This window comes from Dreissena polymorpha, chromosome 11, assembly GCF_020536995.1.
Source record: "Dreissena polymorpha isolate Duluth1 chromosome 11, UMN_Dpol_1.0, whole genome shotgun sequence".
In the NCBI taxonomy this organism is placed as follows: Eukaryota; Metazoa; Mollusca; class Bivalvia; order Myida; family Dreissenidae; genus Dreissena; species Dreissena polymorpha.
Window position 1 is genome coordinate 60,697,494 of NC_068365.1, and position 72,089 is coordinate 60,769,582.

Genomic DNA, 72,089 nt, shown 5'->3' on the forward strand with positions numbered 1-72,089 from the left:
GTTATTGTCTTTTTACATATTGACTGGAAAGCAATAGCTTAATTGTGTTTAAAAGTCCTCGTAATCAATTCAATTTGACACCGCCCTCGAAACAAAAATAACATTTAAAAATGAATAAATAAGTAATTAAATAAATAATTTAGTTCATCAAATTAATACGTGTATTCTCACTCTGCCATACTGTGATCACATTGCAACTGTTCTTGTTAGCGATGATCGTTTAACTAGGCCTTGAAATGCCCAAAATTCTAAATACTCCAAATATAAAATTCTACAATACTGTGCTATTATTCTTTACGCGAATTGCCAATAACTGATTGAATAATTTCAATTCAACAAATGCGCCCAGGTGATAAGTAAAATGGTTAATAATGTAACTATCAACACAAGAATGACAAGCATAAGCATGTTTTTATAACCAGAGCCGAATAAATTGTGTTTATTGAGTGTTGCTTAACTAAAAGAAAAAGACATGTGAAGTGTCGTGCCTTTGCTCACGTATTTGTAGTACAAAACAACAAGGGCAAAAAACTATAATAATTAAGGAAAGTGTACGGTTACGGTTCTTAAGCATGATACTTCTGCCCATTGATATATATTTACTCATAAAGTGTAATGTTGTTATCTTTCATCGTGTCTTAGACATAACCCTGAAAAGTTAAACCATACAACATAAGCGATAACTCTTATTTAAGAAAGTGAAAAGTCATGTGTCTTGATCAATTGTGGAACTTCCGCTCATTCATACACATACACACATGACGTTTCATGTTGGAATCGTGTAACGTTTATGATTTAAAGCCCTTAAAAGTCTCAGCATCAGTATCAACAAAGGGCAATAACTCTTATTTAAGGAAGTGTAGGGTTATGTTTTGTGTTTGAAACATTTGCTCGTGGATTTTTATAAACCATAAGTTTGTTGTTTTGAAAGTTTGTAAGTATCAGAGACATGGCCTGGAAAAATTACATCATATATAAACAACACATGGTAACAACTATTTTAAAGAAAGTAGAGGAAATGATTCTACTGCATGGCACTTCTCCTTATCAATATCAATACACCCATGAAGTTTGTGGTTGAGATCTTTCTAAAATATCCCTAAAATAATGTGAGATACGGACGGACTGACGGACGGACGGACTGACGGACTAAAACATAAAAACTATATCCTTCTTTTTTCGGCGTGACATAATAGCTAGTTCACATTAACAGCAATCGGAACACTAACATAGATATAATGACATTTTTTGTCTTCCTTGTTACTCTGGTTGACATATCCAACTTTGTATCTATTTGAAGCTGAATTGCCAACCATTAAAAACCTTAGCGCATATAGATGTTTCGCAGTTTTAACCGAGCATTGGTAGGACCCGAAACTGAACTTAGTTGAAACATAGATTGGATGGTTAATACACATTGTATAATTTATTTAGGTGGCAACGAGCAGTGCGTTAACTGAGAACAGTATAAAAGTATGCTAAATGATTAACAGAAACAACATGGGAATAATCGCAGGTATGTTTATATTGAATATCTAGATATAGTAGTGCTTTAGAATTGTTTATATTTCCACAAATCGCCTTAATTCGATTACAACATTATAATGTAATATATTTATATAACAATTTCCTATATTTTAGTTTGACTTGTAAATTAATTAAATGTTTTTTAACATAAATTCTGATTGGGTTCATTTTATGTTGGAGGCGAGCTTTCGTTATAGAGCAACAACATTTGATATACTGCTGAAAGCCTATTTGAATGACAATGAACAGATTTGCGATCCTTTATTCTGTTTTAAATGTTTTTAATATTGACTATATTGTAATTTCAAATGTTACCTTAATGCTATAAATTGAAACATCAATTATTGCACGTGAAAATGTAGGACGCGCTTTATTATAATATTTGTTCTTCATTGATTTTGCATATATCATAATCCCAAAGTCTACAAATACATGTATTGTTTAGAAGTACTACACCATGTGCGAATCGTAATAAACAGATTACACTTTAAGGAACGTTAACTTAGGTCTTTAGTTGTTCGCTCCTTATCAACTTTACATTTCTGCTCGGTAGAGTTTTAAATAATGTTTCCATTTTAAATCTTTATTTCTTAAGTGTAACATTTTATGTAACGGCGATTATCGTTGGTGATTATTCGAGTTTAGTGTATTTCTTTTTTTTTTTTTTTTATATGAAATTAATTAAAAAACACGCATAATAAACCAGGATATGGAAATCATCCGCTCGAGTGTTGTTACTACTTACATAATTTTTATCGATTTTTTACATTTTAGAGAATAAGTTGAAATGCATCACGTTCCAGAATGTGTAAATATACATAGGGAAAATGAATTTGGCCAAAACTATTAATAGAAATACTTTAAGGATGGGCAACTATACTCAAACAACCATTTCAAACGATAGTTTAGACCGAATTGCATTTGGAAACTGTTACTTTAACACGAACCTGAAATAATAAATACACATGGATTTTTGAAAGAAATAACACGAAGGATTCGAACACCAGGATTACAATATTAATTTTCACTGAACTTGATACCTGCAATGGTGAAGACATCAATTGCGCATGCACTGCTAACAGCAATATATCATGGTCATGTCTATGTATTTAATGATTTCAGCACCTCTTTCATCAACACGTCTTTGCCTTTTGTAAAAATAACTATTCACCGTTCCGATCGCTGAATGCGCGCTCAATTGTGTAACAACAAAAAAGACCATTGTAATATGTTACTCACTGTATCACTTTGTAAAGATAGGTAAATGAAGTCTCGCAAGGTTACCGGTATTGAACACTTCCTCTTTGAATTCGCTAGGGACTTCCCCTTTGCATTTGGAATGATAATACGCCCATGATCATTGAACACCAACAATGCTGATTCAGCAAACGGATTGTATTCATATGGTTGTATCTGCAGTACATTAGAAGGAAAAGTCGCATGTTGACAAAAGGACAAAAGGATAGCTCAACTTACGTATCATTCGAATCGCAATGCATGCAATATAGTGTACCATTCAGTGTCATGTGATGTATCAAAACACATCCTTAATAAAAGGAAGTTCATAACAGAATACATACGAGAATGGGTCAATATAAACCATGTCTATAAATACGTGTATAAATCTATTTTAATAGCTAAAAATATATATGGTACACGAGAGAAAAACTCATTTGGGTGTTAACTGACTTTTCAAAAAGTTTACAATGATTCGCCCTTGTTATTAGTCATACTTTTATCTCTTTAATTTTGCTAATAACAATTATTGAACTCAAGTAGTATAAAACATGCTTATATAAACGTACCGTCAAAAGGTTATCTATTAATGTATATTTGTCATCTTTATAACAGTGGATTTAAAAACAACTTTCTAGAAATAAAATAGGAATTACTGGGCCGTCATGTGGAATCGAATACTCGATAAATTAATCGCTAAAAATATCGAAACGATATCTGCAAAAAGGAAAAAAAAAAGAAAAACTAGAATATAATAGAATAGAAAAAACTACTATACTTTGAAAAATAAATTTTAAATTAAATAAACATTAATTTTGGACAGTAAAGTCTGCTCAGGAATATTTAACATTGCATATCAAGATTCGGCATGTATTAACATTCACAGTCCGTTCATAAAGTTAATTTATGTAAATATAATTTGAGCTTTGGGTAATGTCAGCTATGTGAGGCGTAAATTAGTTGAATATCAACGAATTTTCTTCAAACGAAATGTACTAACGACATGCATGTTGTTCTTCACGATAAGTTCAAATCTGTAAACATAAACAAAAGTTTCCTTTATTAAGTCATTAATGAAATAACTTTTACAAATGCATTGTTGTTGAGTACATAACATTGTTACGAAGTTTATCATTTTAAACTGACAGCATTGAAACGCGCAGTTGGAACAATAAGATGAACTTCAATTGAAATGGGTTAAATACTATGACGTACCTTAAACGTTATTCACTATGCACTCTACAAGAAGATTGTTTTTGTTTGTTAGTGTGATGTTTTGTTATATATTTTCTATTCAAACCTTTTAACATATACCTCAAGATAAGCCCACGAACGTTCGATGCAAGCAGAACCTCCGTGTTTGTACTATTTCTATTATACTTATTATGTATTTAATATTAAAGTCCTCGTTTTGGCACTTCGTAACTGCAATTATGTACTCTCACTGACAATGCACAACGTCACTGCGTGTCGCCAGTCGTCTAGCCTCTGTGCTGTTCTGCAATTAGACAAGTGTTCAAACAATTCAATGATGTATTTATCCGAGATGAAATATGGCACAAAGGTTAAGTCTGATATTATTTCTTGCAATGAAACAGAACAAGCATGCTTCAAGTATGTATAGTAAAGATAATATTCAATTAGTAATTAAAACATTCTGTTTTAAGTATCACTATATCCAATAATTCTTCAACAAACACCTGTATAATTTTTATCGTTGTTGATCAAGTTACTCCAACAACACCGTCATCATGGTTATATTCTGAATGCACGACCTATTAACTTTATACATGCTTTGCAGCCATTGTATATATTATTAAGCGTTGTATCAATGGATGTTGCTCGTAACAAAACACATATTTGCCCTACCGGTAAAACCGTGTGTCCATGAGTCTGTCAAACTGTTCTGGATCCTGCGATAACTTTAAAAGTTCTTCATATTTTTTTATGAAAGTTGAAATATGGACAGATGGCAATATGGAGATTATGCACGTCATTTCATTTCGTTCCTGCGTCAAGAATTCTGGTTGTTATGGCAACAAATACACTAGAAATAATGCTGAAAATGGTGGATCCTGCGATAACTTTAAACGTTCTTCTTATTTGTTCATGAAACTTTAAATATGGATAGATGGCAATATGGAGATTATGCACGTCATTTCAGTTTGTTCCTACGTCAAAAATTATGTATGCTATGGCAAGAAATAGACTAGAAACATTGCTGAAAATGGTGGAGTTTCACCGGAAGGGGACCATATTGCTTGACAATAGTTTTGTTTCTTCTACATTGTTTCTGGAAAGTCATAATTTATATTGTAAAAAAAGTCTTTTTAATGACAAATATAAAGCTATTGAAAATAACATGTAGCGTCATGGACATTGAAAACTGTAAGTGAATATATATCCGTTTCATATCCGTACATTAAACTCAGAGTCTGACTTGCAAAATGTACATCGTCGATAAAACGAAACAAAATTAGATACAAATAAAACACGGTTATAACAAATATTCGAATAAATAAAGGTGTACAAATCCTTATCAATTATGAAATAAACATGAAATAACATATTCGCGCACTCTTCTATTCTGTTAACACATATACAGGTACCAATGTTGTATGATGCTTTAGTAATGGTATCATAAAATCTAAGGAACGGACAAGTTGCCAACATATATACTTGTGTTTTAAAACATGTTTATGTTATGACGCTTGTATTCTCTTCTGGTAAATGCAAATTCATTTACAAAACGCACTCATGAAAGGCTGACACAGTACTTCCTTGTTGTCACAATCTTATGATTGGCAGTTAAAACCTAATTGTGATAGCTGATATATCGTATTGTTTCGACCTCTTTTGGTGTTTGCTAAATGTGCTTATTCAATTGAAGAATTGTACTATTTCCTCTAAGGTCCATTTCAAGTTCAGTGGGTTAACCCTTACCTACATTACATTAGAAACAATGCTTAAACGGGTAGTACATAGTTTTACTGTGATTTATCTGATGACAACTAATTGTTTTAACAATACCCTCCATTGATTTGCGTTTTCTGTCATGGTGTCGTATTTGCAACTGCCGCACGTGTGCGTATATACAATGTATACCTAACATATTTATTTGGAAATTAGCCGGGACACAGTTGTATATAACATGAGTATTTAGGACAAAAACATCGAGTTTCACGTCCTTTCATTTTTATGTTGAATCATACATTTACACAATCTGAAAATGTTTGATTATCTCAAGTTCCTGTTTATAGCTTGTGTATCATATGTCAATTTATTTGTCAATCAGTCTTTTTGACAACGGCAACGTACCGATACATATCAATGTATAAGTATACGCATAGTGACAACTGCAACGTTCTAGAACAAATAATTGGTATTCATTAGTCTAAAACATAAATTAAGTGCGATAAACAAGCCCAACGCAATCACCTTATACGAATTGCATTATGGACTTTAAGAATGATCGCTTTCTTGAGTAGGGCTTGCAATTGTTTGAAGATTTACATAATGACGTAATATTTGAACAAACATGTTGTCTCTCAATAAGCATCTGCATGGTGAAAGCTCATGTTACAACTCAGTACAAAATTTATGCGCTTATGCTTGTAGTGTCTTTACGTTGAGTGGCATCTCGTCCTAATCGCGCCCTCGTTTTGGTATGGATTTATGAAACAACAGTGCTTGTTGTGCTTATATATTGGTTATCTACAAGCAGTGATTACTGTTTTATTAAGTATTCTTTAATTTCATTTTGCATTTTGGGCGACATGAATGAGAACTAGCTTGTAGTTAGTATACAAATGAAATTCGAAACGCGATTGCAACCAGTAGATTATTAACGGAAGGTATAATTATTATGTCTGTCTGATCCATGTTTTCGGTATTCTAACCTATTATCGTGCAAAAGTAACACTATTAGACCAATTACTGCATGACAAACCGTCGGGTCGACCAACCTTACAAGGAAACGCGTGGCCACTTTACAAGGATTCTGTATATCAAATTTGATCTCATTTAATTATGATGCGCATGTTCACAGTAGGGAACGTCAACGTTATAAGTTTGATCAAATTCATATCGTTCGTGTCTGATGTATTCAACAGAGGTAACAATATTCAAAGCGATATATCTTTCAGAAAAGCATTGAACCTAAACATTTTGGCAAGGATGAGAATGTTGAAACAACAAAAACATATAAATAATAAAAGCGCAACACTCTTCGAAAAATTATCGGACATTCCTATAATGATGATTGATATCAAGTTCCATCAAGTTTAGATCAATTATTTCAGAGATCTCGTGCTGACACACTCAGCTAGAAAGAAAAGGTATGATCAAATTTCAATACATCTATGGTAATCATAGGACCGTAACAACGTTTAAAGATTGCGCATACTTAAAAGGTTAGTTGAATATCATTTTTCTTAAATTGGGATAATGTTTGTCTGATATCTCGCACGGAAACGAAAATAAGAAAAAAAGCATTGGATTGGATTGAATTGATGCTGCAAATGAAGTTCCATCAAATTAATTAGTATCTTTGATATCGCGCCTAAACAAAACAAAACGTGATACGGTACGACAGGGGGAATGACGGGCGGACAAAAATCGACAAAAACAAGACAGATTACTTGTGTGTGCATTGCAATCAAAATTAGACCTCGGACGTACAAATAAAGCGGCGACTGTATTCTTCAATCTTTCGGGAGCATACTGGCATTTTCTACAAATAAAGAAGGACAACTATGTTTGTTTAATGGTATTAAACAGAGCACACATATACAGGAACTTCTAGCTTAGCTATTTACCTTTCATCCTGGTACAAATAAGAACTTAAGTATAACACTTCACCTTATATTAGCATCTTTATAATATAACCCACAATAACAAAAAAGTACAACATACTAAATGCAAGTCAAGTTCGTAAATTGCAAAAACTAGGACAACACGTACATGTAAATGATTTCATTTGTTGACGATTCCTAGTTTTTACCTTACAATTTTTTTTTAATTTTTTTTATGGTTTTCAAGCTATGTTATGATCAACACTAGAACTCTTGATACTTATCTGAAGAATGGTATTTGCATGAACTTCGAACGACGGTCTAAACAATGCTTGTGGGTCGATATGTTTAATTATTCTTTACTCTAGTGAAATTCTACATTATTATGTTAAAAATAAAGTATCTGACAAAAACGTATCATATTTTGTAAATATATTTGCATTATTTACCATTCAAATAGGCAAACATCTTCCTATGCGGACTAATTTTAGTAAGTTTGGTATTTTTATACAACCGCTCTTTAATTTCAACCACGTGTATGAAAATCAATTAAACGTGCAGACGTGCTATTTTTGTATTGGTTTTTGGTTGCTTTACCGAATTTAAACATTATAACAAACGAATAATTACATTTCCAAAGTAATTTAAGTATTTTTAAGAATTTATGCGAAAACAACAGTGCAAGTATGTTTCGAACTAACACTTACATACTTACGTTCAATAGAGGATCCCCGTGTTACGTTGTATAAATGACTTGTGCGAATGCTAAGAGGGATATAATTTTTGGGCACATTTAGTTCATTGTGGTACAAAATGTAACGAAATATATTAATCGAGCCTAGCTGTTAAACATTATGTAATAAATACTGGTGTGTTTGAAAGAAAACGGTCGTTTAATAAATAATTAAAACACACACATACAAACACAAACAGTATTGTCCTTTAATAACGAACTCTGAAATGCACTACACCGTATATATTTAATGTTCTACTTATTGGACTAGGAATGTATCATAGTTTTGCAATAAGGTTTATATCTTGCTAGCGCAGCTCAAGTTTCGTTTTAAGCGTATTTAAGTCACACGCCTTTGATGTTTAAATTATAACTCCTTTTGAATGGCTATAGGTTTACCGTGGTGTAAAATATCGTTACCACACGCGCTTCCTCTTTGCATTTGCAAGGTACTTCCTCTTTGGTTTTTCAAAGGTGATTTACCTATTATTTCAGATAGACTCGAAATTTGATGTCAGGGAGAGCATACATAGCTTATTGTTGTATGTATATTTATGATATAAGTTATTGCAGTATGCATAACTTAAATCTAATCGGTTATACAAGATTCGACTAGACAATTAGACACTCGTTCATGTGTATGTTCCGCAAGATGAACTCGCACGGTAGTAAACAACCTATTTTGCGTCAGAAATAATAAAAGGTTAATGTTTGGATTACGATCATATTGGGAATCTATAACTTGTGCATCTTAAACCGACTTCCCCAATTACCGCCTGATCACTTGGGTATAGGTCGTTGTCATTTATACACGGCTCAATATTCATCCACGGTGTATTGTCTTATTTCAATCATAGGAACGCATATATACCCCTGGGTTGAGATGAGGAAGGGTGTAATAATTGTTGCTCACATTCGGTTGTCTGAGCGGGATTTGGACCAGGGACCTTCCCATTCCTATCCCAGCATCCAACCACAAGACCACTTTCCCAGTATGTTTAAATATTATATATTTTTTTAAATATTTTAAAAACACTTTATAAATATTACGTTTGATACGGGTGCAAAAAAAGAAATACAAAAATCGAAATGGAATTAAACATCTTTTTAGAAATCTATTTTCATGCAATTGTGTATTTGTATGCAATCACTGTGCGTAAATGCATAATGACAAAATATACGAGATTTTTATAATTATATATCTTCATAAACGCAAACAAATCACAAACAGACGGTTTGAAACTTTACATTTAAATTGTGTGTAGAACAGGTTGAAGATAAAATACTTTCTTTAAGTAAAACATAATGTTTACCTCTAATACTAAAAACAATTGCTTTTTGTAATAAGACCGTTTGATAATTTGTAAAAGTAATATGATGATGATAAATGATGGTTATAATACAATGATGATGTTTTGAGGGCGTTCTAAATCTAAGGACTCTCGGCAAGCATGGTCGTTAAAAAATGTCTAAGACTCGTTGGACAAATTCAAGTAAATAATTACACAAACATAGAATTCTCTATACAATGTATCTTTTATGATGTTGTCTTTTTATTCTATCACTTGAATGTAATAACGAATTATTTTAAGTCTTCGTTATCCCTTTTTTACCCACCCCAACACAAAAATTCATGAATACATGAATACATGAATACATGAATACATGAATACATGAATACATGAATACATAAATACATAAATACATGAATACATAAATGCGCGTAGTATATCCGTGGAATAATCGTAGCTAATACGTAGCGTAACCGTACCGCTCCGTAGTTCTTCGTATCAATCCGTAGAAGTCCTTGAACATCTTTGGGCCTACGAAAAGGTACGGACGATGTTACGAACTAGTACGGATCACTACGTTTTAGTACGGACTGCTACGGATACGCTACCGTCGATAAATTCGTAGCAATTTTTTTTGAACATGTTCAAAATTTGTCAAGAGTCACTACGGAAATCCAAAAACTACTACGACTGATCACGGATCAAGTACGGAGAGTCACGGTTCAGTAAGGATAGCTATGAACTCTGCCGAAAAGTATTCGTAGCTCGTTCGTAGCTCTGATTCGTGACAGTGTGACCGAGGCATAAGCGCGTGTAAATGTTTAGCAGTGTAAACCGAGCGTTTAAAGCACGCGGAACTGATCTTTGTTGAAAAATAGTATGAATTATTATTTAACATTGTATAATCTATGAAACATTGAGAAGCGACAGAGAACATTATGAAAGTTTGCTTAAAGACTAACATACACAGAATGGGGATTATCAAAGGTATGTTTAAATTGAGTACCTAGAAATAATATATAATAAGCAAATAGTATAATGTATTTTCATGCATATCTTTTTAAATTCCATAAATCATTATTTAATTCGACGAATACATAAGCTATGCAATACATTGCCAAAACATTTATTATGCAAAATATTATAATAAAAATTGTATTTATTTCATTTGATTTTATGTGTCCTTTTAATAATGTAAATAGTTTTATTTCATATATGTATGGTTGTGTAAATCTTATTATATATATATATATATATATATATATATATATATATATATATATATATATATATATATATATATATATATATATATATATACATGAGCTTTCGTTATACAACAATAACACAGAATTTACAGCTGTAGAAAATGAATGGAAAGCATTAATGAATGTTCAGTTATAATTTCACAATGATTTCAAACGACAGTTTAGACCGAGGTGCAATAGTTGTCATTCGGAACTCTCCAGTCTGGGTTTTTCCGATATTTAAGCACGCGCGGTTTGAACAAACAAAAGCTGACTAGCATATTTTAAAAGAGAGTGAATCAATAATTTCTCTTATAGCTGAATACACACCGTATTAAGCGACACGTAGATGGCAGAGTGTGCCGTCGATGACAGATAGTTTGACTCGACCGCGAACAACAGTTGTTCATAAAACAACTCAAGGGGCGGATATTTGGCTTGCGCATCCACGAGGGATAAATGCCGTAGAATATAACACGAAATCCAGCCATTTACTTTCAAACTTTGAGATATTTGGAACAAAAATCAGTCATTGTCAATGATGTTTCGAAAACTGTCACTTTTAACTCGTTCGCATTTCTTTAAAAAAGTGAACAACGAGTACAAAACAACCTGGTGGCGTCTGCAGTCAATGGATAATATGTTCATAGCAATGATTTTGTCCTTACTTGCCTGATATATTTATACCGAATGAATGTATAACCTACCTGTTGTTCGCGGTCGAGTCAAACTATCTGTCATCGACGGCACACTCTGCCATCGACGTGACGCGTAATACGGTGTGGAATAGTAAACACCACTTTTTCTGCTCAAACTATCGTTATAGTTGATAAAAATACCATGATTTAATCTTTTTTCTTTAGATGAACTAATCTCGATCGTGTTTAATTTGTAAGAATACTATGTATAACGATAAAATGCTGCATGTACATGTAAACAGCTTCGGTCACGTAACTATGTCATTGCATATACTGTGTGTAGGCCTGGGCATACAGTTTTAATGAAAGTTTGTCAACGAAACTATCAAGACATTGACTCCATCGTATATATATATATATATATATATATATATATATATATATATATATATATATATATATATATATATATATATATATATATTATTCAAATATATTTAAAATCATACAGACAAGTACTAAACAACAAAAACCTTACTCCTTACTATCGTCAGTCCATTCGTAGTACTAGAACTAATATATCTTTCCATATTAGTTGGATATGTATATGTCTATTGGTATAGCTCTATTGTGATGTTTTTCTTTAATCTAATCTGAAAAGTAAAGAAAATTATTCGCTAAAGACTAAGACCTTAAGATTAGAAGGCACATCACTAACGAGCTTTATCATACATTACTTTTATTTGCTATATCTATAAAGCATGCCGAAAAAACAAGAACATGAATCATGTTTTTCAGAAGACATATTGCATATGTCAAGCCGTTTGTATAGGTTCCTTCATTACTTACAGTTGACAAAGTCTGTTTTTTATGTCTTATTAGGATGTTAGCTTCTGGACCCCTTCGTATAGGCGACTTTACATTTGAACGGTGTATTTAGACTATAATCATGTATTAAACGTCTGACATACATGTATATCAGTGTTAGATTTGTTATGTGTAATTAAACTAACAGAAACACGACTGTCGTTTAAATAATTATTATGTACTACTGAATGGGAAGCAAATCAGATATTGACGTTACTGATCATGACTGTACTAATGACAATGTTTGTAACTCCCGCGCGCGCTCAGAAATCAGAAAAACCCACAGCGCGCGAGTTCCGAATTAAATCTTTTAAAAACTGTACCCATAAAAACCTTAGGAAATATTCACAGAAATTATAGGAAAAATGGCAAACAACAGTTTAAACCGAAATGCATTTGGAAACTGTTACCTAACATGCACCTGAAAGAATACATACAAAATGGAATTTTGAAAGAAATAACACGAAGGATTCGAACAATAGGAAAACAATATTTCACTGAACTTGATCTGTGCAAAGGTGAAGACATCAATTGCACATGCACTGCTAACAGCATTATTTCATGGTCATGTCTATGCAATTTATTATTTCAGCACCTATTTCATCAGTACGTCGTTTTCAATCGATTGCCTATTGTAAAAATCAACCTATTCGCCGTTCCATTCGATTAATGCGCCCTCAGTTGCATAAGAACTAAGAAACACGATTTAGTATGATACGCTTTACTCACTAAGCGACTTCATACAAATTGATATTTACTAAAATGAAGTCTCGCATGATTACCGATATTGAACACTTCCTTTTTGAATTCTCTATGGACTTCTCCTTTGCATTCACAGGGGTAATTCGCTCATTATTTCAAAAACCGCAAGATCGTTGAACACCGACAATTCTGATTCATCTAACGGTTTGTATTCATATGATTGTATCTTCAGTACATCAGAAGGCAAAGTCGCGTGTAGACAAAAGCATAGCTCAGCTCATGAATAATCGAATCGCAAAGAATGCATTGTCTTGTAACATTCTGTGTAATGTGACTTGACAAAACACATCCTAAATAGCAGGTAATTCATAACAAAATAAATGCGAGTTTGGTCAATTCAAACCATTTCAATATGTGTCAAAATCCATTTTAAACAGCTATTATTGATGGTCCATAAGAGGAAAACTTATTCCATTGTTATCTTACTTTTCAAATTTTTACTATAATTCGCTTTTACTGTTAGAATACTCTAACCTCTTTACATGCGCTTAAAACACTTGTTGTAATAGTTTACATAGTATTAAAATACTTGGATAAACTAACCGACAAAAGATTATTGATAAATGTATATTGCACATCTTTATAGCTGCTTTATTATAATACAGTGCTCTTTAAATACAAAGGTATTTGGGTGGTCGTGGGGAATCGAATACCCAATAAATTATCCGCTAAAAATATCGATAAGATAACCTTATATTTACGGACATAATTTTGGAACTTAATGTGTGGATCTTTATATTTACTGAACAAACAACTTATTTTCACTTTAGAACTAAAACAAATAGAACTAGATAACAACTAGAAATTAATGAATTTAACTTTAAAAAAACAAAATCAAATAAAGTAACAATATATTATGGAACGTGTAGTCTGCTTAGGTATGTTTTAAATTACATAATAAGCTTTGGAGTATATTCACAGTGAAAGTCCATTCATTAAGTTAATTTCTAAATATAATATTAGCGTTTGGTAACGTCAGTTATGTGCGGAGTTACCAAGTTGAATACTAACGTTTTTTCTTCAAATGTAATGTACTAACTGACTTGAATTTTGTTCTTAACGATTAGTGAAAATACGTTAGCATCAACGAAAGTAATAATGTAATTTTTACAAACGTATTTTTGTTGAGTACAAAATATTGTGACGAAGTTTATAATTAAACAAGAGTGCCAAACTGTCACAAGATACGCCCGTTTGAAGGTTTTGGACATCATCTAGACACAACTTCTAACCAAATTTGGTGAGGATTAGAGGAAAACTATTTCAATTAGAGAGCGGCCACCATGCTAAATGCTTGAAATGCACTAAGTGACCTCAGGATCTAGTTTTTTACACTGCATGACCCGTATTTGACCTTGACCTAAATACCATGTACACACAACTTGTGACCAAATTTGGTTAAACTCGGATGATAACTACTTCAATTAGAAAGCGGACACCATGCTAAATCCTTGAAATGCACTTAGTTACCGCGTGACCTAGTTTTTGACCCGGAATGACCCATATTCGAACTTGACCTAGATATTGTCTAGATACAACTCCTTGTTCTCTTAATTTTCGACGTATACCTTAAATACTACTTTTCATTGTTTAATGAATAGGTCGTTTTTTTGTTAGTTGATCAAAAAAGAATTCCTTTATACACGAACTGTTCAAAATAGAACTGGAAGATGGTGATGAACATATATATCTTGTTTCAGATTTTTACCTCATCCAAGAAGAAAATAAAAACTAAACGAAAATAAACATAGTTATTTGTAACTATACGAAAACGTTTGTGAGTAGAGCAGTAGACAGTAGAGGTTCATATTTACAAGATAGTAACGAGAAATTCGAATGAAGAGATGTATAGACTTAAGTAAACAATATCCGATGTGATAAATGCAGCATCATGCTTGTCTTAGATATACACATTTTGAAAGTTGAACATGACATCAATCTTTGTGTAAACTGTTTTTCTTAGGTAAAACAACAATGAAAGTTTCAAAGAAAACCATCTCTGTTCTTCTTTAGTGTGCAACATTTGGAATGGTGAATAAATTTGTAACAAGGAGAAATAGCGATATTATGTCGTGTTACTCTGCTTTTATACTGAATTGTAGAGGACTATTATGTGTGGCGTAACCGGGAAAGATCACCAATAATTTTGATATTTGTTATTTGATTATTAAAAATAATATGTTTTGCATATTGCATTTAACAATTATAGCTTATTTTGAGATTATGCTTTCAAAATCTAAGGACTCTCGGCAAGCATGGTCGTTAAAAAATGTCTAAGACTCGTTGGACAAATGCAAGTAAATAATTACACAAACATAGAATTCTCTATACAATGTATCTTTTATGATGTTGTCTTTTTATTCTATCACTTGAATGTAATAACGAATTATTTTAAGTCTTCGTTATCCCTTTTTTACCCACCCCAACACAAAAATTCATGAATACATGAATACATGAATACATGAATACATGAATACATGAATACATGAATAAATAAATACATAAATACATAAATACATGATACATAAATGCGCGTAGTATATCCGTGGAATAATCGTAGCTAATACGTAGCGTAACCGTACCGCTCCGTAGTTCTTCGTATCAATCCGTAGAAGTCCTTGAAAATCTTTGGGCCTACGAAAAGGTACGGACGATGTTACGAACTAGTACGGATCACTACGTTTTAGTACGGACTGCTACGGATACGCTACCGTCGATAAATTCGTAGCAATTTTTTGAACATGTTCAAAATTTGTCAAGAGTCGCTACGGAAATCCAAAAACTACTACGACTGATTACGGATCAAGTACGGAGAGACACGGTTCAGTAAGGATAGCTATGAACTCTGCCGAAAAGTATTCGTAGCTCGTTCGTAGCTCTGATCCGTGACAGTGTGACCGAGGCATAAGCGCGTGTAAATGTTTCGCAGTTTAAACCGAGCGTTTATAGCACGCGGAACTGATCTTTGTTGAAAAATATTATGAATTATTATTTAACATTGTATAATCTATGTGACATTGAGAAGCGACAGAGAACATTATGAAAGTTTGCTTAAAGACTAACATACACAGAATGGGGATTATCAAAGGTATGTTTAAATTGAGTACCTAGAAATAATATATACTAAGCAAATAGTATAATGTATTTTCATGCATATCTTTTTAAATTCCATAAATCATTATTTAATTCGACGAATACATAAGCTATGCAATACATTGCCAAAACGTTTATTATCCAAAATATTATTATACAAATTGTATTTATTTCATTTGATTTTATGTGTCCTTTTAATAATGTAAATAGTTTTATTTCATATATGTATGGTTGTGTAAATCTTATTATATATATATGCATGAGCTTTCGTTATACAACAATAACACAGAATTTACAGCTGTAGAAAATGAATTTTAGCCCATATGTAACTGGAAAGCATTAATGAAAGGTCAGTTATAATTTCACAATGATTTCAAACGACAGTTTAGACCGAGGTGCAATAGTTGTCATTCGGAACTCTCCAGTCTGGGTTTTTCCGATATTTAAGCACGCGCGGTTTGAACAAACAAAAGCTGACTAGCATATTTTAAAAGAGAGTGAATCAATAATTTCTCTTATAGCTGAATACACACCGTATTTCGCGACACGTCCTATGGCAGAGTGTGCCGTCGATGACAGATAGTTTGACTCGACCGCGAATCCACGAGGGATAAATGCGGTAGTATATAACACGAAATACAGTCATTTACTTTCAAACTTTAAGATATTTTGAACAAAAATCAGTCATTGTCAATGATGTTTCGAAAACTGTCACTTTTAACTCGTTCGCATTTCCTTAAAAACTTGAACAACGAGTACAAAACAACCTGGTGGCGTCTGCAGTCAATGGATAATATGTTCATAGCAATGATTTTGTCCTTACTTGCCTGATATATTTATACCGAACGAATGTATAACCTACCTGTTGTTCGAGGTCGAGTCAAACTATCTGTCATCGACGGCACACTCTGCCATCGACGTGACGCGTAATACGGTGTGGAATAGTAAACACCACTTTTTCTGCTCAAACGTTCGTTATAGTTGATAAAAATACCATGATTTAATCATTTTTCTTTAGATGAACTAATCTCGATCTTGTTTAAATTGTAAGAATACTATGTATAACGATATAATGCTGCATGTACATGTAAACAGCTTCGGTCACGTAACTATGTCATTGCATATACTGTGTGTAGGCCTGGGCATACAGTTTTAATGGGAGTTTGTCAACGAAACTATCAAGACATTGACTCCATCGTGTATATATATATATATATATATATATATATATATATATATATATATATATATATATATATATATATATATATATATATATATATTATTCAAATATATATAAAATCATACAGACAAGTACTAAACAACAAAAACCTTACTCCTTACTATCCTCAGTCCATTCGTAGTACTAGAACTAATATATCTTTCCATATTAGTTGGATATGTATATGTCTATTGGTATAGCTCTATTGTGATGTTTTTCTTTAATCTTATCTGAAAAGTAAAGAAAATTATTCGCTAAAGACTAAGACCTTAAGATTAGAAGGCACATCACTAACGAGCTTTATCATACATTACTTTTATTTGCTATATCTATAAAGCATGCCGAAAAAACAAGAACATGAATCATGTTTTTCAGAAGACATATTGCATATGTCAAGCCGTTTGTATAGGTTCCTTCATTACTAACAGTTGACAAAGTCTGTTTTTTATGTCTTATTAGGATGTCAGCTTCTGGACCCCTTCGTATAGGCGACTTTACATTTGAACGGTGTTTTTAGACTTTAATCATGTATTAAACGTCTGACATACATGTATATCAGTGTTAGATTTGTTATATGTAATTAAACTAACAGAAACACGACTGTCGTTTAAATAATTATTATGTACTACTGAATGGGAAGCAACTCGGATATTGACGTTACTGATCATTACTGTACTAATGACAATGTTTGTAACTCCCGCGCGCGCTCAGAAATCAGAAAAACCCACAGCGCGCGAGTTCCGAATTAAATCTTTTAAAAACTGTAACCATAAAAGATACCTGAAGAAATATTCACAGAAATTTTCGGAAGGATTTGAAGAAAGACGATAACAATTACATGTGTCACAGAACTTGTTTCCTGCTATCGTACAGGAAAAAGTGCACGTGCAATGCTAACAGCGGTATATGATGGTCATTCCTATTTAAATTATTAAAAGGAATTTAAATACAAAATTGAGAACAAAAAGAAGGATTGATTTAAAAAGAGACATAATATTGTAGCATGAGACTCATAGCATACTTAAATTATCAAACGTAACGGGTTATGATCTTTTAACACATATTAAAACAAATGGTAACGACAAGAGCGGAGTCTCGCATGCCTTTGCTTTCGTAAAGGTTATTTACCCATTAATTATTATTTTCGTAACACCGGGTGATTTAACACCGAGCATTCCGATTCAGATATTTCGACACCTTTTTTAATCATATTTATATGAATCTATAAACTAAGTACTTTACACCAGATTGTTGATTGATTCAAAGTTACCAACTACATATTTGCCTAGAAAAGCATTTTCGCAAAATGGGAATGAGTCATGTCGCAGTATTTATATGTGGATATGCGACCTGCAAATACTCGTTCTTGATACTTACTGTCACGAACCATACTGTAAATGCGTACAATAGAAAAAAGATGTCCTGATATAGATTATTGAGGAAACATGCTGCATTTGCAGCTACATGATACGAAACATTCAGTTGTGTTTACAGTCTCGTAACCACAATATAAATGTCCATAGATTCCTCATTTATGCCTCTCCTTCATGAAAACTCTTACCACTTCACCTTCACCATAAGCTTAACACAAATAATTTGTTGAAATCAATAATATAGTGAAAATACTATTATATAAATTTACCAAACACAAAGCGTGTCATTTAACATTTCTTTGACATCTTAATATCCGAATTCATAAACAGTGTTACATGTATATTAAAATTTAAATAAATAAATGCATTAGGAGGTGGAATTTAACACACGATACATTTAAATATCACAACAAATACGGAGTGTTGATCTTTATGTTAGCTTTATGTTAGCTGTCCATACAAGGTTTTCGCACACCAGGGCTACGAAGTGAAATTAAAATCACTTTAAGTTGTTAAATTGAACTTCAAGCAATCAATAAGAAAAACAATATCAAATGACATAATAAAGTATAGTTTTTTTGGAATAGTTAACAAGATATATTAAATGAAAATGGTCATTGACTTGAGCGTATATTACACTTGTTTATATGCAACTTCTATAAAAAATTGTGTTTTATGATTTTTGTATATGATATTGTTTCTATGTAAAACCTGATTTACATAGACCTTCGATTCAGCTGAAAACGTTGAATGTGAACAAACCCTCAGTTTTCTGTACTTTTCCTGAAATATTACATACTTTAAAATATTTCAGTCATCATCTTTGTACTTCTTGCCTGCTATGATGTAATGGCAATAACATCATACAACGTCACTGCATGTCATAATTTGAGAAACGATTGTGGAATGCTAAAGCTAGACGAGTGTGCAGACAATGAAATCATGTATTTATCAGAGATGACATATGGCTTGAAGAATCAGTCATTTATTGCATCATGCAGTCAAACAGAAGAAAGCTGTTTCAGGTAAGTATAGGGTATATTACATTCAATAACAAATTACATCAATCGACATCAATTATATATATAGCAACTCCAAACTTAAAAATTAAATCATGTTTTCAGAATTTACTGAAACATTGAGGTTCTCTTGGTTATAAACTATGAAACACGTAGTGAAACAACATACCTGCTAGTGCAGCCATACTAAAAATGATAGAGTATTTTTTGAAATGACATGCAATGTTTAAATTACACACTTTTAGGGAAAGACCAATTTGCACGACTTTTTGATCCAGGTAGTGGGAAGTGAATTTCGCATGAACTTCAATAGCCCACTTCAAAGCAACTGTACAGTAAACAATTATTTTAATACAAACACTGTTCATTTAGAGATGACGTCGGATGCTGCCATCACTCAGCAAGTGACTGCTTAAGCAATTACACCGCCTACCATGCATATGAGATTAAAAGGCAGTGCTCAGGAAATTCAAAGTGTCAATTACGAGCAGCAGGAAACTTAGTTTCCTGCTCTGCTACGTCTCGTCGTTTGTCTACGTACTCAACAATCTGGTACTCTTGTATTAAAGGTAAGCTATTCTCTAAAAACGTGTTTAATACTGCGTCTTATTATATTTACTTGAAAACAGCTTTATATTTCAATAAAGATTATGTATAATATCGTTTGTACCTCACACGATTAAAATTATATATCATGTGAAACGATTACTATTTTTCATAGACTCTAAGTAGATTAATTTCATTGGTTCGGAAATAAGACAGCGTAATACAACGTCTTACAAAGCCAGTAAAAAATCAACTTTCAGATGTGATAAACTTTTGCGAAGGCATCTACAACATCACGAAATCGGCTCACATAATTTTTGACAAGAAAACTCAAAGCCCGTTATGCGGGCGTTCGAATTGTTCATGTGTTCTGTCATCTACTGAGAACTTGGAGATTACGTATATCGACATAAGGATGGCAAAGAGACACACTGACATAGAATTCTCAGACTGCTCTTCAGCAGTGTTGGTCAGCGAGCCAAATGTATATCAGAATAAACAATGTAACACATCGCTAGAGGAAGATGCACACTTTGAATATATGTTTAAAAATAAAACTTCCGTTTCCACGTTGAGTATAGAATTAAGGGACCTTTACGCGAATGACCCAGGCGATTCACCGGAATTTGTTTGGATTTTGGTAGAAGGTAAATTCCTACATATTCTTGTCAAAGACACTCCATATTAATAATTATTGTTGTCAAAAGTAACAGAAGCAGCTAAACACTTTTATAAAAATAAAAAAATAAATGTGCTTATGACGACATCAAACGGCATGTTACTTCCAACAAACATGCATAATAAAAGCAATACTATTGCATCATTTGTTTACAAAAAGGGCCGTAAAGAAATGATGAACGAACACATAAGGTTACAGTTTTGTAATACATTAGGCTTGATACACATAAAGCAGTATCGGTCAGCATCGCAGTATTTTTATTGTTAGTCTCATCTGATAGAGTACACAACGATGGGGCAGTATGTCCTACGGTGTATGATTTTCGTATGCCGATTGCATAATGTTAAATGGTAATTATACATTTGTTTTTGATTGACAAGAACTCTGTGAATGCACGAATGAAACAGAAAATTAATTGCGTTAAGCATGATAATGGAATTTATTGAACACTTATATTTTAGCCGATAAAAACGCAGACATCACCGTTAGGTGTGTGAGCCCTACACCTACAACATGTCAAAATGGTACAACAGGCAGTACAACCATCTCCGACAGTAGAACAACAAGTACAAGCACATCTGAAAGGACGTCAAAATCTACCCCAATGAGTTCAACAACGATTGATACAACATCAACCACGGAAATAATCACAGCCAAGTCGGGTTAGTTTCATTGCAAGTGTTTTTTCCATCCCTTTTTGATAAAATATAATATATAACCAAAGAGTTTTACGATATTATTTTTCAGAATTAATGAACTCATCCTTTTTTAGATGCTTCATCCGGAGTTGCAGTTATATCTGGAGTAACTGCTTCGGTGGGCCTTTTGCTGATAATTACCGTGTTGGCAGTCTGTTTTAACATAATAAAAAGGTATTGTAAGCACCGTATTACATTAAAGCAGTAATCTGAAAATCCCGCATCAGTGTTTTAAAATATGGATACACACTTCATGTATTGTGATAATCCCTTGGGTAATATAATTTGTAACAAGGTATTCATCAAGCTATTATCGAAAAGGATTACTTAGCAATAATAACAAGGTTCGTTATAAAAACAAAGTCTACAGATATGTCTTGATATTCCCGGTTTTATTTTATTAACACATCAAACTTAATTTATTAAGAATAACCATATTACAAGGGATTGCACTTGTAAAATTTACATGTTTGCTGGTTTTACAGCGTTATTCATATTATTATTAAACAACTGTTATTTGGTACGAATTAAACAATAATCTCATTTAATTATTATAGAATGACGTAAAAGTGTTTGAGATATTGTTGTTTTCGGTAAAATAAACGATGGTTAAACTGCTGATGCGAAGGAAGTTATCTACCAATTCATGATTCCAATTCATAAAATACTTGATATAGCAAACGCAGAGGGTTAGAATATCTATCAGGAATAAAATATGTTTTGATCAACTGCTGGTATAACAAAATGCCAATGATACACATAATATGATTAAAATTTGGACCGACCCTTCGAACGGTCATGAAACTCATACGGGCTTAAAATCAGTGTCAGGACTAGCTGAACCTTACACTTTCCCCTGAATTAAGAACAAATCAAACGCAGATCTTAAACGATCGCAAGCGAATATACCAATGAAGACATGAAATGAAACATTAATTCCGAAATGTTATGCGTTATTTGAATACTACTAATATACATGAACAAGTTGTGAACGTATTGAATATATAAACCTATACATCCATATATGTCCATATATTCACATACGAAAATACCTCTCCCGAAAACAATTGCTGAAGACTGAAATATAACGCTTTGAAAGACTGATACGGTACTACATCGCCCGGAACTTTAAGAACGATTTTACTCGGACCGATTACTTATTTTACGAACAGTTATTACATGTTTTTGTTTGAAAATGTGATTTACTTTATTTTACGCATATTTACAGCTAAGACTCCCTTTTCAACTTTGTTCACGAGAACTTTATGCATTGCTTATTTGTTTTTGTTATATAAATATCAGCTATAATTGTTCTGTAAGAAACCTTCAAGAAATACTAATGAACGCCATGGATGTGTTTCTCTGTTCATGTTTGTATCTGACGTAAATATTGTATACCGTTTATCACTTATTGTTTAATCCACGGAAAAAATAATAATTGATTCATTATTTAATTCATAAAATATATTGTTTACAGACGAAGAAATCGTCAATCCGAAACCCAACCCAAGATTTCAATTAACAGTGCGGCGGAAGAGCATGATTTCGATAGGCTGGCAGAACACGATTACGATAACGCGCCAGATGTGCGTGTAATCCGTTTAGGTGATGGGTATATAGATTTCGCAGTGAGAGGACATCCGGGTTCTCAAAACACGGCTATAGCGTGGCCTTTAAATAATGTTAAACAGCGACCTATCCTACCAAAAAGACCACAACTGTCAGAGCAAAATTCGCGACACAATTTACCAGAACCCAGGCCATGCCGTAATGTCCATCATCTTCGAGCTACAAAAAACGATTATGATGGACACCAGCTGCAGCAAAGAGGTTCGCAGTCGCAAGTCAGAAATCAAGAAGTTTTCGACTACATATAACCAATATCAGGGATATAGCCCCTGTCAGCGAACGATCGTCGCAGAATAATTGATCAAACTGGACACGGAAATAGTTCGGACATGTCTTCGGCCCAATCCAATGAAAAGGACTCGATAGACGGGTCAAGCAAATTGCTAGCGCGTAAGAAATTTAAGATAGATGGGCAGGATGCCCATAGCATTGTCATAGACATGCGTTTGGTCATGAATAAGTAAATTAAAGGGGTGTAAAGAAAGATCTAAAAACTATTTTAAACCTATCAATAGTAAAGTCTTATTTGGGTAATAATGTGATCTATAATTATGCGTTTTAAAGAATATTTCGGAACTGTTTTGTCTCAGTAAATTTATTTCGAAGGAAAGAAGATTAACATTTTAAAAAGATTTTGTGTATGTTCGTTATACTATTTTCCTTTGAAAGTATGTCATAATAATACAATGCAACGTTACAATTATTTGGATGTCGTATTTAATACGAGCGAAATATTAAAGGGGCCTTTTCACAGATTTTGACATGACTGTATTGAAGTTTCTTCTCTGTGTTTGTTTGTTATTAGCGTCAACAACTATGGTATTTATATAAACTGTGAATATATGCCGAATATGTTCATATAAGTACGCGGATATGTGGTATTGTGTAAACTAAAACTTAAACATACATGTATTACTGAACTTATTAAATGTCTGTATCGCTTTTATCGGTCGAATGCAATTTAAAGATACAGTATGTCTTCAAATGTATTCGTAATGTTTGCTTTCATTTAATGTGGATTAATGAAGTTTGCAAAACAGTTGGAATCTATGATATAAATGTTGCTGTTTTAACTAAACATCGAATTTTAAGAAATTGCAAATTAAATCGAAGCAAAAAGGTTAAGCATAAATTTTATTTAATTGAGTACCTAGAATTTGAGAAGTTTATTTTCAGAAAAATTAAAAAAAATCTATGAATGGGAAAAAAGCAGCAATATGTTTCCTAACCTCTTACACTTTATCGTCGCTGTTCTTCGAAAACCGCGTAAGTAAGTTTTTACAATTTTTCAATAGGCAAAAAAAAAAATAAAAAAAATAAAATAATTTAGATAGTCTAAAAAAGGAACCAAATATTAAAGAGAAAACTGCGTAAGTCCATTTTTAAAATTAAAATGACAACTACAGGCTCTTTTATTTTCATAAATAAAAAGTATGCCCATTTTAATTAAGACTATCTAAATTAATATATTTTAAAACTTTAAAAAAATATTTAAAAAATGTTTTTGTGAAAAGTTGGAAAAATTGACTTACGCAGTTAATGCAAAAACAATTAGTGCACCAATGAGTGTTCAGGATTTCCTTTCGTGCTCATAACTATGCCTTCCATTTGGATATGAAATCCAGTATTTTCGCAGAAAATGACCAGTGAACCCGCGGTTCTTATAAAAACAAATAACATTTTGCGCCAAATTTGACTTACGCGGTTTTCGTAGAACAGCGACGTTATAATCTTTGTTTTATTTATTTCAATGTTGTGGTCATGGTTTTCCGAAATGCTGTAGGCATTTCTGACTTATCTAATAAGCAATACGAATGCTAACAAGATTTTTTCTTCTACATTGTTTCTGGAGAGTCATAATTTATATTGTCCACAGTAAGTCTTTTAAATGACAAATAGAAAGCTATTGAAAATAAATTGTTGCGTCATGGACATTGAAAACTGTTAGTTAATATATTTCCGCTTCCTCACTTTTTTAACTGAAATGTGTATGCCAAGAGCAATTGTAAACTATTCGTTCATTAAATCGCCGCTGAGAACGTCAAAGTTAAATGTACTTGTTTTAAAGAATAACATATGATCCTAATGATTATTGCTTAAACATTATAGTTTGAAAAGTAAACATATTCCCAATCAGGACATTTACTTTGTTTAAGGTTTGTCTTTTAAATAATGTGTACGGCAATGTTGTTTTGTCCTCTTAAATAAGTAAGGCAGCAAACAGTAATTTGCATAACTGTGTGGTCTTAGCGCTTGTAAAACAGTTAATCCCAAAGAAAGTTAGAGTATTTATTGACTACTGGTTATACGACTAATGAACTAAAAATATCAGAACAAACAAAGTATTCTATTTATATGCATGCAGCAATATACATGAACGTGCAAAGATACAATTTGCTTTACAATAAATAAGTAATAATGTGTAATATAATTGAAAGACAAACATATTTTTCGTTTGAATTGTGTTACAGTTTATATATCCCTCGTAAATTAAATTCAGAGTATGGTGTACATTTTTGTAACTAAATGTATACATTTTTACGTTTTGTTACTTGATTGCATTGTGCATTTGCCTTCTTAAGTACAAACCTTATATGATGTACATATTTGAAAACCATTTGAAATAATGCATATGTACCTACCATCGTTGTGTGATGTGTGTATTAGCACAGACTTTGAAAGTCTTACAATGATTGTTGGTGTAAGCGAAATAATTGTAATGTGAATTTTAAGTCAGAATATTCTTATTGCAAACAAAAGATGACATTGTATGCACAACAATAACAACTGTTCATATCATTTATTGACAGTTGACTCTGTGTAAAAAAAACACATACAATGTTAATCTTTGATTTGTTCGTACCACAAACGCATACACTAAACATAACATGTTCCTGAATATACTATCTGCTTTGAATACGATTAAAGAAGAACCGATACAAAAATTTCACAGGACGGTACAAATGATCGAGTGCATATTTTTCGACCTCCCTTCCTGTGAACATCAGTTATTGGCCTGGTGCGGATATATACCTTCCATATATAGATATACAGACAAAAGTAAGGTGCACGCATTTTAATTGTTAATTTTGAATTTGACTCAGGGGGCGACATATTTTATCCCGCAACACATAGGCCTGATACAACGAGTGAACAGTGCAGACGATAAAAAAGAACACGTGTTTTCATTATGACTTGCAAAATGTACATCGTCGATAAAACGAAACAAAAATAGATACAAATAAAACGGGGTTATAACAAATCTGTGAATAGGAAAAGGTTTACAAATCCTTATCAATATTGAAATAAACAGGACAGTAACATATTCGCGCACTCTTCTTCTCTGTTTACATTCATAAAAGTATCAATGTTGTATGATGGTTTATTAAATGGTATCATCAAATTTAAGGAACGGACAAGTTCCCTTAATATGCACATATGTTTTAAACATGTTTAAGTCAGGATGCTTGTATTTGCTTCTAGTAAATGCAAAAGCATTAACATAATTCAATCATGAAGGCTGACACTGTATTTTCTTGTTGTCACAATCTAATGATTGGCAGTTTTCGCTGAACTGTGATTGCTGTTATATCGTATTGCGTTAACCGACTTTGGTGTTGGCTAAATGTGCTCATTCAATTGAAAATGTGCTCTATTTCCTCTTTGCACATTTCAAGTTCAGTGGGTTAAGCCTTATCTACATTACGCTAGAGGCAATGCTTAATCGGGAAGTAAATAGAGGATATTTGTTCATGTCAGTGGAAGATCGTTTGTTATTTCCCAAGTGATCATAGAAACTATATTTTACGAGTGGCGCAGCCACGAGTGAAAATATGATTTTTCTATGATCACGAGAGTTCTGTTTTCTTTATGCCCCTTTGTCAAGAAAATAATTAATAGCTGTTTCCCTTTCGCTGAAAAAATACCCTGTCTCCCGTGGCGTGCCTCAATACATTTCAAAAACACAAAATGACGTAATAAGTGTGACGAAATGAGGTCATTATACGAGCTAAATTATCCAGTTTAACTCTTTTAAAATGTAAATAAACGGTGAAAAGCATAAAATAAAATAAAAATCTGGAATCCATGAAATGTCGATTTTAATTCACTCGTGATCATAGAAAATGTATATATAATTATTTATTATAAACTGAAAATAGAAAAAGGAGTTCCGAAAATTTGTTATTTTCACTGCTGTTATTTCACTGCAGAAATGTCATATGTTATCATATGGTATAAAAGATATAGTTTTGCTGTGATTTATCTGATCACAACTTTTTTAACATTGGCATTTGTTGTTTTGAGTTTTCTGTCAGGGTGTCGTGTTTGCAACTGCCGCACGTGTATATATATATATATATATATATATATATATATATATATGTATATATATATATATATATATATATATATATATATATATATATATTATGTATAACTAACATATTTTATTTGGAAATTACTAGTGAAAAAGTTGTATATAACATGAGTATTTAGGACAAGAACATCGAGTTGTTAATTCACGTCCTTTTATTTTTATGTTCAATAATACATTTACACAATCTGAATTGTTTGTGATTATCTCAAGTTCGTGTTTATACATGTGTATCATATGTCATCGGCAGCAACCATACTCTTCTGGTGGCCAAGGTGACTTTAAAGCTCAGGAAAGCCAAGACGGGAGACATCAATAACCAACGCTACGATGTGGTCAAGTTGAAAGACACAAAAGTAAAGAAGAGTTTAGGTTAACCCTCAGGAATAGATTTAGTATTTTGGAAGATGAGGCAGCACTGACCATCGAAGGCTTCAAAAGAGTAATGAAAGAGACAGGAGAGGAAGTTCTAGGCTTCAGAAAGAGCAAGAAGACAGAATGAATCTCAGAAGAAACATGGTCTCATATTGAAAAAATAAGACAGATCAAAACGGAACCGTTGGACACCAAATCCCTAAGACTTCAGGAAAGAATTTCAAAGGAATATAGTAAGAAAGACAAGGTGGTGAAGACAGCTGTCTTCAGAGACAAGAGGAGGTACATAAAGAGGCTGACAGAGGAGGCGGAGACAGCAGCCGAGCACAATGACATGAAGACAGTGTACCAGAACACCAGGAAGCTGAAGGGCGACTACGGCCAGCACATTGACCTTCCTGTGAGAGTTAAAGATGGAACTCATGTCATTGTGGAAGAGGAGAAGCTAAAGAGATGGGAGCAACACTTCGAGTCTATCCTTAACCGCCCAAACCCACCAACCGTAGCCGACATTCCTGAAGCTGAAGAGGACCTTGACATCAACCTCGGCAACATCACTGTAACGGAAGTCAATGAAGCCATCCATAAGCTGAAGAATGGGAAGGCGCCTGGCGACGATGGAGTGTGCCCGAAGATGCTTAAAGCAGAAGACACAGTGACACCGCAGCTTCTTTGCCATATTCTTCAAAACATTTGGGACAGTGAAGAAGCGCCAAGCGAATGGAAGACCGGCACCATCGTCAAACTGTCCAAGAAAGGAGACCTGGGGAACTGTAACAACTGGCGAGGCATCACTTTACTATCTCTCACCAGTAAGATATTTAGCCGCATCATCCTCAAACGCATCTCAACAGCAGTTGACGGTATCCTTCGCCAGGAATTGGCAGGCTCGGGAAAGGCAAGTCCTGCATCGACCACATCTTTGTCCTGAGGCAGATCATTGAACAGTCCCATGAATGGAATGAATCCCTCTACGTGGTTTTTGTGGACTTAGTGAAGGCCTTCGACAGCCTACACCGAGACTCCCTCTGGAAGATTCTGCGACATTATGACATCCCTCAGAAACTTGTCAACGCCATCAGGTCCCTGTACGATAACTTTGAGTGCAGAGTCGTCCACAAAAACCAGCTCACTGAACCATTCAAGGTGGAAACTGGAGTGAAGCAAGTATGTATCCTCTCGCCGCTCCTCTTTTCAATGGCAATTGACTGGATCATGCGCCGCACCAAAGAGAGAAGGAGGCAAGGAATACAGTGGACGCTGACGTCGCTGCTAGATGACCTGGACTACGCCGACGATATCGGTCTACTTGCTTGCAGGAACCCGGACATCCAGCAGAAGACTCAACAGTTGGCACTGTCAGCAAGCACCATAGGTCTCAGGGTCAACATTGGAAAGACTCAGGTCATGAGGAAGAACACCAGAGTGGGCGACCCACTCACAATCTATGACCAGCCTCTGCAAGATGTGGACGAGTGCATTTACCTGTGCAGCAAGGTCATAACAGATGGAGACTGTGCAAGGGAGATCAACACAAGAATCAGCAAAGCCAACCAAGCCTTCGCAATGCTGAAGCCCATCTGGAAGACCAAAAGTCTTAGCATGCACACCAAGCTCCGCATCTTCAACAGCAACGTGCTGAGCGTCCTTCTATATGGGTCTGAGTGCTGGAAGACCACTGCTACCATCGAGCGCAAACTGAAAGTGTTCCAGTACAAGTGCCTACGACGGATCATGAAAGTCTTCTGGCCAAACATGATCACGAACATGGAACTGCGTAGAAGAGCTGGCGCAAACAGCATCGCTGAGACCATCGCTTTGAGGAGATGGAGATTGCTAGGCCACGTCTGCAGAATGCCACCCGACTCGCTACCCAGGGTGGCACTGAGATGGACTCCACAGGGGAAAAGAAAAAGTGGACGACCGAAAAAGACGTGGTGCCGAACCGTGGAGCGAGAACTCAAGAACAGAGGCCTTACTCTGCAGACAGCACCCGCAAGAGAAGCTGACAGACCAAAGTGGCGCTCCCTTGCCGTCGCCTCAAGCACCAGACGGCGCAGAGTGGATTGAATGAATGAATGAATCATATGTCAATTTATTTGTCATTCTGTATTTTTTGACATCGGCAACGTACCAATACATAGTAATGTAATGTGTATACGCATAGTAACAAATGCAACGTTTTTGTAAAAATAATTGGGATTCATAAGTCTTTAAAATATCTTAAGCACGATAAACACACACAACGCAGTCGTCTTATACGAATTGCATCATGGGCTTTAAAAATATTCACTTTCTTGAGTAGGGCTTGCAATTACTTGAATTTGAAGATTTACACAATGACGTAATATTTGAACAAACATGTTGTCTCTCAATAAGCAACTGTCTGGTGAAAACTCATGTTACATCTCAGTACCAAAAAATATTCCCTTGGTCTTGTTGTGTCTTGTCGTTGAGTTGCATCTCGTCCGAATCTCGACCTCGCTTTTGTATGGACAACAGTGCTTGTTTTGTTTAAATATTGGTTATCTACATGCAGTAATTACTGTTTCATTCATTCTAATGATATTGCATTTTGAATTCCGGGCGACATTAATGAGGACTTGCTTGTTTTTAGTAAACGAATGTAATTCAAAACGCGATTGCAGACAGTAGATTATTGACGGAAGGTATCGTTATTATGTCTGCCTGGTCCATCTGTTTGGTATTCTAACTTATCATCGTGCAAAAGAAATAACACCAGGCCAATAACTGCATGAAAAATCGTTGGGCAGGGTAAACTTGACATCGCGTGACCCCTTTACAGGGATGCTGCATATACAATGTGATCTCATTTGGAAACGAAATGCAACATAACAATAATAAAATTGGTATTATCTCCATAAAATAGTATGATTTGGAATGATGATGCGCATGTTCACTCTAGGTAATGTAAACGTCAACTCCGATCAAATTCACAAATTCGTTAGTGTCTGACATATTCAGCAGAAATTACAATATTCAACGCGTTATATTTTTCTAAAAAGAATTAAACCAAAAAGAAATTGACAAGGATGTGAATGGTAAAAAACAAACAACAACAACAACATAATTATAATTAAAGCGCAACACTCTTTGACAAATTATTTGACATGCCTATAGAGATGATGGATATCAGGTTCAAACAAGTTCAAATCATTTATCTCAGAGATCCCGAGCTGTATAAAACTTTACCTCATATTATCATCTTCAAAGCACATTTTATGAAATAACACAAAATTACACAAAAAAAAACGAATTAAAACAAGTCAAGTTCGTAACATGCAAAAACTAGAAGATCAAGTACATGTTAGTGATTTCATGGGTAGACGATTCTTGATTTTACCATACACAATAAAAGATATATTTATGGTGAGCACTAGAACTTAATGTGAAGAATGGTATTTTCATGAAGTTCGAATGAGGTCTAAACAGAGCTTGAGGAGCAATATGTGTACTATATAGTTTATTCAATATATACAATAGACATACATTCCATGATTATACATGATCAAAACATAGTAACATATAATTATAAAGGCCTGACATGTGATCAGTATTTGAATTACATAAGTTGTTAAAATAGTATCAATACATGAAAAGGTTTAGGACAAATTTTGTTTGATTACAGCATTAAGAATCTATTTAACAGGTATTGCTATAAAAATAACATCAAAAACAACAAAGACGACTCAACAAGAGAGCGAGACGTCAAGGTTGAGTAATGAATTATATACAATTATCATAATAATATTTATACAGGTTTCTTTGATTAAATGCTTTATGTACATACATAGTTAAGTTTATGTGAGTACTTGTATTAGTTGATTGCATTACTTCAATAAATTTTATCATGTTTGGTCTTTTACAATAATATTTATTCATATACAATTTCCTAACATATTCATATAAGAAACCTTCTAATAAAAAATGATATTCGTCCTCAAGGACATTGCAATGTTGACCATATGTGTCATTATTCTTCATACTAGTGGAATTCAAATTTATTGTGTACAAAAAAAAAGTATATGAAAACGACCTTTTATATTTGGTAACTTTGTTTGCATGATTTACTATTCAAATAGACCTATAAATTCGTCTGTGGACGTATTTCCGTAAGTTCGGTATTTAATACAACCAATCCTTAACAACCACAGACATGTATATCAATCTCATGCGCGGACGTGCTTGTTTTGTTTTGGTTTATCGAATTTAAACAATGTTATAAATGCATTTTTACATTTCCAAAGTTATTTAAGTATGTAAACGAATGTATGCGAAAAAACAACAACAAACAGTTCAAATAGGTTTCGAACTAAAACCTACATAATCGCGACGTTCAATTAATGATCCCCGTGTTACGTTGCAGATGGTAGTAGTGCGCATACTTATAGGGATGGAATTTTCGGGTATATTTAGTTCATGTTGGTACAAACTGTAACATACAATATTAATGTAGACCCAGCTGTTAAGTTAAATGTAATCAACACGGGTTTGTTTGAAATATAACGGAAGTAACATAAATTATTAAAACACACACATACAAGCACAAACTGCATTGTCTTTTAATGAAGAACTCTGAAATGCATTTTAACGGTCTACTTACTGGACTAGGAATTTATGGTAGTTTTGTTACAAAATTTATCCCTTGCTAGCGCAGCTCAAGTATCGTTTAAAGCGTATTTCAGTTACACGCCTTTGAAGTTTAAATTATTACTCTTTTTGAATGGTTATTGGTTTACCGTGGTGTAACGTATCGTTACCACAAGCCCTTCCTCGTTGGATTTGCAAGGTACTTCCTCTTTGGTTTTTCAAAGGTGATTTACCCATTATTTCACAACACCTAGAAATTTGATCTCAGGGGGAGCATATATATATATGTAGTCTTTTTGTGTATACTTATGATATAAGTTATTCTAGCATACATAATTTGAATCAAGTTGGGCTTTACTTACTGTTATATCTAGACAATTAGACACTCGTTCCTGTTTGCATGTTTCACAATTCCAACAGGCGCAATAGTTAAAACCTTATTTTGCGTCAGTTAAAATTAAAGGACAATATATATTAAAAAAAGAGCATTTCAGTTAAGCTTGTTCTTTAGTTACGAGATCACACCTCATCCAAATTCGAGTGTCTATGACTTTAAAAATGTTTACTAATTTGTGGAACATAACCACTGTCTCGCATCACGATATTTCGAATGTGCCATTATATTATATATCGCCACTTAACGAGCTAAGGACTTTCTGGAATTTTGCGGTTCTGTCCCTTGAAAAAAGCTATAAGCAGCGACGATTCTACATATTTCATTTAACACTCGGATTAATGTTTTAGTGTTTATCAGACGCACACACACATTCCTATTCGTTATCTTCGTGGAGCATTCCGTGGCGATTCCGGATCATACAAAGTCCGTCCGAAGTTGTTTTAGGACGGTGTAACTATTTGTATTGCTGACATTTTGAGTCAATATAAAATGTTGCTTGAGCAAGTCACGAACGTCTGTTGCTGTTTATGTTGAGAATAATTTGTAATGTCAATTGCAGATTGATGCCACTTATTTTAAAATAATTCATCGACATGCATTTGTCTCAGCTGTGAACTTTGGGAAGTTTACAGGTTGGTTGGTTCTATTTGCATTAAAATATATATGACCAAGAGCCAATAATACCATATAACATTTTGTGGGCAGCTTTTTGTGTTTTACTAGTATCCGGTTTGAATGAGTTAGGTATTCTGTTCCTTATAACTCAAAATCTTGTATTCGCGCCTTAATATCAAAATGTAATATAAAAATGTCGTAAACAAAATGAGTGAGAAAGAGCCTCAAAAAGTGTGTGTTTTGCAAAGTCGATTTACTGTGAAATCGGACGGACCCGGCTAACTTAATTGTAGAACAGCTTCGTTCCGTTGCATTGTGTTTCGTTTTACGCTTTTAACTGTACATATTAAGGGAGGCTACTTCTTCAAGCATACCTAATGCACATTGCTAGTTTTACTCCCCGTTACTCCCCGTTAGCAATTTTAGTGGATAAGTCAATAAAAATCTGGAGCAGAAGCATGTTTTCTTCCTCCATATTATTAAACGTATCCAATTATTTAAAAAACGGTTTTCATATTGCAATCGGTGCTGTTATATGTATTCATTTTATCATGCATTACGCGGATGGCTTTGGCCGTCCGTACATCAAAGAATTTTGAATGTAAATTGTGTTTAACATTTAAAGTGAAAATGTATTCGGTATAAGTATACAAATCAACTGTATTTACACATAAGCATGTCATCAGTTTTGTTTTGATTTCTTACCGAAACAATGTGATTTAACACGGATTTAAACTTATTATTATTGTACAGAAAAAACTGGGGGAAGTACGAATAGGAGTTTAAAGTCACATAGCGAGGAATGCGATGAGATCGTCTTTGTTTCTGACATGTACCCAGTAAAAAAAACAACTAAGAGACCGTGTCTCACAAGCATACTCTAAGAATACACGTGTACATTTGTAATTGAGATAGAACGACCAACAACATAAACACATACCCAAATAAAGATGGCGATCAGACGTGTGAGCAGGCAGTTATTGTGCAATAACAGAAGCCAGGATCGCCAGGATCGTTAGCTAAATTATGACCAGACCCAGTAGATTTGTGGAATTGTCCATAATAATTACCGATATTAACGTCCTCAAATAAGTGATGTTACAGCGAAATCATATTGAAACATAAGAGCTTTCGACAGGTGTTTATTAACTATAAAAAACAAATATTTACTCACATACACAAAATCAACATTCAATTGACTTTTAACGATCAGTCTAAATTAACTCCATATTCCCTGTTTCAATTCATTTGAAAATAAACAAAGGGAACTTGAACGAGATTAAGGTACAGGATATATATGGGATCCTTATATAAAGTTATATATTAATTCACTTCCGGAAGACAAGTAAGCTTACTTAACCATGCACATTGAAAACTCCAGACCTTATCCACCGAAAAGAGAACCACCATAACTTCAACCTAGTCTTAAATAATCAATCCTCAAACAATGCTAATGTCATTCCCTACAGTGCTGAAACCAGTTGAAGTTAATGACGATATTAATTTAAGCAAAGCCGATTAAGTAGGTGGAGAATTCAGTTGTCATCATGCAAGTGAATCGAATAATTCCCCGACAACAAGAGATATTTGCCTATACATTCTGGTTCTTGTATTGAAGAAATTCAAGTACACGGGGTCATGCAGAATACCACTTTGCTGACTCAAATTAAACGGACGCGGCAGTTAAACCCATGGACGTTTGATGTTTAAGCAAAAAAAATATTCCACATATACGAATATAACATTAACGTGTGACAAGACTTTCAAAGGTACCTTGCATCGGTATCAAGGCAAAATGATTTTTATCCCATTTTCACCGCGACATTGACGGTATAACACGTTGTGGAATATACCTGCCTGTCTTCAACACTGTGGGATATACCTGTCACGTTCACGGGCTACTTTTTACTTTATCACTGAATGATTTTTCATAATTAATAAAGTCGAGAAAACTTTAGCTTCAAAATTATACGACGTTCAACCTTTAAATCTAGTCATATGACATACTTTTTCGCAATCCGTATAATGAATCAGCTGATTGATGGCGTCATAAAATGACAGTTTTTGCGTCATTTTCCCCCCAAAAATTGATGATTTATTATAAACGCGACTTATTTCACATGTACATGTACTGTATATCGACAAACGGTATTTGAATTGTCAATTAATCACATATTTCGTGTAATGTGCATTGTTTATAATCCATGCATATACTTTTGACATTTAAGAATGTACAACAAGCAAAACAAATATCGCACAATTGATAAATAATCTGCAATATTTGCTTTCCAATTTAATTCACGTTAATCATAGAGCTGTGTTAAGTATAAGATGGTAAAAATAGCACCACACTGGAATTCGGAACGTCCCATTTTGCACACGGGTATATCCACTGATTTATCTGTTGTGTAATGGAGTGTTTTCCATTCTTTGTGTATTTATATATTAAATTATTTTCTTGTACACAATAAGGGCATAGACAAATAACATTGTGCAAGTTTAAACATAATAATGTTGGTATTTTCAGGAATCTGAAAATGCATCCGAGTTTACCAACGGCTATTATTTGATAAACTGCTCCGGGTCATTTTAACAGCAGTAATATACATAGAGTACATGACGTAGCGTGTGACGAATCAGAAAGTGTATCGCGTTCATAAATTCATTTGAAAATAGTGATAGGATAGGCTAGGTTTATTAGCCAAAAAACCCAGTTAACCTCAAACTAATTCCTTCACAATTGGTATCTACAGTTTTCTATTCTAAAATGAAAGGAGAAGCTTAGAAAAAAGTCCTAAGCTGTATTTTGATGGGAAATGTGTTTTTTGGGGGAATCATGCCCTTTTCTTAATTTTCATCACACATTTTTGGAATTCATCTACTACGAAAGAATAAACATACATGTTCCATTTATTTCAATGTGAATTTATCATTTTATGGTGGAATATGATATATATGTAGCATTTTTCAAATTATCTATCTTGAATAAGTGAATTTTTTTTCAGATATTACATTTTTTAGTCATTTTGTAAGTAATTTGATGAAATAACATGTGATTAAGCTTGAACCCTTATTGTTTGAAATATACAATCTAATCTCATTATTGATTTGAATTTTAAAAAAAGGATGATACGTAACAATTAACACTACTAGTTGAGCAATTATGCTTTGCTTATGTCAAGTTACAAAACATTTGATGGTTTATGTTAAACACTTTACCAATTGCATTTACATTGAAAGATATCTGATTTTTTTAATTCTAGATATCCAGCTCTTCAATAATTGACTGTACGTTACTACAACTTGTTCCTTTGCATTCACCACAACACATCGTGCATTTTAAACCATGTTTCCGACAGCTACATCTTTTGGTATCACAACCGGTTTTACAGTTACATCGTATGACATTTAATAACCGCTCAGGCGCTGCTAACATATTACACTTTACAGGTGTCAACAAGTCATTCTCTTTTCTCCAGCCCCACTCTAATGGATTTACTTCACTACCGACCCAGGTTTGGACTTGTAAATATGTTCTAAAGCTATGAAACCTTGCTGCCGCCTTAGTTGGAGGAAGAATTTCAACTTGTACCGCATTGTTACTTGTGTTAACCTTTTGCACAAATTTTCTAAATCGAAGAGCGTCCAAATCCTCAATCTGATTTCCGTTGTAAACACATTTGAATGCGTTTTCTCCTGCTTCCTCAGTTGTAGAATGTGAAGAAGTGTTCATAAAAACTTTTGCTTGGTTTTTGAAGTTCGAATCATTCAAAGCTTTTTTCAGAACAACACCCTTTTCAATACCATATATACTCGATGTGGTGTCACAACCAGTAAATGCATGTATAAATGGTAAAATGTAACAAATATCAGACCCCAGCACTTTTTGTGTTTCAGTAATATCCCATATCTTCTTTCTTTTAACACTAGTATTTGTGTCCGACTTTAGGTATATTTATTTTCTGTTCAAATGAGCATGATGACAAAGCAACACAAGCAGGTTAGTGTCCTCTCTAACAACGACTACATTATCATCAGTTGAAATATCTACAGCAGTTTTAGCGATCAGAAGGTCGGCATCATTGCTGGCATTAAGTACATGACAACCTTTATCAGTTAGATGTGTACCTTATAATTCAATAAAGCATTGTCTGTTGTTTGGATTAAGGAGAATCTTTTCTTTTTTGGTTTTGAACGGTGAACTTTCATTAAATAAAATTCTAATGCCCATGGCTCCCTTTGATCGACGTTGATGTGTAACATCTTTTATTGAAGGTCCATTAATGTATCCGTCAAAAACGATATGTGGTTTTCCATATTTTTGTTCCACCAAATTTGTATATTGAGTACATATTTCGCCAAAACATGCACCATACGCCCAAGGAATACGATGAAGAAGTGAGCCACCATCAAGTACAAATTCAACATCTTCTGGAATTTTATCTACTCCACAAGCTCCCAAATCCCAAATTCCATTTGCAAGTAATGTCTTCTGTGCTTCCCGAAGGAGACCAGACAAATCAAATATTGAGGATGGATTGGCGCATAACTCATAGATAAAAAAGTGTTTCTGTGTCTTCGATAGTATAATCTGCTGCAGTGATCAGTCTTTGGAACAGGAGCTGTGGATCAACAGAAAGTTCATCACCGCCAACCCTCAAATTGTTCTTAGAACCAAGATTCACGACCTGATTGGTGTCTTAAAGCAATATGTCAATACATTTTTTTCTTCTATTTCTTTAATTATATTCTGTCCTATACTTTTAGCATCATCCATATTAACATTATTCTCAGCAAGGGCACCAGTTTCAATGTTTCTTAAGCATTGTTCATCAAGGAAGGGATTATGCTCTTGTAGAAAATCTTTGAAGGTGGCCCTGTCCTTATTGCCATGCTGAATTCTAGATTTAGAGCACTCTTTGTGTTGGGGACTTGTTTCATAGGTTTGACCGGAAAAGTCCTGCATTGCACTGTTCATTTCTGAACAGGCAGGCATAGAGAGCAGCCATTGTGCTCGTTGTACCACAGACATTCCTCTGCCACGTGTCATCCCCCCTACTGACTTAACACTTCTCATTAGAACTTGTTCTATTACTAGGTCTGTTGAAAGACCCGCCCAATAACGCTCGCTTCTTCGTATAACATGATTGCCTTTACGAAAGTGATGGTAAATGTCTGGGTTCGTTTCTTCCAAATTTAACATTTGTTGTAGAAATATGTAACCGGATTTGAGATAGAGGTTGTGTCCAGCGGAGGCAAAGTATGGAAGCATCCGAAGCAAAGCATTCAGGTGTCCTTTCCAATTTCCTAAGCGCTCAGCTGCTATGAATTGTTGAAGGATGTGAACCATTTCCATGTATTGTAGCCATAATTTTGCAGTTCTGGATTTGGCTACCTCTATTTTGGGTTTGTCATATTGATCCATCAAGTTGGCTATCATCAGGTTTTCATGCAGTGTCTCTGGTTTGGTTTCTTTTGTGAGAATTTTATCAATTAAGTCTTCAACAAAAATGTTATTGTTTGCATCAATATTAGGTTGTGTATCAGCAAATGATTGCTCAACTAGCAATGTTTCAAAGGAATCATTTACAAGTATATGTCCTCTGATCGCTCTGCTAATCGCTTTACCATTTAACATGTGACCTACTGCATTTGGAGCATACACAGTTGAAAGAAGTCATGTCAGTCCAGTATTTTCCATTAATTTAGCGATACAGCCTAGGAAACTCCTTTCTGTGTGAAATCCACTAAGTCTTACAATAACATCCTTTACATCACTTCCTTCAGGTTCGTTGATGACAATATGTAATGCCTTCCAGTATAGTGGTTGGTCAAAGGTTACCACTGGTGTTGTGTTCATCTTTCTTGACTGGCATGCTATGAAGTACATGGTTGAGAAGATACAAGACATGTCACTAGGATTTAGGTCTAACATTGGCATGAATACTACGCTCGATTTTCCAGGAAAGTTTCCTGTTTGTACTAACTGCATCGTTCCTGACCAACCTGGAAGTTCAGGTTTTAAAGGTCGAGCAAGTTTAATCAAAAAGTTCAATTCTTCAAGCTGGTCTTCAACATCGTCAATACTTGACAACTTTTGAAAAAACATCGATTCCATTTTGTTTGTTGATTGTTTGTAAAATTTAATATCAATTTTTCCAACAGCAATAATATCTTCACCTTTCGTATGTATGCGTGGAATGGTATGCCTTTGTTCCTTACCAGGTGTAATTGCAGCAATGATTTCCATGCCATGGGAAGTGTTAAGTCCATCAATAGTACCAGTGTTGTGGTCTACATTATCGCCAATAAATTGAACAAACTGTACGTTTGAACTTTCTATTTGCTTTCCTTGTGAAACAGCTGCACTTTGTTCAAAATGTTGGACTTCATGGTAGGAAGAGCAAAATCCTAGGCTGTTGAGGGTTTCTTTCAGAAACTTGGAACCACCGAAGTGATGGTGCATTTGAACACCTAACCCAATTTGTAGTGGTGCGATGACTTTTCTTGGTATTGCTGCCTGAATTATAGCTTGACCTATAGATGATTTTTTTTATTTGTACTGTCAATGAGCTGCTGCAAAAAGCACAGAAGACCTTCAGGTAAATATTCATAATTTGAATCAATACACATTATATCTGCTGAAGATGGATACTGTTCTTTTGTTATCTCTGTCATGTTTTTTATTTCATTCAAAATAAGTTTACCTGCAGTTTTAATAATAGCTCTCTTTTCACATTCCTTATCATTTGCATTACTTCTTTTGTAAAATAAATGCAATATAGAATGGGCAGTAGTTATATAAAGTATTTCATTATAACAGTGGACTATTTAATTTGATAAATACATTAACCTTGATAGCAATGTATTACTATATTAAATATTATTATATATTTAATGGACATTGTTGGAAACCATAATATAACTTTAAATCTGTTTTATACAATGTTGTCGGAATATGACATAACGAGTGTAATTGCTATTGCAAAATATATGCACGAAGCGTTTACTACTCGACAGAAGTTTCTGAGTGATTATTTTTATAAAAATGTTTCACGACGTTATAAGTACTCTTAGTATGAAAGATATAACTTCAATTATTTGTATGTCAAATTATTATATGATATATTATATACATTTTATGCCCATGTCTTTGAGTTTCAAGTTGTTCAGCGTGTTGATAATATATTATTAATAACATATCTCGGTTTTCAACAAATTTGATGATAATTGAATAATTCTATTTTGGGCCGGAGGCCTTGAATAACAATAAACCATGTGTTATGTTAGGTTATGTTATTATTCGTCATGATTTTAAGTTTTTTGCAGCTAATGAAAGTCCTTGACATCCCTTTTCTCCAAGTTTTGAAACTTGACGGTCATCTTGCAGATGACACACACCTTTTTAGTTATGTCTATACTAGTAACTTCCAGGCTGTAAATATTGAAAATATGTTTAAAGCTACATGCATTTTACACAAATAGTATATTACTATATATTATCAATTACTTTTTTTCCCCTCAAAAAAAGTTTATAAATGCAGCCAGCAGGGCTATGGAAATATATACAGCTATAATCCTAATATAAAGATAGACTTAGTCATTTACTGATTATTTGTAAATGATCTCACATATTACTAGTTCATCTTCTAAAACAATATATATTGTTAATTTATTAAACTACAACACAAAATTTGGTTACCTCATTTTTGTTATATACAGTTGTTTCCTCATATGCAGGGAAAGTACAGTTGTCTCATGACATCACACACAGGTAAATAATTGACGATAAAAGCAGACATGATTCTGAAAAAGAAGGGACAAGCATATTTGTATTAGTGTTGTTTGATTCTTTATCCAGACATTATTGTATTATAAGTTAAAGTATTAATGTTACAGTAACATTATTACATCTGTATATAATAATTAAAAAAAAAAAAACAGAAACTAGACCTTATCCAGTTTATCATATTTTATTTTTATTCATATAAAGTTTCTAACGTGTAGAGCTATGTCTAAATGGTTTAAAGATATATAAATATAAAGTTAAAATACCTTTATTTTATCAATACGAAGCTGAAAAACCAGCAAGCTCATAATAGCAGACGTGATTTTGATAAAAAAAACATCTCCCCCTGAAAAAGAATTAAAAACAAAACATTAGTTCTTTATTTAAATTTTCACTGTTTTTTAATTTTGATGGCCCTTTCACGCTTCCGTAGTTTAAAAAATGAATCGTGCGATATATTGTTGTTTGTCTATTTAATAATTTAAATATCAATCATATGTGCATATATTTTTGATGTTTTCATAATTTACGATGTAGATATCAAAACAAATATCATTTAAAGCCGAAAATTGAACCAATATATACTGTAAAGCGAAAACGAGTTTCCGTCGTCTGCAACGATTTTTATTTTCATTTTAAGAAACGGGTACAAATATTAAAATTGAATTTACATAAGACTAGCGTTATTTGTATGATATATTTTTGATTCTGAAACACATTACTTACCTAGAAAATGCTGCTTATAGCTGGAAATAGCCAAGAAAGTGATCTAAATAATGAACGCTGCTCAGAGCACATTGTTTACATATACACCGGTTCCGGTAAATACGGTTGTATGGTTTAGTAACGGTACCATCGCTAATTCTTAGAATTGACTTCACTTTAAACAGTGATATCTCGCAGACTGCACGGACATTTTTTTAGGACTTTTTTGGAGTTTGATATATTATTGATAAATCGTTTGTTAATAAAAACTATTGTGAAGGAATTTGTTTGAACCCAAATTCCTAATATACCTAGCCTATGCATGGGGGTCTTTATTTATCTATGCTAAAATAATTATTAAAGACCCTAGATGCAAAATCGCCAATTATTGAGTTAAATGGATTATTAGATGGATTTTAAAGGATTATTAAAGGTAAGATAGTAGTTCGAACGTGTTTTGGTTTTTGTTTGTACTTTTGTCGTTCCCAGTTTTCCGGGAAATGATTTTAACATGGGGGCCATTAATGCATTGGATCACACACGGCATACACATAACATTATATAAAAAAACACGTTCTGCGCGTCATTAAATTCGTCGTCCGAAGTCGGAAAACGTATTGCCCTGCATATTAAGTCAAATAAAGTGTCAGTCGCTGCAATTGTCTGTTTACTCGTCGATAGTGTACATGTAGAATCTATGTTGACATCGACAACATTTTGTCAGGAGCAATCGCCGCCATATTGGATTTTGATCATTTTCTTTCGAAAATAAAATGAATTATAGTTAAGTAAAATCTTCTTTTCGCGGTCGTAATGTGTTACAATTCGCATGCTGCGTAAAATTGAATCGAGGCATATGGTGATATTTTTACTAGTTTTACAGTTTGTGTGTGAATTTTTTTAAGACTATTTTGCGTACAAGAACAAATACATTTATATCACTACGCATGGTTACATTCGTTAAATTTTAAGCGATTTTTAAGAATGAATTAAACTTATTGTTAGGCTAAGGTTATTAGATCTAGTTATGTTAAATGTCACGTTGAAAAAAATCAAATGGGATAAATAGAATACTAGAATTAGCGTTGAATACAGAGAAGTTTATGTTGCTCGGCTCGAACACCGAAAGCGCTCGCCAAGGCTCGCGCTCCCGGCGTTCTAAGCCTCGCAACATAAACTTCTCTTTATTCAACGCTAACCTAGTATTCTCTATGTCTGCAGATGCAACACAAACGAATGTGAATCTTCTGAGTGATTTAAATCTGAAGGGAAGTGATGCCTTTGCAAGCGAAGCGACGGGTGCGTATACGAATTAATTACTAGGTAAATAAACTGCTTTTAAAATGATACCTGCATAGCAAATAAGGCTTACATGGTAATTGTCCGTGCTGACTAAGACAATACCCTCACGTCTCCAAACCGTACCAACAGAAAAAGGATTAAACAACCCACAATGCAAATAAACTGCCAAGATCAAATAGTTAACAAATTCGAAACGAAAAATTAACGATACACACAATAAAAAGTAATATTTCATGACATATTAAGGACATAAAAGAAAAAGATCATGAACATTTAGAAAAGTAAAATCTGGTGTTGATGTTTGAAATAAGGACAGAGCTTTTCATCACGCTAAAGTTCTCCTCGCCGGAAACCAGTTATATGTGGTCTGCATGCAATCATCACGCTAAAGTTCTCCTCGCCGGAAACCATTTATATGTGGTCTGCATGCAAAACCTGATAAAATGGGGTAATTATGTTTGACTTCATCTAACATTCGATTTAGAATATTGTCCGTAAGTAACTGTTGTCCATATTATGTTTTTACCTAAACCACGATTAGCACATTTGATTTTGATTTTTTAAATAAAAACAGTAACGCGGCCTGAATCCAATTAATATATACATATTAAAAACATTATTTAACATACATATTGTTCATTTATTAAAAACATGACGCGTGTAACTTGTGTCATCCTTTAATCGTATATTACTGTGCTTAAGTTGACCTTTTTATTATACTCATCAAAGGTATTAACAACAGCCCAATACTATTTTAACATGTATTGTGATTATATCAATATCATCTACAAAAATACAATACGTTTGTGGTATGGTTGAGATTGAACAAAGCTATCCTAAATTTATCGAACAATTTGATCCTATACAAAGCTTTTTGTTTGAGTGTTACACTTGAATATATTAATAGTGTGGATACTAACTTATTCATTTATGCACTCATACACAGGAATAATTGACCGTCATGTTGGCTTCGCTTGCGATATTATGTTTTGTGAAATTTATGAACGCCCAGATTGGAGTAACAAGTAATATAAAATATATTCGTTTTGTTGTTAAATTAACAAAAAGGTATGATATTTGTATGTGCTTCAAGAGAAGGTAATTAATGTATACCGGTTTATCAGTGCCTGAATTCAACTTAAAATTCTTATTTAAGGTGAACATATTGAACAAATGGAACTGTAGTACCACATGTTCATAGTTTTATCATATTATTACTTTAATTAATGCCTGATATAATGCTGCCTGATATATTTGTTATATTACTTCAACAGGAAATTGTAATCTTAGTACATATTAAGATGTAGTTAATCATTAAACTATACAAACAATTTACGGCTGACAACATATTTTACAAATATTTACCGCCAGTTTTTATTAAGCCATCATTAACACGTCAAACGTCATATACAATATTCAATCGAACAAAAAATGGGGGGTGAATGCGATTACATTTTGATATTTCATTGTTTGTTTTAAAATGAAGACGTAGAGGTATGATAAACAGATACACAGGTTACGGTCATTTCGTTGTGTAATATATCAGGCTCAACACATATCCAACAACTGTGCAAACCCGCCGTTTTTTATTTAGATATGAACCCTTCATAGACATTTAAGTGTATTGAAATAACATTATTTAAAAAAAAAATCATGTTCGCAACATACAAACACATGCATATGAATATAATGCGGATCCAACCCAAGTTTATGGAAATGTGTGTTACCAGATAATAAAATAAAGCTTAAATTTTAAAATCAAAACACTGTCAACTTTTTAAAAATTTGGTCTTCAAAAGCACAACCTCAAAAAAGCCTGTTATTCTGAGTACAAAATATTAAATGGAAATACAAATATTAATATAAATCACGTGATTCTATGTAGAAGATATGTAATGGTATTCAGAGACTTTGCTAATTTATATATATAAATTAACTACAAACAATTATAGCGTTATTTATTTGGTAAATAAACTTAAACTTAACTCATGCTTACTGATATTTCAGCCTGCACGGCCGATGGAATTGAATGCGTTTCACTACCAAACTCAATCTGTGACAAGTTCAACACGCTGAAATGTGTTTGCCCGGCTGACCATCAATACCATCAGTACCAGGAAAAACCTGATAAAAGCGGATGTGATTACAGTTAGTAGCCGCAATAAGATTCATATTAAGTAACTTAACATGAAACGATCAACAAAACGTATTCCAGGTTAATCAATTCCTGAGACTGCATCACATCGTTCTCAATGTATCTTAAATAAAATGTAGAGGACTGGTATCCGTTCATTATTTGGTAATATTTGGCAGCACGTGTAAAGCGGGTATTAGATAATGCGTTGGCACTGTATTAAGTAACTTTAATATATAATATAAAAAAGTGAAACTCCAGCTGCTGGAGCAGTATTGAATTTTCATTAAAAACAATTAGTTGGTCCTTTATTTAAGGCAAGTGACCGATTGCCCAAACAGTACAAAACAGCACAATACAGCACAATACAGCACAATACAAACCAACATAAACACAAAATATGAATAAAGCTGGGGTCACCGCCTTGGAACGGTCAATGCAAAGCATTGGGGGTTTAAACCTGGTTATAGAGCGCTCAACCTCACACTTGGCCCAGCAATATTCATAATACATTCAAGTGTAAATAAAATTTAACGTCATAGCATTGTAACTCAAATTAAACAATAATAAAAGGGAATTAAAACGCATTCAATTTAATTACTATTTAATTACTCAATTGCATTGAAGATACAAGAGTAACAGAATTACAACTTTTTGACGAACGATCAAATAAAACTATTAACAATTGTCAACTACATTCCTTCTTTATAGAAAAGATTTGAGAATGTAGAATCATAGAGTTAATATCTCAGATAATCATCGCGCAAACACAGGAAGAAGCAGCAATAATGGGTGTAAAAATTCCATATTACATAGCTTGGTTGTTTATTTGACTGCTAAACAAATTAAAACTAATTAAATCAAACAAGAAACGCCTATCAGAGAGAAAATATAAATAAAATGGAACGTTATAGACCCAATGACCTATGCATGTAGATTACAACTGGGAAAGTCGGTCGTATGACGTCACAAAAATCCATAATGACATAATGACGTGAACAAATTCCAAGGGCAGTACTAAATAAAAATATTAATCGGGCTGTGCTACTAATAAAACAAGTTTACGTGATTTAATATTAAGAAGCAAATGAATACAAATGGTAATTCCATAAGCCTCAAACTGTCCATTGTGTAAAATATCAATATTTTTTGGCGCTTTGTACCTCAGACCGCCCCATAGTTCTCGGTCAATATCTATAACATAGTTTTGAAATTGATAATGTTCATACCTAGCCGTATCTTTGTTAATAGTGCAAAATAAACAAATAATTTTTGTTGTTAATTTACAAATACCGAGCTGGAGTAAAAATGAACAAATATGTAACCGATGTATGTTAATTGGTTGTAGACTGTGGTTTTCCAATGGAACCTGCAAATGGAGCAGTTGAAATCACTGGTACTCTTCAATCCTCAACTGCTTTGTACAAGTGCAGTGAAGGGTTCAAACTGACTGGAGGTAGCAACAGAACCTGCATCGTTGGAATAGGATGGTCCGGCGTAATGCCGACATGTGTGGAAGGTATGTGTTACAGTTAAGGCTGGATAAAATTAGTTTTAGATTATTATTTCCACCCGCTCTGATCAAAGACCTCGCCTCAAAGTTTGTAAAATAATAAAGCTGTGAGTCGAAAATTGAAATGCTCCATAATATACCTTAGTGTTCGCGCCTGTCATGGAATACTCACAAAAATGTGTTACAATCGCTTATTATACTCTCCGATAAGAAGTTAAGATGAAGTTATATATTTATTTGCAAAGTAGAACGGAAATTTTGAAATTTCGCGTTTGTCTGTCTGTGCGTCTGTCTTTCTGCTTTTATGTCTTTCGGGAGACACAAAATTGACCTCAGGCGTTCTGCTAAGCTGTTGTACGTACCTTATTCAAACATTTCGGTTGTTTGTCTAATGATATGAAGTGATTTATGATCGATTTAAATCATCGTCGTTAAAAATTACAACGATCAGGAATATCGTCAATTACTCATTCTATATGACTTCATGAGTTTAATTATAAACTATCAAAAAATTATGTCTATGAAACCATTCATAGTTTTTATATTTGGTATTTACACTCGTAGAGCAGTCCTCTAAAAAGTTCTGTTTCATTATGTCCCGGGTACCGAACATTTGTGTCACTAGATTATACTGGCGTTTAAAGTGAAACAACTTTATTTCTAAAACAACAATAGTAGCCATTTTTTTGGTGTGTAAAATCGTATTTTATTGCATAGTACTCCTCTACACATTTTCTTAAAACTAAGTCCCCGTCGTCAGAACTGGCCGCGATTATGTGGCACATTTTGTTATCAACTAAATGCATATTATAACATGCCACGTCGGGGTCGTTCATAGTCAACATTGTTACAAGTTCTAATTGATGTTGATCGAAGTTCATGCGTTCGAAAAATGAGCGTGACCAGGAACTTCATCAGTTTAATCTATGAATATTTTAAATGACCAGTTAATATATGTCTGTGTAAGATGAATATTTTAGACTGGATTTTGTGTATACTGTTTGTGTTTCTAGTGTTATGCAACAACTTGTAAAAGTTTGACAGGAATAATAGTGGAATAATTTTGTCAAACGGTCGGTCGGTTGGTGGGTGGGTTTGTTGGTCTTCTGTATAACATTCTATACAGTTGTCGAATGGAAAACTGGTACCTGTCTCATGTGATTGAATTTAAACTCAACAACCGGAATTTTTTAGTGCAAAGGGACACAACTTGTTTTGTGAATAGTGTTCAATGTTCAATATAAACTTCTTACCGACTGTTTAGAAAAGTTCTTTCACAAATGTTAAAAAGCGACATATTTTCACACGAGTTTGACACTAAATCCAGGCTAATACAAACGAATAAATACATCATTCGCAATGTATCGCTCAAAGGTTGTTATATAATACTCTAATCGTTTTTATTTTAAGATGTCGGCCCAGATTATCGCGTGACCTTTCCGCTCGGTGTTTGGATGGTTCTGCAAATCCCGCTAGCTTTTGGAATTATGAACATCATACAAAGATGCCGCAAATGGGTATAATGTTAAAATAGCCTATAAAGTAAAACTTGCTTATTGCTACTTCTGTTATTGAATTAATGACGCTTTTTTATTAACCTCTGAAATAATTTATTAACTTACAATTTACTGTTGTCATCGAAAATCTTAAACTTAAAAAAAACACCTTTGATTTCGTTTCCGTAAAACAAATTATCGTCGTCTTGAAATATTAGAAAATTCCTATAAAGGGGGGGGGGGGTCAGAATGTTAAATCATGTTTATCTTCTGTTGTTTTGTTTTTCCTTTATTTTTTAACCATTTACAATTACGTTGTATGAAAATAAGCATAAACTCGTGTTTCTGTATGTTGGACGACAAATAAGCAACCATGCTACAGCCTGTTGTCCATGTATGAAACTTTATGAAAAAAGTAACTGTATTGCCACACTTAATTGGGGAATGCCATGTAAATGCTAAAGCTTGTAATTAAGATTGCTTTCTAAGAGATAGGTATTAATCGACAAACATTGAACACTTTGAACACTTACTTGATTTCAAATAAATTGTGTTTTCGACTTATTGCATATGATTTTGCAGCAGAATTTTTATCAAAAGTAGCATAGTCCCATTTTAGATATATATACCTATTAACATTCAATAGCTGATTTAAATTTCATGATTAAGTTCGATATGTTTGCTAGCAATTAGAATATATGCCTGTTTATTTAAATGTTTAAAAAATAAATATTTATTACATTTATGTATTAATGGTTTCAGTGGAGACAATATAGAATATGTTGACGAGTACTGGGGACAGAAGAAAAAGAACGCAAAATTGTGAAATGAAAATAGGATCGAGTGCTAGGATCAAAAATGAATTTTGTTTTCTTCGTTCACTAGGAAGATTAATTTAAATTAGATTTTAGATTGTAACAGCCTATTCGTATGCATTATGTCGCTGACGTTTGTCGGTACAATAGTGACTGTGTTAGCGTGATGAGCCATTTTTAAGGTCATAATATCACCTATTTAGTCATGTAGTCCACCTTTTTACCCCGCAACCGTTTTTACAGCACACGATTAATACTTATTATTGATATTTGCCCTGCGGCCGCCTCTTATATGAAACATGCAACTCACCCTTAAATATATATATATATATATATTTAAGGGTGAGGACTCACTTTCTAGCAAATTAATTGTTTCTAAGTTTAGTTTGTAAACCACTTTTGCATATGCACCTACTTTTTGGGTGTTGCAGTAGAAACGTATTATGTTCTGACCTCATCTCAGTATAAGCTCCATCTAAAATTATTAGTACGGATGGTGTTTGAAAGGATGCGGACAACGTTCAACGGAACTTAAGTTCAACGCCTCAACCACTCGGCCACCGTACTTGTTGGTATATTGTGCTCATAAAACCGTTACTATATCTGTTATTGTAAGTTGTTTTCATCTATATGATTATAATCGTAACAAGTCATCGGTAGATATCAACATAAAAAAAGAGTGTTTCGATGTCAATGAGGAGAAGTGTCATGCATTTGAGCAATAACCCCACACTTTCTAAAATAAGAGTTATTGCCGTTTGTTGTTTATATGTTGTAACTTTTCAGTACTAAATCTCAGATACAATACAAGACTTCAACAGGAAACTTCATGGGTGTATTAATATCAATGATGATAAGTGCCCTGCACAAGAACCATATACGTAAACTGTCTTAAGGTAGCGCACCTCTAATGATTTCCCGCGATTTCTTCGAAGGTTGAAGAGCCTACTATTAGGTGCCGTAGCCTAGTGGTTAAGGCGATATACTAGAAATATTTTGGGATATTCCCGCGCAGGATCGAATCCTGCCGACGACGTATACTTTTTTGCGACGCGTTTTATTTATTTTCTAACGTAATTTGATTTAATATGGCATCTAAGCTATATTTATTGTTAAATATGTTGCAATCTTTATGCACATTCTTCAATTATTAAAATTAAAACAACGTTATGGCGAAATTGGGTGATTTACTGTTGAAAATATGAACCATGCATGTTGCATTTTTATTTTTATTTCAAAAAGTAAACGGTTAATCTGTCTAGTTCTTGGTATTTTTGCTGTATATAGTGTTTCTATAAAAACTAAGTTTAAAATATGACTAAATTGATACTATTTTGAATTTTATGACACTTTGTTTTTAACCGACCCAATTTTTACTTGGCTGAAATCACTTACATTTCATGGCGCTCTTCCATAGATAAAAATTTGTAAAAAATAAATGTCTGTAAAAAAATACTTATTTCATCTTGTTTAAACTTTAAACACCTTTACAGCATCTGTACACACTAACTGCATGCCCATATTTGGAAATTTGAATGAATTATGGAACTTTTATATACCCCAGGGGTGAAAATAAACTGGACAAAAGCCGAGCGTGGGGGTGGTTTTGAAAAAATCGGTATATTTTTTTTTAAAGCATGGAAAGCCTACCTACAAATTTGCATGTAGTTCAGTGAAATGATGCTGATTAAGAAAATAATTAATTAGATTATATTTGGATATGTTCCCATTAGAGGTGCGCTACCTTAACTAAGAGTAATTGCCCTTTGTTGGTCATGTATGGTGTAACTTTTTAGGGCTCGGATAAGCTACAAGATTTCAGTATGAAACTGCATGTGTGTTTGTATATCAATGAGGAGAATTGCAATGCATACAAACAATTACCTTATACTTAAATATTGTGAGGGTAAAACCATATATCAAGGGATTTGCTTCCATCCATAAACAAACTTTATTTGGTTGGGGATATCTATTCAACGGATTGGCTTGTTGATTTATCATTTATTTTGATCATGTGATTTTTACTTAGAATCGGACATTTTCAAGCAAGAATACATTCGCTTTGAATTCAATAATAAGATTTTAAAAGAAATTAATGTAATGAACATTGTATTTGTTACTCTTAGAGAATTGAAACACCTGCATGATTCTGTGATACATTTAAAAATGATCTTCAAACAAAATCTATTTCACAAATTTCCATTCTTCCACTTATTCTGAATTAAGAACAAGTTATGATCATGCACACTTAGTACGGGTAACACCAGCTTACCAAGGAAAAGTTTGAGAAGGTTAACTAAACTTTGTGATTTGACTGAAATCTACTTCTAGTAATCACTAGGTATTAGCTCCGTTTGACACACATACGCGGACTATCCCCGAACAATAACCTGTGATGATGGGGATGTAGCGCTTTGAATTAAATGTCATAGCAAACTTAGAAGAATGTCATATTTCAGCCGTTTGTTATTAACAATATTTAGTTAGAGTGGATGAATGTAAACTTTAAAACTTTACTTAATTAATTGTGTTGTTTTGAGGTAATATCTGTGCTTATTAAGGTAATTGACTGTAAGCGATATATTCGCTCAAAAAACGAATTTCCTTTTTGAATCTTAATATACAAGCTTTTATTATAAAATCATATTTCTAATAAGTAAGCAAATATGCATCGTCTTGTTTTCCAAACAGAATACATATTTTGAAACATTTACACCGTTGTTATGAATATAATACTTTTTTCATTTCAAATACTTGTTAACTAACCATAAAGCCGTAAATTCACGAATAAGTAGAAATAACAAGTATAGAACAAATAGTATTGACACTGATCAATACACCATTGCGAAGTTAAATGAGTTCAATTCAGAAACCTATCACCACCATTCCACTTATCATGCAATAACAACACATATAATATAACTTGTAATAATATAAATCAATGAACTCATTCTCTCATTTTATAAGCTTCATATAACAACACGTTTCCGGTTGTAAATAAAGACTACTACAAACTATTATCATGCAATTAAATATACAATCGCAAAATAAAATTGCGATATATACAATAAATATACATGTATAAATAAACCAGTGTTAAGATACCTGTTCCTTTTTTTGACCTATATAATTCAATAAAACTATAAAACCGTTACAAACATTTTAATTGTCATTGTATACGTTTAACACGTACAATTATTTGCTTTTAAGTCCGTACTTATTATTTCAAACTATGATATGTTATCAAAATTGCATGTGGCCTATTGTACACGTTTAATTTTACATTTTCGTTTTTTTTCTTCAAAACAACTAATACAAAGAGAAGACAACAAAATCCATTCAATAATATAGTTCAATTGAAACGCCGATGAGTAATAATGTTAAAAGTATTTATTTATATGAATGTTCGAATTACTCGGTTTGTCATAAGCGAATGATCGTCTGGCAACTAGTAAAGTAGGTAATAAATTTACAATCGCCGGAAAATATTTGGATGAAGTTTCTCTCTTTTATCATGTAATAAGGTAACTTCTTTGAGCAGATAACAGTGCGCAGTTTTTCCAGTCCTAGACGTAATACTTCCAACAACCTAGTTTCTTGAAATAATTATTTAGGGTTTGTCTCTGCTAGCCACAATAAAATGTTTTTCACTATGTATGATGTTAACTCTTTTGAAATAGGATTCAGTACGTTCTTAACTATCAGTTTCAAAAGGACATATGAGTTTATCTGCGTGTTGTTTAGGCAATTCATTAGATATGCTTCACCTGTATTGAAACAAACTCTCCACTCTACATTTTTATTCTCACTGCCTTTAAAGCCCACATGGGTAACCAAAGACCCGATTGAAACAACTGTCTTTACGATTTCGGGAGAGGGCCAGCGCCGAGCTCGTTTAGCCCATCTCTGAAGAATGTTACGGCACTGAATACTAATGGCAAATACAGTATCCGTGTTTAATACTCCTACGAATGTTGCCGGATTTGATGGCCCCGCACGTGTATGACGTACTTCGTTTGGGTCACGATCAGCGCTCGAACACTTCTGGACAAATATATCACTGCTCAAAAGCGAGCGACCATTACTATCATGGAACAGAGCAGAGAGAAGGACGGGGTGACCATTGTGACCTAGTCTCTCCAATAGCAACGTGCAGTGTCCAGGATGTGCATATGTATGCGCATTCGTTCTGAACACAGTCATTTCAAGAGGAATTGTGTTGATATCAATCCCGTGTTCCACACAGAGGACGAGAGGCAACATGTAGATTCCATCCCTGTCGCTCTCGTAATAACTTGTTAACCCTTCAGCTTTGCTGCCAGCAGTGATGACTTTGACGTCATGACGTTTGGTTGAGCGGGCATTCCACACTCTGTTACCCTAAGTATATGCATTGATCCTTGCCTGCCTGATACGTGGCCCATACCCCAGGCATGAAAGCATTAAGCGGATTCCTATGGATACTTTTTTATCTGAGTCTGTAATCTGAAAATAAGATATGCATTGTTTCGTACGCATTATGCTATACAGTTTAAGTTTGGTGTTCGTTAATGACTGAACTTACATCTTGCGCGCTCCGAAAAAAGTGTTGCTTTTATTATGCAGACTTGACTCAGGGTATATATAAATATATATATTTTAATTTAACATACTAATATATTATGTATTTCGCAAAAATAGTGAAGTTTTAATTTAAAAAAAACACGACTCAAATATATTATATAATTATGACACTAACGTTTAGACCATTGCAAGGCGTGCGGTGTAATGAAAACCATGAACAAAAGTTACATCCCGTATATAAACAATCAATACTTTGATAATGTGAAAATTAACGATTTTATCACTTTATGAGTTTTAAAGAAACTTATGGTAGTGGTTTATATAGACTTTTTAATAAAATGGGAATTTGTTTATGCATAAACATACATATTAAAAAACAAGGAAATGTCGTCTTAAAATATAGGAATAATGTAATTTCGATTAAACAGGTGAGAAATTATTGCCGCGGTTACAATTCGCATTTTGTATGCAACGAGACGTAATAATACATAAGACTTGACACGAACCTTAAAATGATTTATGTGCTAGTTTATAATTTCATTCACATAGAAAGAAAAAAACCTCCAGTTCTGCCAGCATGATATGTAATCGTATGATAATGATAAATATACATATTGATATTGATAGTCTTAATGCTAAATAAATAATATTACGTTGGCAGAAAATAACACATACGTACCGTTTCGGGGGTTCCCGAATCGTACAGCATATTACGTTCTGTATCGGTAGAAACTGTGTGGGCATCGAGATTTTCGCAAAACGGCATGCAACGGTCAAGGATGTCTCCAGTCAATATGGAAAGAATGCCTATCAATAGAGAATGTTATAAAAGTTAGTTTCTTACTTGGAACCGTGTCGTCATCGATTGAATTTCAAAACTATTAAGCGTGTTTTATAACATGTGTGTTTCACCATCTGATACGCATATTGAATAAATCGCTACAGTGTCAGTGTATACACGTGATAGAAACAATTCGAAATACAGAATGATCAATACTGGGTGTTTGCACCTCTATGTCTTTCCGAATTGATTCAATACGACCCGGCTTTTTCGAAATCTTCCTACCTGAAAAAGATTATGCACGTTAAACGTACGTGAGAAAGTATCGTTTAATTGATAAGTGCGCAAGTAAAAGTTGTTTAAATATTTTCATTACGGTATGCGATGAACTGTATTCGTATTTTAAATGTATAGCTTGCTAAACATTGTTTAATGTGGGTTCGTACTTATCATATTTACACGTGTGTTCTTAATATGAACATGTGTCCTTAATACAGTACTAACAATAAAAGAACTGTCGTTAACTGTTTTTTTTCTACTTTGGCGATTTTCGACGTTTTAAGGCTCACCAATCTACACTTATGATATAGCATATGTTATAGTTCTCTAAATCAACTCTATTTAACGGTTTCCCTCTCTTCTGGAAGTGCTTGTTACAAGAATCTTTGTACAACGTTGATGGAAATTAACAGATTTTTTAACAAAATATCTTGTTAAAAAGGGTTTGAAGAGACTACTTTACGAACTTATCTTTATTTGTTTTTTTTGTTGTTGTTTTGTTCTTTTCGTAGGCGCGTATTATAAAGGCAATGTAGTTACTTAAAGGGGCCTTTTCACGGTTTGGTAAGTTGACAAAATAAAAAAAAAGTTGTTTCATATTCGCAAATTTTCGTCTTAGTTATGATATTTGTGAGGAAACCGTAATACTGAACATTTAACATGCTCTAAAATAGCCTTTACATGCATCTTTTTACGATTTAAAAGCCTGAAAATTATAAAGCGTTGCAACGATTGAATAATTTGTAGAGTTCTGTTGTTGTCGTTATATTTTGCGAAACTACGAGGATCGCTTATATGAAGTATAAAATACATCCTACATTGTAAATGGAAGGATGTCCGAGTGGTCTAATGCGCAGACTTTTTACTCCAGGACTCCAGGGGTCAGTGGTTCGAGTCCTGCTGAGGGTTACCTTTTTTTCGTTTTTTAAATTTTATTTGTGATTTTTTACTGGAGCTTTTTAGATCCAATGTTTACGTTGATCGATATTAAGCATTAAATGACAAACTTCAAAACATGCTAAAATCTGTGAAAAGGCCCCTTTAAAGGGAAGATTGGCTGCGATGTCTAAACTGACAATTTGTTTGAGTTGCTTAATGCATATATTTGAAATGTACAACATAATTGTTAACATTTTTTTTATTCAATCCTTACACAATCTTGATAAAAAATGAAGTTCAATTATATGAGAGTAATTGTACATAACAATCGTACAATAATTATATGAATAACTTACCGGTAAAAAACGAATAGTAATCGATAGTTTATACAGTATATAATACATACGTATTGAGATGGTAGGATATATTCTCGGTTGATACCCCATGAGGTCAGCTAACTTGGTATTAAATGGCTCATTGCCGAGCAGTTGGCGTAGGTTTGCAAACAACGTCCTGTCCAGACGATCTAAAAGATTGCTCACTATTAAATGTAATACATTCGTGTATATTTGTTTTCTAACAAATATGGTACTGCTATCGTTTGCTGTATGGAAACAAAAGGGTATTACTGGATTAGAAGTGTTATTATAACTTTATGTAAATCTTTAGATACTACTTTTCTTTAAAAACGCTGTGAATCATTACAACAAATAATTACTATATGTTTCTAGACCCCTTCCAATGAGTTTGTTGATAACGATGTATGATATTGCTGCATTTCGTTAAGGAACTACATGTAATATTGTGTTTTATTACAACGAAACATCGCTCATACGAATTTTAATTTAAACGAAAGCGCATTTATCATATACACTTTATTTATTCGATGGTTAATATTCTTAACATTTTAATTGTTGAGTGAATATAATATGACAAAATTGCTTTAAGTGGTGATATATATTAAAACCGCTGAAATTTAGCAACGATCAATACAGTTTGGTTGTACCCCTTTATGTCTGGTACATTGTAACAAGAGCTATCCAGAAATATCTTAAAAGAAGATATACGGCGTGTGCAAAAATTATCATGCACACATGGCAGGTAAGTGAAGTATTTTTATATGATCAAACGAACAACACGATACATTTAATTTTAAATAGACTTATTGACATTTAGTTCATTTACTTTACCAATACCTTAAGAATTATCGTCACGATTTACAATACTTATAATACAATTAGATGAAGCTTTAGTTGAATGAGCAGGACAGAAACACTTAAGAATACAAGTCCCTCTGTGTATGGGAAGTAACTCATTTGCAAATTGAGTCGAAATTCTGTGTACAGCAAACATCTCAAAGAGGTTCGTCAAGAACGCGCTAATATATATTTGCAATATGTTTTGATGAATCGCGTATGACCGGTTACTCTTGTGTGTACAATGTATTTGATTTTCACATACTATTTCTATTTTATTTATAAAACAAAATATTGAAAGTATCGTATTTATAGGATAATACACGGCTGAGCCGGGCCGGGCCGGGCAGTGATAATCGGCTCGCATGGAGCATAACGGCCCGATTCGTAAATCGTGTTTGTGGTGACAGTGTTTAGCATTAGATACAATTATTTGAAAAATGTGATTTAAAATCAATATATATATATAAATATATAGTTAAACGGATGTAATAACAGAAGATGGAATAGCAAATCTTTGTTATGTTATTGCTTTTTGAACCGGATTTAAGATGTCAATGAGGTAAGTGTATCTTTTGCTATAAATTGTGCTGTTGGACGAACCTTTTTAAAGCACACATAGAGGCATCAAGTTAATGTGCAGATGAGTTTAAGTATCAATCGATATTTGCATTTTCCCAAAGTGTGTGCTACGTGTCATTATAACTATGTTCGATTCTTTTGTTGAGTTGTGACTTAATGTTATTAATCACCGTCGGCAAAGACTGAATGTGGACGCCATTGTTGAATGTTGACGTCACGCGCATACATAAATTATAAATAATCGGCCCTAGGGCAAAATATTTATAATAACCCTGCAACGGTGATAATGGCATGAAAAACTGTACAAATTTGTTACTATATATAGTAAGGTATGTATTATAATGATATATACGTCGATGTAGTTGACACAACACCACGCAATTGATGTTAGTGTAACGCAGGAATAAATACATCCGCGATTGTTCATCTAATTGTTTTAACCAAGCAGGATTTAAATCACTTGAAAGGGGTGTATCTACCAACAAATTTAGAAGAATGGAGACAGTATAAACAGATCTTGCGTTTACACGCCGGGTATGCGAATACTTCGTTTACGGATGGCACTTCACTAACAGAGAACAACAAACGCCACGCGCTAGGGGTAAGTTCCTCTGTTTTATTTAAAGTTATATCCTAAAGATTAGTTTTTAAGACAAGACACATGGTCGAGTTGATAAATGGTGTATCCTTTTGTATTGGGAATACACAATTTCACGGAAGAATGGAACAGTTTTGCCCAAAAAATAGAAAATTTGATCGGAAAACAGCATACACTGGATGAACAGTAAACATTTTAACAAAATAAAACTACTTAGAATAATTGCAAGAAATTTTTTGCTATTCCAGCATGTAGAGTAATCACTGTGCTTCAAATACTGAAATTTTGATAGCATTCAATGAAATATAAACAAAGATAGTACATTTTGTAATAGGTGGCATACATAAAGTTGCAGCCACTTTGTTTACCGATAAAGGGCACTTCAGATTACGGAGACTTTCAACAAAGCGGGCACTCTAATAACTGAGTTTTATCTTCTACCTCAAATGCATTTATTTATATTATGGCTATTCATACGAAACATTTTTAAAATATATTTTTCAAAAATCACATGACTATTAATTTATACTATGTTTATTATAATTGCAATTTTCAAATAAGATAATATTTATTATTAAATAAATGTGTACGGATAATGCGAATCAACACAATCGTGTTTAATTTTACTTATAGCAGGGCTCTAGATAACGGTAGTGAATGGGTCTTTATGACGCAAATACACATTTGTTCTTCATAAAATCCTATGTCGGTTGTGCTTATTTGAATCGCATCATCAAGACGATACTTATGCGTAGCAACAAAATTAAAAAGAGAATGGTAAAACTCCCTGTATTTTGAGCCCTGCTTATAGGGAGCACTTCCCTTTACGCAACGCTAACGTTTGCTCGAAGTGCGATTCACCTGACCCTAAATCACTGTATTGGTTGAGTTTTAAGAATCACGGTTAAAATTAAATCGTAAAATCAACTGATTCTGGAAAAAAAGGAATGCGTACATAAAATGTTTAAATGTCATATTATGGAGTCAGTACTTAGTATACCCACACAAACGAAGTTTAGGGTGCTATATTGGATAGAACTTCATAGGCAGCATGTGTTGTGTTTATATTAAAAAAAGACGGATATGCATAATTTTTACACCACTATCGTGTGATTAAATCAACCCCGCCCGTTCTTTTATTGCTATTTTCGTTTATTGGCATTGAGCCAAAAAGTTCCAATAGAATTTCGAACCTGCATCGCTGCTGATATTAATCTCTGAGAGGCAGTTTAAGCAGAGTGATTATTCATGACATGCTATCTAATATAAAAGAAAATAGCCTTAGTACCTTCATTTGGACATAAAGATAAATGCTTTAGATCAACCGCTTAGAACGTAATTTAAAATATATGGTCATATAGATTTTACTCATTAGACATATCCAATTTGTTTAACATTTATCTTTCACATTTATACCAAATCATAATCATATTTCAAAGGGATAAGAACATGCTTCGGTTATTCGTTTTTTATTTGTGTACTAAGTACATACATTTTTATTTATTGCCTGCTTACTTTAACAGTATTCCACAGCGAATTCTGCATTTTTGATTAAAAAAATACGAGTGTGTAATATCTGGAAAAAAGTGTCTAGATGTCAGGAAACGAAGTGCCATTGTTTTTTAGATGATCGGTAAACGAAGTGCAGATGAAAAATGTGCATGCGACTCTTAAAACATTTGAATTTTCTCAAATACATTAGTAAACTAAAATGTAACATGTTGTAACATTACTGGATATATTGATCTTTTATTTCGAATAGAAAGCACGTTCTTGATTTATTTCCAAGTATGTTTATTTTGTTTAAATATGTACTGATCATTCAATTCATGCTGATTATCGATGAAATTTTATCGTTTTTTTTAAATAATTCACCGTTTTTCCGCGAATTTCTTTCTTCGCAATACGAAGTGCTATACCATTAATCACCCAAACAATGTTCTGTGTCTAAAAACCAAATAAACAGAACATAAATACAAAAAAGCTGAAGAACTCACCTCTCGCGCGTGGCGTTTGTTGTTCTCTGTAAGTGAAGTGCCATCCGTAAACGAAGTATTCGCATACCCGGCGTGGTTTAGTACAAGTTGAATTATACATCATCACCTGCATTCACATCTTTTCCTCGAGATTTCTTTTGCGCCAGTATTTGAAGGTTCTCTTCTGGTATAATATACACTTCTGTCTGCGTCCCAACGCTTGCTGTTATAGCGCCTTCTTGCATTTTCTGATGTATGTAGGGATTAAACGTTCACATGCTACTTGCTAACTTTAAAGTATACCATCATAATAGTGTAAACAACTGATTTGTCTTCTTTTAAAATGTCTGGTAATACTTCTACTACTTATAACAAGTATAACTATACAACTTAAAATGGTAGTAGTAATGATACGAATTTCTTGCAAAAGTATACTTATGTTGGTTGAAAAATGTTTTAACAGTGAAATAATTGACACAATCAATTAATTGGCACAATCACTGATGGGCGTGTATAAACTCGTTATACTCCGTTCATTGTTAAAGTCACCAACACCACGCAGTAATGCAGATACTTTGATTACCGATGGTACTTCGATAACAGAGTTCATCAAAAGCCACTCGCGAGAGGTGATTTCCTCGTTTTTTGTAAAGTTATAGATTAAAGTTAAAGATAAGTTTTTTAGACAAAGCAGATGGTCGAGTTGTTAAATGATGTATCCTTTTGTATTGGGAAGAAAACATTTCAAGGAAGAATGTTTTTTCCCCCAAATTAGGAACACAGCATGAACTGGCTAAACAGTAAACCTTTCAACACAATAAAACTACTTAGAAATATTGCAATTTTTGTTTGCTGTTCCAGCATGTAGAGGCATAACTGTGCTTCAAATACTGTACCAAGTTTGAATGCAATAGCTTTCATACTTATTGAGAAAAGCGGACATAAACACAAAACTTAACCGTACGCCGACGCGGACGCCGACGCTCAGGTAATGACAATAGTTTTTTTTTTGGCAAAAAATAGATGAGCTAAAATAATATGTTTATGGTCAATTTTTATCAGGCTTTGTGACAACTCTTTTATCCATTATGGTTAAATTCTTATTTTAATGGCACACAATCATTGTTTACAGGCCGTCAGAAAACATAATAACAGCAAATTATGATAAACATGATTATGCGCAAAATATTGGATTCAAAACCCTAAAACGTTGGTTTCTGTATCATTTAGATTTTACAAAAATACAATTACAAGTTTATAGTCACAGTCAATAAACACTGTCTACTTTTCGAAGTAAGGAGAGATCAAAGAGGCTTTGAGTGTTAAAGTTAATAAAAGCTCAGAATTTTAGTCAACACTGATCAAGCATTTTGCAAGAACAACTTCTGATAACGAAAAAATGGAAGCATCACAGCTTTTAAAACATTCAAAATTAAATAATCAAAACATTCAATTATTTAATTTAATTAGAGATAAAAGCTCAGTTTTTTATTCAACACTGTTCAAGCTTTTTGCAAGAACAACTTCTGATGAGAAAAAATGGATGCATTACAGCTTTTATAACAACAAAATTAAATAATCAAAAACATTCATATTTGATTGAGTTAGATATAAAAGCTCAGTTTTTTAGTCAACACTGTTCAAGCTTTTTGAAGGAACAAATTCTGATAACGAAAAATGGATGCAGCACAGCTTTTATAACAATCAAAATGAAACGTTTAAATTATTTAATGGTGAAAACGAATGTGCATTATTGATTATGAAAACACTGATACAATATTTCACAGATACTCTGATTTTGACAAATAATATGTGCATAAGTTATGTTAACTAATTCAAACAAAACGCTGCAGCCAATAACTGCTCTTAAGCCAATTGGGAGAACACAAGGCTTTATTTATTTCCCTTTTGAACAAGTCTTAGTTCTAAAAATAGGTCAAGGTTACAGTGTCAGGTGATATTGGTGTGTTCCGAGAGTTAAGTTCCATGGAAGTATCAATAACTTAAAGGAAGCATTATTGATGTAAAAGTAGGTCAAGGTCAAGGTAATAGTGTCAGGTGATATTGGTTCCGAGAGTTTATATCCATGCAAGTAGCAATATTTTAAAGGATGCATTATTGATGTAAAAATAGGCCAAGGTTACAGTGTCAGGTGATATTGGTGTGTACTGAGAGTTAAGATCCATGCAAGTAACAATAATTTAAAGGAAGCATTATTGATGTTAGGCAATACATGCCATTGTGGGAAAATAAAGACTTTTTACATTCCGAATTTCAATAAATCTAAGTAAAAAAGTAGTTAAAGTAAAAAAAAGGTTGTTGAAAGGGTGTGTTGAAATTGTGCAAAGACCACATCCATGCAACCCTCAAAATTGTGAAATTCTTTTTTAATTTCATCTTATGCATATACTTTAAAAAATAAAAAGGCAAAGTGTAAATAATATTAATAAACACTGGCTCTTTAGAAAGTATTTGAAAAGCTTTGTGTATTTTAAGTGATAAAAGCTCAGATTTTTAGTCAACAATATTCAAGCATTTCGCAAGAACATTTTCTGATTACGAAAAATTGAAACATTATCGCTTTTGAAACATTGAAAATTAAACAATCACAATCATTCAAATTATTTGCTCAGAATTTAAGTCAGCACAGTTCAAGCATTTCGCAGAAACAACTTCTGATGACGAAAAATAAATGCATTACAGCTTTTGAAACATTGAAAATGAAATTTGTTGATGGTGAAAAATAGTAGTACAATAAGAAAACAATTACCAATTATTTTAAGAACTTAAAGTCAATTATTTTTAAAAACTTAAAAGATTTAACTGTTTGCCTTTTAATATTAATCAAAGAACACAACAGTTTTTTCTATCTGTATTAATGTTTTTGATACGCCTTAAAAGTATGTTAAAATATATACTGCACTTTTTATTATAAAAAAGGTTAAGTACCATTTAGTAGAGTTAACTTACTCTAAATCAAATTGAAATTAAAAACAAATTATTTCCCATCGGAAAAAAAGAAGTCACTCGCAAAATTTTTCCAATGGCAAAATAGTTAAATCAAACCCATTTTTCAACTTTTCCATTAAGTCTTTAAAAATAAAATAAAATTACAGTTACAATTAAACTGGGTCATACACATAAGTGAAGACAGGCAGTAGCAGTGTACCTTCTTTTTGGCATCTTCCGCAGCGTATTTCTCAGCGTTATTTACCATGCTCTCGATCTCATCCTTGGACAGGCCACCTGATGACTGGATTACAACTGGAAACATCAATAGAATTTGTATTAATAATCAGACTGGATCACAACTGGACATATCAATAGGGTTTTTATTGAAAATCAGACTGCTCACTACTGGAAACATCAATAGGGTTTGTATTAATAATCAGACTTGATGACAACTGGAAACATCAAAAGGGTTTGTATTGAAAATCAGACTGGATCACAACTGGAAACATCAATAGGGTTTGTATTGAAAATCAGACTGGATCACAACTGGAAACATCAATAGGGTTTGTATTTAAACTCAGACTGGATCACAACTGGAAACATCAAAAGGGTTTGTATTTATAATCGACTGGATCACAACTGGAAACATCAATAGGGTTTGTATTGAAAATCAGACTGGATCACAACTGGAATCATAGTGAGGATTTATATTAACAAGAGCTGTCAGACGAAAGCGCGCTCGACTTTTCGAGTGCTTGACAGTATAACGTAAGCCATCATGGGGAAATTGTTCATATTGAATAAGGTCAAGGTAAAATAGTCATATTCTAACTGGAAGAGGACCATAATTGAAACATATTGCTCGCTTATGTTTTAAACAAGTGGTACATTATAGACGATTCTGAGTTCAGGTATATTTACCACAATCTATTGCACGTTTGTAAAGACATAAAACAAACAAAATAAGATTATAGTTCAAGTTTGATCGCAATAGCTTGGTGGGATGGTTGGACGGTCTTTCAAACATAAAATAATAAAAATATATATTAGTTGAGGGGGAATAATGTGGGCGTGTGGTCATTTATTAGATTTTATTTCAAAATTAAGACAAAAAAGGAAAACAAAATATTATTTTTTTGGGGGGATGGGGATTCTGGGGTGGGGCGTGGGGGATGGTTCGGTGGAGTCCATTGTGGTATGTCAGGTAAGTGTTGTTTTGTCAAAGTATGAATTAGATCTGATCATAAATAAAGAAGTTATGGTAATTTAAGCAAAATTGATTTATTTCACCTTGACATTCAAGGTCATTCAAAGGTCATTGTCACATTCAACTTTCCAGTTACAGTGCCCTCATGATAGTAAGAAAGTATTTGAAGTTTGAAAGCAATAGCCTTGATACTTTACAGGTAAAGTGTATCTAAATACAAAATTTAACAAAATATTCAAAGTTACTTAGTCAAAACAGGGCCATAATTTCGTCAAAATGCCAACCAGAGTTATTCAACTTGTCCTCTACAGTCCCCTTATGATAGTTAGCGAGTGTCCAAAGTCTTAAAGCAATATCTATGATACTTTATTAGTAAAAATTGACCAAATTTTCAATTTTCTAAATATCAAAGGGCCATAATTCTGTCAAAATGCTAATCAGAGTTACATAAATTTGCCTGCACAGTTCCCTTATGATAGTTAGTGTTGCAAGTATGACAGCTATAGCTTTGATACTTAAGTAAAAAAGTGGACCTTAACACAAAACTTAACCATATTTTCAATGTTCTAAGTATAAAAAGGGGCATGACTCAAAAAATAATGCTGACTGAGTTATGCACATTGACCTAAAAAATTGTCTTGTTGCCACAAAAAAGTATTTTAAGTTTGAGTTAGTTACCTTTGATAGTGTTAAAGTAATTTGACTTAAAAAAAACTGTAACCAACGGCGACGCCGACGCCGGGGCGAGTAGTATAGCTCTCATTTTTCTTCGAAAAGTCGAGCTTAAAATCAGACTGGATCACGACTGGAAACATAGTGGGGATTTATATAAACAAGAGCAACGCAAAGCGGGTGCCAACGCTCGGCTGTGGGTGCAGTTTAAAAATATTTTTTAGAGGTCACAAGGACCTTGACCTTTGATCAAGTGACCAAAAATGGGTGTGGCGTGTAGAACTCATCAAGGTAAAGCTACGTATGAAGTTTTAAAATTGTAGGTGGAAGCACTTTGATTTTAGAGCCAATGTTAAGGTTTTAGCAAGACGTGGACGGTGGACGAGCTGGCTATGACAATACCTCTGGTTTTCTCCGAAAACAGCCAAACTAAAAATCAGACTATAAACACAAAGGGGGAGAGGAGGTTAAATAACAGCTCGACAACAGTATCACAATCTTACTCATTATGAGATTTTATTAGAGTTTTGTGGAAACTGGGCTTAATGCCTGTGCATGAAGTGTAGTCTCAAATTAGACCGTGCAGTCCCTATACAGGCTAATCAGGTTGACACTTTCAACCTACAATGGATTATATTTAAGAGGAAGCCGTCAAACAAAACTTTCAATTAAAACAGAAAGTGCTGTCCATGATTGGCCTGTGCAGACTGCACTGGCTTATATGGAATGTTACTTTACGCACAAGCATTAAGCCCTGTTTTCCCAGAACATGGCTGATAATAAACTCCAACTAGAAACAGTCAGGGGGAGGGGGAGCATAAATAACCTCCGGTTGAAAAAAAAAACCTGGAAATAAAATAAGGAGGCAAGTTACAATTCAGAATGCATGTCTTGTTTTTTTAATTAAGTAAGGTGACTGTTTAAAAAACCATTTACATGTTCGTAGTAATTTTGATTGTTGCATAATATAATTAGCTTAAAACGTTTAGTAACAGGGGATGGGCCTATGGAAAAGAAGCATTTTTGTTTATTTTGTCTTATGCGATAAAACGATTTCTCACACCATCATGGTGGCGGATAAGATTGAACGGTTATCAACGCATATATACATTTATAATTTTACTTTCAAAATAAGGAAATATCTGATAAAACAATATAAAGTGCCGTAATCATTATAACCAGTCAAATATAAATCCTTTATAAATTTTATTTCATTTAATTATGTATTTAAGTAAACCTTACAATAGTTCTAGTAAAGACCACAATGTGTTTTTTAGACACAGGAAGTGTTTTTTGAGGACAAATATTGGACCTAAATTTGGCCTCATACTTTATCTCAAGAAAAAAATCCCAAAATGACTACCTATATATATTTAATTTAACAATTCAAAAAAGTTTCTTTATTTACAGCAATATTCAGTGTCTCCTTATCAAGCTCTATGAGTTGAACCTTATCAATTATTATGTTCAAAACACTTTATCTGAATTTTATAATACTTGCAAGCAAAAACAAAACAACTCAATATTAGTCAGACCATAGTAAATTACCAATCCAAAGGGCACAAGCGATTTTCCAAAATGGTTAAAACAAACATTGACCTAATTGGTCAATGGAGATAAATACTCAGTTGTTCTTTTCCAGTACCCTGGTCCTGGCAGACACATTGACAATGCCGTTATCATCGATGTCGGACACCTACTCAATTTGGAGTACTCCACGGGGCATGGGGGGAATACCACTCTGAAAACAGCCACAGGTATTAATTACAGGGATCATAAGTAATGACAATTTTGTTCATGTGGTTGAATCAAAAAATGAGCAACAGTAATTCAATTTCACAGGCCAGAACAGAAATTCAATTTCACAGCCCATATTAATACTCTCATACTTTATTTTTTATTTTGCTTTATTGACAGAAGAGTCAAATATTCTGAAGACCAATCATGTCAATTTACTTCAGCAGGTTAAACAAAAGAACATGGTCACTTAATCTAAACTATTCATTGCAAACCCTTTGACACACAAACAAGCAGAGAGATTTCTGTCTACAAGTTATTGAGCCCCACTCAGGGAAAAACTGGGCTAAATTCATGCAATTCCAGTGTCGTCCCAGATTAGCCTGTGCGGTTAGCTGGGCTAATCAGGGACGAAACTTCCTAACTCAACTGATTTTGTTTTGTTGAGAAGAGACTTCCTTAAAGCGAAACAATACAATACAAGCTGAAAATGTTGTCCCTAATGAGCCTGTGCAAACTAAACAGGCTGATCTTGGACGACACCGCACATGCATTCGGCCCAATTTTCCTTGAGCAAGACTCAATGAATGACCATCTTACCAGCATGAACTGTCCGAGAAGCTTGTTGTGTGTGGCGATCTTGCTCTCCCCCTGGACCACCATGATCTCCACAGTCGTCTGGCCTTCAGCAGCCGTCGAGTACACCTGAAAACAATGGTGCAGTAAGTGAAACACTTCCAGTGATAGAAACAAGTGGTTGGCCATCCCTCGGGGCTATTAGATTTAGGTCCAGGAAGTCAATTTCTAATTAAGAAAGACAGTCCTGGCGACTTGCTTTAGAAACAATTTTCTGGCAGTTTATCAGATTACGTTTAAAAACACTTAGGATTCAGGCTAATAAAAGATCATAAGACATGAAATCAATTTTAAAATATTGTCGGATTTCGTTTAAAAAATAAATATTAGATTGTTATGAAATGTACTTGGTTTTGGGCTACTTTTTGTTTGGTTGAGATACAAAAATACTCGAAACAGTTGCCCGTCAGTGAAACCTATCCAACAAAGTTAGTTTCTTAATCCGACTACAGAATTGTGCTCACGGCTTACGATTGCTAACAGTCTTAATCTCGATTTTAAACTAAAACAACATCAGTTCGTCGGTTGGAGACAGACCCCATCTCCAAACAGGGCCTTGACAACCTTTTCTCAATCCACAATGACATATCGAAAGAAAACAAATTTTACACTTACCTTTACCGTCAAACTAGTGACCCCAATTTCAATAGGGTTCATCTACTGTACAAGGCCAGTTTGAATTATCAAGCAAATCGCTTTCAAGGTACAAGCATCCTTATTTTTTTATAGCCTCGAGGGCCTTACTGTCAAAATTTAAACAAAAAAATAGACGGTTCACAGGTTAATATACAGTACAGAATGTTTCAGTATTACATCAAGAAAAACAATCGGGTCATTTAAACACATCGGTGACAAGGACAAAGAACAGTTTTGATATTTGTTATAATTTTAATAAATTTTAAGAATCATTAATATCTCTGGCAAAAACTGGAGTTTGTGGATGATGACAATGGGCCAAATAGTTATTTGATAAAATGATAAACGTGTTTCTATATCATGTTATGCATCTGGCTGCTTGTCAACTATCAAGGATGTACAACCTGAATGATAGCTATTGAACAGGAATTTGACATACTTCGGTATTTAAATAAGTGAGGTTAATTCATATAATAATACCCCATGCAATTAACCGTTTAAGATTCGTATAACTAAAGGACTGTTATTAGGGTAACCAGCTATGTTAAAGGACACATGCATGGCGATTTTTATGTAATCAACAAAAAAATTTGTTACTATTTTCAACATTCCGGTGTTTCTTTAGTGAATTGCATTTTCGTACTGTATAATTTTGAGTTTGTTTCCAAAGCTGAGTAAAAGATCAAACATGTTCTTAGGAATGGAACTATTTGTTTGTACAAATTGCAATTTTTTCATTATTTGAATTGATAATTGAAACTGATTACGTCAACATATGGCAAATGGCGAACACTACTGAAACGTGAAGCACAAAACCGTTCAAAGGTTTATGTTGAAACTAACCTGTGATTTCTTTGTAGGGATTGGAGTGTTTTTGTTGAAAACTTACTTGTAATTTCTTGGTAGGGATTGTGAAGTTTCTGTTAAAAACTAACCTGTGATTTCTTGGTAGGGATTGTGAAGTTTCTGTTAAGAACTAACCTGTAATTTCTTGGTAGGGAGTGTGGTGTTTCTGTTGAAAACTTACCTGTGATTTCTTGGTAGGGATTGTGGTGTTTCTGTTGAAAACTTACCTGTGATATCTTAGTAGGGATTGTGGTGTTTCTGTTGATGAGCCTGCTGATGATTCCGCCCATGGTTTCAATGCCGAGGGAGAAAGGAGTGACGTAATGCAGTAGAATGTCTGTCACATCACCCGCCAGCACTCCACCCTGAGAGGGAAGTGAAGAGGAATCATGCAGAGAAAAAATGAACAATGCCAGTGATTTTCGTTCCTTCTTTATTAAGTCCCATAAAAAGGTACCAATTGACACAAATGACGAAATTCCCAATTGCTGTCTCAAAAATTCCCGAAAGGAAGGAAACCTAATGTCAATTTCATTCCAAAAGTGAATTATCTGCGAGTGAACACATACAATGAGCACTGAAGCTGTATGTTGCAAGCCAAAAGACATGTAAATGAATATTTTTATTGGTTTGTGCAATTATTACCAAGGAATTTAAAAGACCCATAATTCCGAATCTGAAAATTAAGACGAAAATTTTCAAAATATCAGTTTTTTTCACACTACCTTTTCCTAATTTGTTTGGTACTGGAACTTCTCCTGATTGGGATATTTTTAATGCATTTCATGGATTGTTAAACGGCCTGGTTGCGCGAAACTTGAACTACAGTTAAGGAAATAGTCTCTTAACTTCAGACTCAAAGAAAATTCATTTACAAAAATAGTTTTATATCTAACATTTTGTTAGATTTTGGAATAAATTAATCTGATAAAAGAATAAAATTAAGTTTGCGAAATTACACAGCCTTGGTTTATATTTTTTATTTCTCCTCACCTATTGACAAAAAAGTTTCGGTCTAGTTCTACCAAAAAACAAGAGCTGTCTCCGAAGGATGACACATGCCCCCGAAGATGATCTGTTAGTTGGAAGATGATTTGACAATTTGCTGATTATCGAACTTGACCTAGATCGTATGACCTTACATATTTTCATGAAGTGTGGCGAAGATCCTATGACATTTGCTCAAGTTATTGAGTGGAGACGAGAAAAAAAATCACGATGATTCAAGGGCCGTAACTCAATGGTGTCTGTGTCAATTTGGCCGATTATCGAACTTGGCCTTGATGTTATTGCCTGACACATTTTCGTGAAGTTTGGTGTAGATCTGATGACAATTGCTTGACTTATTGAGCGGAAACTAATCCGGACGGACGGACGGACTAACTATCTAACGGAAGGACGGTGCGATGTTATTATGCCCCAAGAACCGCTGGTTCGGGGGCACAAAAAAGAATTCACCGGAACGATGTAAATTATGTGAACATATATAAACTAATGAAGGTCGATGCTGAGACTTAACTAAAATTATCAGCTCTGAAACATGACCATATCAATAACACAAAGGTATACATTCGACATATATAGGTGTACAAACGAATATTGTAATAAGTCCACCACGGTACAAACCCTCTTAAAGTAAGTAAAAATACTCAATTTTGTTTTCCGCGTTACTTCGACGTTTAACAGCCGATAACGAAAAAAATACACGTATACATGGCACTCATTAAAAAAATACAATACTATTAAACATATTTAACATATCGCTTTTTTACTTACATTCATGTGTATTCCATACTTTTAAACGAGGAAGATATACGAATTGTCATTGATTATGTCGTGTTTACTCGGGTATGAGCCGATAGAGCATGGCTATTCAATAAATAATTGTTGTTTTGGTAATTTGAAACCAAAACGTCTGGTTTAAAATACGTGACAGTAAATGGGTACAGGAAGTGATGCAAGATGAAATGAAGCGCTAAATTGAAAAAATGTGGATACATGGATATCAAATCATGATTTGACATAAAATACCCGGTTATTCCTTGCAGCTAAACGTAGGACTAAATGTAAAATTAATGAAGAGTATACACAAAATAAAGCTGTGAATCATGCGATTAAACCTGTAACTATGTTTCCGTAGTATTTGCATTATCCGGTTATTTACGCCAAAGGGAGCGTATCTCACCGATCCTATGTATTACATAATTCGTCGAAGACTCAACGATACATCCACCTCGTTATTTTTTTAGTAGTGAATGCATTCAATGTATTTGTTTCATATTTGTATTTATAACCGATCGCATGGTTTTGGTTAGTTTTTCTCAACAGGGGTTACATTTATCTTTGGTAATTTGTATTGAGCCGGTCTAAGGGAAAACCTGACATAAGGACGTACGCGGCAGTTTAGTTTTAAGCAAATATGTTTTGACTGTAACACCGGTTGCGCAATTAGTATATGCTTTTTCGGATATTCGAATTAACACGGGATGCATATTCAATAAGGCAATGCTACCAAACAAATAAGTACTATAAAGTTTAGAAAATTGATAAAAAAAATGTGTAGCCCCTAACTTTAACAGCAAAAATCGACCATTTTTCCTGCAATTACAAAATCTTTTTTATCGCGTGTTTGAAACAGCAATCAAGAATCCTATTACGGAAAAAATTCAATACTTCCTTATAACTGAAAATGTTTGTGTCGCAAGAACGACTTGTTTAAAACGGATAGCTTTTCTTCAAATTAAGCAATGTGTAATGCTTAAAAATAAATCGGAACACTTTAATTTCTAAAACAACGGCTTAAGATATCAACTTTTATGTAGTGTTGTTTCTGATGATGAATTAAAAATATTCATCCACGACGCTCTGATACTTCTGAACCATGTGCGGATGGTGGTGCATCTTGCCGCACGTGTATATAATACTTGCATTTTATTTATTTGTTGCGCTCAATTTATATCTCTCTGACCAATATGTTTGGAAAACAAACTAGCATTGTGTTTATTTTTGGTAAGCAATTGATAAAAAAACATTGATATACACTAAGGCATTTACAGGTTGGTAAATCG

General features: G+C 33.5%; 2 protein-coding genes and 1 long non-coding RNA gene across 3 annotated transcripts; all 3 read left to right on the forward strand.

Annotated features, from left to right (window-relative positions):
* The first annotated feature begins 10,393 nt into the window (after window positions 1-10,393).
* Window positions 10,394-25,831, forward strand: LOC127851556 (uncharacterized). Its single transcript, XM_052385387.1, has 7 exons — window positions 10,394-10,568; window positions 19,598-19,808; window positions 20,175-20,371; window positions 20,609-20,995; window positions 21,489-21,689; window positions 21,800-21,899; window positions 23,203-25,831. The coding sequence occupies exons 1-7, from the start codon at window positions 10,520-10,522 to the stop codon at window positions 23,600-23,602; spliced, it is 1,545 nt and encodes a 514-aa protein (XP_052241347.1). The 5' UTR covers window positions 10,394-10,519; the 3' UTR covers window positions 23,603-25,831.
* Window positions 25,832-44,484: 18,653 nt separating this feature from the next.
* LOC127849879 (seizure protein 6 homolog) lies at window positions 44,485-48,331 on the forward strand. Its single transcript, XM_052382631.1, has 4 exons — window positions 44,485-44,548; window positions 45,531-45,671; window positions 47,006-47,176; window positions 48,297-48,331. Exons 1-4 carry the CDS (start codon window positions 44,485-44,487, stop codon window positions 48,329-48,331), a joined length of 411 nt encoding a protein of 136 aa, XP_052238591.1.
* On the forward strand, window positions 47,106-49,701 carry LOC127851567 (uncharacterized). The gene is made up of 3 exons (XR_008035824.1): window positions 47,106-47,176; window positions 48,581-48,687; window positions 49,429-49,701. It is a non-coding gene; the product is annotated as an uncharacterized LOC127851567 (long non-coding RNA).
* The last annotated feature ends 22,388 nt before the right edge of the window (window positions 49,702-72,089 follow it).

Excerpts from the sequence above, each read along its gene's own strand:
- LOC127851556 (XM_052385387.1), top strand. The coding sequence starts at position 10,520 with ATGAAAGTTTGCTTAAAGACTAACATACACAGAATGGGGATTATCAAA. Across the intron at positions 20,372-20,608 it reads CTGGTACTCTTGTATTAAAG|ATGTGATAAACTTTTGCGAA; the intron begins GTAAGCTATTCT and ends ATCAACTTTCAG. Across the intron at positions 21,690-21,799 it reads AATAATCACAGCCAAGTCGG|ATGCTTCATCCGGAGTTGCA; the intron begins GTTAGTTTCATT and ends ATCCTTTTTTAG.
- LOC127849879 (XM_052382631.1), top strand. The coding sequence starts at position 44,485 with ATGTTGGCTTCGCTTGCGATATTATGTTTTGTGAAATTTATGAACGCC. Across the intron at positions 45,672-47,005 it reads TAAAAGCGGATGTGATTACA|ACTGTGGTTTTCCAATGGAA; the intron begins GTTAGTAGCCGC and ends AATTGGTTGTAG. Across the intron at positions 47,177-48,296 it reads AATGCCGACATGTGTGGAAG|TTGTCGAATGGAAAACTGGT; the intron begins GTATGTGTTACA and ends CATTCTATACAG.